The 72089-nt window shown below is 39.5% G+C and overlaps 1 protein-coding gene across 1 annotated transcript; it reads right to left on the bottom strand.

The window, feature by feature from the left end:
• Nucleotides 1-35323: 35323 nt before the first annotated feature.
• Nucleotides 35324-58097, bottom strand: LOC139733371 (sulfhydryl oxidase 1-like). The gene is made up of 11 exons (XM_071644207.1): nt 57851-58097; nt 49959-50059; nt 49403-49454; nt 45406-45517; nt 43986-44079; nt 42742-42887; nt 41179-41769; nt 40411-40540; nt 39042-39161; nt 37411-37549; nt 35324-36000 (listed from the first exon to the last, which is right to left on the bottom strand). The coding sequence occupies exons 1-11, from the start codon at nt 58095-58097 to the stop codon at nt 35327-35329; spliced, it is 2406 nt and encodes an 801-aa protein (XP_071500308.1). The 3' UTR covers nt 35324-35326.
• Between the last annotated feature and the right edge of the window lie 13992 nt (nt 58098-72089).

Genomic DNA, 72089 nt, shown 5'->3' with positions numbered 1-72089 from the left:
GGCTGCTGGTTCCCCCACACGCACTCCGTGGGACAAGAAAACAAAAGGACGAACTTTTCGGCAAAGGAACTCGGTGAGATCGACTGAATAAACATCAACATTAGTTCTGCGATGGTTTATGTTGGCTTTCGCCCCCAGTCATACCAGGCGAGAGGTAGACAGGGCGAAAAACGGGAGCACAGCCCCTCTCTGGATGACAGTGCCCGGATGATGTTGCTATGGAAACGCAAGGAGGCCGGCCTCTTAAAGGCACTAGATACGGGGCGAGATACACGAAAATTTCTATACCTGATGTAGAAACTGGAACTTTGCTTATATATGCATTATGAACAATCTATAGAACATTGTATACCTTACCACTGAAACATAACGCCTGTCCTCTGCTGATATGCCATATTGTTGCTACACTTGAAAAAAAGTACTAATATTATATTTGGGTAAATTTGAACAGATCAGCTCCACAGTAAAAAGTATGTTCAGACTGCATGCACGGAAATTATAGCTCCGTTTCCATTACTTGCACTTTCTTTTAAAAAAAAAGAGAGATAGGAAAATTTATATGTTTCCTGTAAATATTGAGAAAGAGCGAGAGGGGAGAGGGGGTATGTTAAAACTGTCAGTCTATCCAATCCAGTATTACTTTCCACTGCCGCGATTGAATCTTTGCTCACTATTAATACAAGGGTATGGTACCATACAACAAACTACTGGTCAAAGTATTTACCACTAGCCATCAGATTCATAATCTTATATGTCGCCATGGTTACCGTCCCCTGACTACGAGTGTCACTGGATTGAACCTAAAGAATCAAATAAGATTCGAATCGACAACGCGGATTCACAATGAATGGAATCAATCGCGACTCTTCCACTCACAAAAGGAGGGGTTGTTTAAACACGTGCTTTCATTGCTGTTGTCGTAATAGTGGTAGTGAATTTAGTGGACATAAGGTGTCTTTAAGAGCAGGTTACTAAATAGAGAAAATCAAGACTTACAGAATGTTAGCATCTTTATCAAAATCAGATATGAAATAATGTTTAATCTTGAATATGCATATTGTTTTACCAAATATAATAATATTGTTCTCGAGGAGAGGAAGATGTCAGTATTTAAACACTATTGAAATCTTGTTTAATAAATGATTCAGGTGATTTAACCTCTTTTAAATAAAAAGAAATTGTTGATAATTGATAGACCACAATGATTTATTGTAAAGGGTTCTCTTTATATTCCTATTGATTTCATGTCTGGAAAGGAACTCTCTAAAAAAAAATCGAGTGAAAATATTCACTCTTGAAGGAGTGAATACAAAAAAAGAGTGAATTTCGAGTGAAAACGTTCATTTTCACTCATTTTGGAGTGACCTCAGGGATCACTCGAAGATTTTGGAGTGATCCCTGACGTCACTCTAAAACGAGTGAAAATGAACATTTCACTCGAAATTCACTCCAATTTCACTCTAAATTCACTCTTTTTTGTATTCACTCCTTCAAGAGTGAAAATTTTCACTTGATTTTTTTTAGAGAGAACTTGAGTGAAGATATGTGTACAAATGGGAGGCTTGTGAAGTGATTCCTTTCCATTTCATTCCATTCCATTCCATTTCATTCTATTCAATTTTCATTTCTTTTTCCATTTCCAACAAAAAATAAGCACAGCATGATTGTCTGAATGCAAAGTATTTCATATCATTTATTTCACTTCACTTCATTTCATTTCATTCCATTCAATTTTATTCCATTTCATTTCTTTTCTTTTTCCATTTCCAACAAAAACTATGCACAACATAATTGTCTGAGTACAAAGTATTTCATATATTTATTTACATCTGCACGTGAATTGTTGTATGCACACACCAACACATAACAAAGAGAGATGAGAGAGAGAAAGGAGTATACAAAGAGATGTGTTTACCAGGATGACTTTGTGCCTATGCGAGGACCTACTCACACATGTAGGTTACAGCTGGCGCAATGTGGTTATCTTCGTGGCTAGATACAGAAGAGTTCGAAGAGTTTTATCAGTAAAGTTTTCTCATGCAAGAAGAGAATAAAATACCACTGAATTCATTTCGGTAAAATAGTTGTCTGAAAAAAAGTTCAGCTTATTATATTTTTGTTTTTAATCGTCATGCAATCATACAATCAGTTCAATTCTGGACTTTAACACCATAGCTTATAACATATTTTCAAGAGTTTGATAACATAAGGAGCAGATGGGCGTATGTTTTGTTGGTTGCCTGAAGTGAATTAAAACTTCCGAGAGGGGAGGCGATGAATCGATGAAACGGAAACCGTTGGATGCATTTCATGAATAGAGGCGAGGTGGAAAGATCTCGAATATTTCGAGTGTAACACTGGTTAAAGCGTTCCCGGAGCTGGGTTACTGGCTTTTATTGTGCGCGGCGTATAAATCTAGGGTTACGCATCACCCCACATTCTGTTCCACTCAATAAAAATGAACCGTCCTCGATTTTCTCCTCATTTCAAGGTCATTTAGTCTTCTCGGGGTTTCTCTCTCTTTCTTTCTTTCTCTCTCCTCTCTCTATTTTCTCGTCTTTCTTTCCTCACACCATCTATGAAGCACATTCGGAAATATTGTCTCACACACGTGCACCTCTATTCCTCACAGCGCGTCGTTTATCAATCGCCCGCGCGCAGGGCTTTTCCCGCTGTCTAACGCTGTGGAGCCTCTCTCGCCGCGTGCACTAGGCGGCGGATGGGCAAAGTTCGTTGGGCGAGCCGGAATCGGGTGTTGAAAGAGGCGGGAGCGTAGGGGGAGCGACACGTTGAGGAGCTCGCTAACTTGCGCTATCGTCCTGGCCTTACGAGATCTGTCGTTGTGCCACCCGCACGCTAAATCCCCGGATGAGAATGTGTTGACACCGTGGACTTATGTCTCAATCACTCTGCACTTGTGTTATCACACTTGTTTAAATGTCAAACTCACGTGCGTGCTGCATTCGAGCCCGTCTATACCACGCGAGAATAAGAATTTCATCGAGTGCCCTCTTGGCAAGGTATAAAGGGAATGATCCTTGATCACTTCCTATTTCTATTTTCAGGCCGCATTGTTGTTTTGGCAAGCTTCGGCCAAGTGATGGCGCTGTGGCAAACTAGCACAAGATGATTATTCTCCAAGATACTGTAAAACGAGAAATGTTCGCGTGCATTTTAATTTCGCGAATTTCGCGAGCGTGAAGATTCGCGAAATTAAAATGCACGCGAAAGTTCTTTTGTACACTATATGCACTGAATGCCAGTGGCAGTTCGCGAAAATTTCATGCCGCAAAAAAGGCCGTCGGCTCCAATTCGCGAAAAATTCATGCCGCGAATATATCATGTTTTACAGTATGCGCAAGACACAATAACCAAGAAACCTGCAACGGCTTGTCATCAGGAAAAAAAAAATAGTATTCAGTGCGTGAAAATACTTTCTATGAGTTAACTTTAACAAATTCTAAAACTTTTTGAACTTTACAAAAAGAGACGTGTGAAGATACGCTCAACACACACATACACACACATGCGCACACAAGTATATACACAATATTATGCGTTTTAATGAGCATAAATTTGTTAACACTGCTACAGTCGTTATCAAAGTATTTGAAACTGTTATTTTAACAATATTGCGGGGAGGGGGGAGGTGTTTGATAACTCCGGTCACACACAAATTTTGAACTTTTTCGGAGCATTTAGCGATCATTTTCTACCGCAAATTTTCATGGCCTCATTATCTCACAGTATCGAATTTACCTGAAGCATGTATGCCGGCCAACGACCATAGAAGTCACGTTTGTCTGGTTTTCTCTTTTTTTTTTAAACTGGATGGAAACGGATTTATAAAATGTCTTTGTGAGCCTACGGGAAAATATGGATAAATCACCCGAAACAACTGTTCTTCCTTAGTCACCCCCATCCCTTCCGATTTCTGACAGCAAATCGTCTTTTCTGACAAACGATGAAACATTCATTTTCTCTTTTTTTTTCAAGACGCCTGGCTCTCGAGCATTTTGGCAGTAAGGCAAAGAAGGATGTCGAGCAGATCTTACGAAAAGTTCACTGACATCATAAAAGCGACACTCTCATTCCAATGAGCTATCGCCTTTCTTGCTGAAGGTGTTAAGACTTTATGGATAATGTTAATCGAGCCCCCTACTCATTTGTGTTACATCTCACCGCTCGGCGCTACGTCCGAAACCAGACAACGGACGCTCGTAATCACGGCATCGACGACACGCAACGCGCGCGGCGCCGTCCGAACCACCATCAACCTCCCAATAGCTTGTAATAGTCACGTCCTGGCGGTAGAGTTGGCGGACGAAAGCGCTGTACGAATTACTATAACTGGCCGCCGTAATCACCCCGCTGGGGCTCATAGCAATTCTTCGCTACCCCCGCCATCGGTTGAGCCTCCTTTTTCTCCCTTTCTCCCGAGTCTTGCAATGTCCTGCAACACTGCCCTCCCACGATCGTGTCAATAAACACATCAAACCTAGTGGAAGTTGACTTTATTGGTGCAATGGCCGCTAACAGGGACAAGCAAATTTAAAGTTTTATAGATCTGGTAATTGCTCAGCCACTTTCATCTTTTTCCGTTATTCTCCGTCAGGCCAAAATTGAAGATTCTGATCCTATTAACTCTCCCCTAGCCAATGCGTTTACAATGTTAGACGACCTTTGTTCGACAGGTTGAATGAAAGAAAGAGGGACATTTGGTTTCGGTTCTTGTTATTTCTTCCATTTGTCTGTATCTTTATAAACAACACCACAGTAAGATAAAGTCGTAACAACAGTGCGGCATGATATTACAGGACGAACATTGCATCGTCAAGAAGGCCTGAAACTGTTGTTCTTGAAATGCAATCATAGTCAGCATCAAAAGCCACCTTCATTCTATGCCATTCATCTCTTCACTTCTGTTCTTCTTTCCAGTTACACGACACCGTATTTTTGTTCGCTCGTTCGTTAGTTTGTTTGTTTGTTTGTTTGTTGTTTGGTTTTGGATGCAAATAGAGGAAATGCAGTGATTTTAAAATCTAAATGTGAACAGTCATTAACCGGAAGTATGCCAACACGTGTGAGATCAAATACTGTAGGCCTACATACATTTGATGATGTAAAATGATATAAACATATATCATTATTTGAGTATTCTCATTAAAAGAAACAAAACAGATTATACAAGGGACAAGGTTTGACAACAACAAACCCATAAAACAGACGCATTTATCTTTGTTGTGTGCATCTTTTCATAGCAGAGGTTTTCAACTCCTTATTTTCTTAAGTTTTAGTCTTCTGCACCAGTCTCATTACTGATTTGTGCTTATACTTGACATCTCGAATTTATCAGCAATCACACGATATTAAAGTTGCGACCTTGTGCTACGTCATCTGTCCGTTTTCAAAATCGGTATACGGAGTTTATTTTATTCGGTTCATTTTGGTCTTTTGTACTCAAGCGGCTTCGTATAATACAAATCTATAATTATGCCCAACCACATCCAGTCCACGAAGGGATGATTTTTCCGCATATGTCTTTTATGACGCGTTCGCCAGACGGTCAGAGGAAACAACCATAAATCTAATCCACGCCTTTTCTTTTGGTGCGTCAATAAATAAAGACGGATTCTAATTTCGCCCTAATCATTTTGGTGTGTGCTATTGTCATGGAGCGTTTGACCGAAGCTGGAGGTAATCTGTTTCGGAGTGATATATGAATGTCGACAGTTGCCGGTAGCGTTTATCGTTCGGCAGTCTAATAAGAAAGTTTTGGTGACCAATAGCAGTATCGCAATAAATATTCATTAAGCTTTCTAACCAGTATTCCATATCTTTTACCTATCTACCCATCTATCTGTGTACCTACCTACCATCCTATGTATCTTTCTTTCTAACTTTTCTATCTCTCTATATTTCTTATCTATCTATACATATGGACCTTATTTTCTGTTACCGAAGAAAGTAAAGATATACGTTTGTCTACCCATCTATACTTGTGTATCTATATGCCTATCCATCCATCCATCCATCCATCCGTCTATCTATGTATCTTTTTATATCTATGATCTATCTGACTCTAAATCTTTATATGAAATTAGATTGTCATTATCCTTTTCTCTATCCCCCTATCTAAATATTCCTAGATTATCCCCCCCCCCAAAAAAAAATTAGCTAATTGCCGAAATTCTTTTCTTTTTTATTTTTCTATTCATATGTAGGCATAATACTATGATTTAAAAGAAATTGCTCCTTGTTTTTGATCTATTTTTTTTTTTCAGATCTAGCACGGCGAAAAGGAAACTATACTGTAGATAAATAGTTTTAAAACACATAAACAGTGTTTACAACACAAGCTCACTTGTCTCAACATGCTATTATCGTAATATTGTTATAATTATCATTACTAGTATTGTTGCTATTATTTATACTTTTCTCATTATCTGTATTATCATTATTTCTTCCTGTTTATAAATGAATTTCTTCTTCGATAATAATTATGCTCATGTCTTTTTTCCTCAAAGAAGATACCATGAAAGTGAGATCCCATCAAAGACTTCCACAAGGTTTCACCTCGCCCCATGCTCCTACTCTTGTCATTGTAAGTTCTTATTGGCAACCTGTCTATTCCAATTACCGAGGCTCGTGCGCGGCCTTTTCGTGATTCATTGCCAGATAATTGAAGTCTCCCTGCGCGTACTCACAGCGGCACACGCGCGCACGCGAGTCAAGTGCGACTATCAATAGTCTCAGAAGGTAAACCTTTGCGTTAAAGTCTGCGTCAGTCTAAGTTTTCAAAAATATATTTACGATTCCTCGAACCTCATCTAACTTGAAACATATCTAGCAGTATTTTGATGGAATCATATTTGTAAAACTCTCGGACGATTTTTGATAAATAATGTCTAAATTGTAACTGTGAATGACAGCTGGTATGACAATAAGGTCTTTGTTTGCAGACTAAACCAGCTTCTGCCGAAGCGGCCCAAATTAAGTTTAAACTCTTCGTTATACATCAAGTGGATTGCCATGATTTAAGACTATCAAAGTCTGAACTGACGTGAGTACCACTTGAGCTCTATCAAATATCGATTGGTTAACCATCTTTGGGCAAAGGATGCGGAATGGGCGGTTGAAGAGGTGGAGAAGTAGGAAAGGAAACAAGATAATGATGATGGAGCAAAAGAAGAGCAGATTCGAGAGAGAGGGGGGAGGAAGAAGGAATGAAGAAGAGAAAGAAGAGATAAAAACAAAGGGAGAGGTGGAGAAGGATGGATAGAAATAAAAGGAAGGTAGAAAAAATGAGGGAAAATGAATGCAAAGACGAGAAGAGAAGAAGTAAAAAAAGGAGAGAAGAATTTCGTGGTAGAAAAAGAAGAAGGAGTAAAAGAATAAGAAAGGGAGGAAGAAGACGAAAATCACGAGAAATAGAAACAGAATGATATACCCGAACAAAATTGTTAATCATCTGTATACTTACGTGGCAGACTCGTTTATATTTTCCGATATGATTTTTATTTCATTAACTGGTGTAGTATTTCCATCAAAATATTCTTCATTTTGTTTTGTTTTGTGTTTTGTCATGCATTTTAGATTTTTATCATAATTTCTAGTGATTTGTAAGAGCTTACAATGTCATTATTTGAGCCCAGGACAAATAACCAGTATGACCATAGACTGCGTACACACTGGCCATAATGGAAGACACACACACACGCAAACACACACACACACACACACACACACACACACACACACACACACACATACAAGTAATACCTGTGTATAAAGTATCAAAGGGAGAAATAAAAAGAGAAAAAAGAAAGAGACAGACATGCCAGAGAAATATTAGATTAATCCATATTCTGATATGAATAATGACCAAGTGTTTGTAAAAACCATAATTAAATGATAATAATATTACATTGTATCACTGCATGGGTTAAACGTCTTCCAAAATTTAATGAGAATTTGTCCTGTGAAGACCCTACTTTGCCTCAGACATATCAGAATAGTGCGATCCGGTGCATAAGTGAAGCCTAAAATCTAAAGTCATTCCTGGATTTTCTGTTTTATTTCCTGTAAAAAACAGATTAAATCTTTTAGAAACTTCCATCATAAGAGTTTCCTGAAAACTGCCATTCAAAATTTACTCGCTTTTTCGTATGCATCCAAACGAGTGATTGCTTATTCATTTTTTAAATAGAATCAATATATGAGTATTTTACATGCATGAACGAATCGAAAGACAAACAGAAAATCTGTCAAACCTATCTGTGTATAAACCCCAAACTATACACTGCAAAAAGTCCGGTGTTAAATATGAAACACCGAGCTGGTGTTAAATTTCCGGTGCTCATTCATCGTGTTAGATTAACACCTCCGGGTGTCATTTCAAAATTTAAAATTGTTTTTTGAATTGTTTCTTAGTTACTGCACTTCTTGTTAATCTTGAACTTCAAAAAGACGATAAAGAATTTTCCGATAAAGTACTTGATTTTTGAGAAAATGTGTAAACACATTTACACCACAGTAACACAAGTTGATGTGGTCCCCTATTGAAGCTGGACGGGTGTTATACCATTGAAATTAACACCACCAATATCAAATCAACACCATGCGGTGTCATTATTGAATTAACTCATTATAGCGCAGTGTCAAAAATATCACCAGCCACAGTGTCAAATTAACACCACTAAGTGCCAGGCGAACACTTTTTAACACCGTCACAATACATTTTCAACACCTGTGGGTGTGGTCCTCTATTGAAGTTTGATCGGTGTTAGATTTAACACCCACGGTGTTAAATCTAACACCGATGTTTTTACAGTGTACTACCATCTTCATACAAGGAGCCATCATTCTCTACATAGTCTTAGTCAGTTCTGTATCCTCGTGTAAAGATAACGATTGTACTGAATTTTCCTTCTTGACTTCTCTTGACTTGACTCATATGGAGAAAACATTTTCCATTTGATCAAGAGTTCGTTGTAAAGGAAAATAATTTGATCTAACCCTCAAAATCCATCCGTTCTTAGTCTATAAGACATTGACCTGAGAAGAATTTCACTTCCAAGAAGTCACATACTTCCATTTTTATCTTGGAAATTAATAATCATCCTCTTACGCATCTATTGTAAATATACTCACAAATTGTCCTTTCGTGATTGAGCGTTTTCAAAGAGTGAACATTCGATTGAAGTTCCCAACCTGCTCAATCACACAGCTTCCAAAGTATCGCCCTCAACGAGAAAACGCAAGAGTAAAGATTGAGATCATATCTCCCTATTATACTACTCACAGTATTTTCCCGATGGCCATTTAAGGGAGTGTCTTGGGGAAGGGTGCCTGAGGTCACTTGGGGTTAGCAAAAGTGAGGATGCATTTGATGCAGGAGACAGAATGTTTGGTGACGAGTCGAGGAGATTTTTCGGTGGACAGTCCCTGGTGTACCGCAGATGCCCAAGCTTAGGTAGAAAACATAAAGAGGGAGCGCGTGGCGGGAAGGAGAACGACAGAAGTCACATTCCTTTCTTCAAAAGAACCACAGCCATTAGACATAAGAAACATTCAACGAATTGATTGCTAATCCCTCGCTTTTTCTTTCTCCTTTTCTGACCTACGGACTCTCCCATTTCACTCTAATTTGGCACTGTTCTCGTGCTCTTACTAATCCGCGCAACTCGAACTAATGCACGAAAAGGTCTCGTTGCCCACTTGCCCACTCGTCTTTTTTTGTAGGGGTGGAGGCTTCCTTTGTTGTTGTTGTTTTGTCTCATGGTGGCGCGAGAGGTTTAGAGCCAAAAAGTTACTCCGTCACTGGTCTGATGTTACGCCTGGATGCACGGCTTGACTGGTGGCACGTTCCCGTACCAGTATCCTGGAGGAGCTCAATCGAGAAAGAATTCTGAAAGACCGACTGAGGTTAGAGGGTGCTACGACCATGTCGCCCCCGGGGCCTCACCCCAAGAGTGGACGGCGTATCATAGCCCAGGGTACCGCCCTTTGTATGGTATCCAGATTCTATCGCTTTCAACTCACTCGGTATAAAAAATAGGATAATAATGAGTGGGAACGAATCTGTCAATATGTCTCTCTTCTTTGACGATTTTCCCGCCAATGCGTCGTCTGCATTGAGTGTGATGCCTCACCAGATCGGGATTCTGATAACATCCAATTTTGGGATGCTAAGTCTTCGAATCTATGGCGAGCGCAATCTGGAGGATTTTCAAAAGTTCGAAGCGATTAAAGAGTGAGTGCACAAGTTTGAAACATAAGGCTGTAAAGAGGACCAGTTGGCGATTAAGGGTCAAGCACCTTTTTTTCTGACTCAAGAGGTAAACATTTTGCAAGATAATTGCGCAGGCACCACGCAGTACAAACTGTGTGTAATTCTGAAGCATGGTATCTCTTGAAGCGTGCAGAGAAATGCCAGTGAATGGGCGTGTGATGGGTCAGTGAGAAATACATTGCATGTCCTTGTCCTTGTGCTTTAAAGCGATTCGAACATCGAAGTGAAAAGGTGCTGAATGAAAAACGACAATTAATAATTAAATCTCGATGAGAAATATAATCTAGCAACACAAAGAGACAGTAAACACAATACGCACATTTCAATCTAAATATCGAAGAGAAATATATAATCTAGCAATACAAAGAGAGACTAAACACAATGCGCATATTTTTCTTCCCGCCCTAAGACGACCAAAGCATTTCATGTTCTTATCGGAGATGCCCAGGGATATGGGCTTACTTTGAAATCAGGCATCACATTATGGACCCAAACATCGGCTTGTGAAAACCCTAAATCTCGAGAGCTCACCATCTCGCCCAATAAAGGCTCATTCCCCGCCAATTTCGCCTTGATTAACGCCGAATTAAGCGACCTGCTTGGGAGTATTGGTAACAAGGAAAACACCGTCGCGCGCCACCCCTCGCTGCTAAGTGCTGAGAGGAATTTAACAAGCTCCACTCTGTTGGAAGGGGGGAGGGGAGGAGAGTGAAAATGGAGTGAAAAGGGGAGAGAAGCGCAGCGCAAGAAGTGTTATCGTTTTCTCCTCCCATATGTCCATCTGAGGAATAGAAGGTACAACATTTCCCATCTCCTCCTTAAAGGGGATGGCTAGTAACTGATCAGTGGGAATCAGTGGGAATACTGGGGGATGATTGTTCCAATCCTTGTGGGATTCATTTAAGAGTACATTATATATATTGTTGTGTGAAAATTATTTGCTTCAGAACGGTCTCATATTCAAGTAATGTGCAGTTTTATGGTTCCAGGCTAGCATGCCTGTACAGTGACGGGGCATCCCCTTTAATGTCACTTAACTACTTACATATTTATAAAGTGAGAACTAATGACAGACGAACTTTTTAATTGGAAGACGACATTTCCGGAATGATTCTTGTTTTCTCTATGGTGATAGTCTTTCTGTTGATAGCATGGACCTTTTTTAAGTATACATTTTTCAATTTTGACTGTGTAATCTACTGCATAAACACCATGGAACGGTTCCCTATATTTTCCGCACCTAATCTACCCCCTCCTTATTTTCTCTCAGATTATGAGTAGCCTGCGACTGTGAATTTTAAATGGATTTTACATAAAGTTCAGATATGCAGACTCGCGATATATCGCAGAATGATGAGACATTGGTTGCCATTATTTCTCCCTTACCGTCATCATACCCTCTCTCTCCCTCTCTCTCCGATCAGCGCGCTTCTCCCGCGCCACAAGTTCTATGCGCCCTGCCCTGCGTGTGCCTGAAACAATCGAGATACAAGGAGCTGCGTTGACGTTGAAATACGAGACACCGAACGCGCACACCATTTGGCGCGCACGTCCGACCGACGGCCAAGACTGACGACCAATTTACTTCTGATTAATTCAAGCTCAGCCGTCGATTGGACTCCATTTCTTTTTTCCTCTCCTCTTTTTTTTTCCAATCGCGAAGGGAGATGGAGAAATGTCGAAGAATAAAATGATTATGCGTATTATGTAGTTCGCTGGTGAATCGCAATATGGAGCGAGAACGGATGAGTTAAACCACGTGCCTCTCTTTTTTCCCCCTCTGTCTATTTTTTTCTTCTTCTTTAACAAGCTCTTTCGGCGGTTCACGTCTCATGTTTATTTAGTATTCATAACCCTGTTTCGCAGCGCACCTCCGCTGTATTCAAAATGAATGACCTTTACACACAAGTACCAGTGGTGCGCACGCCAACCTCGCGCGCCTACAACATGTCGATGGGTTAAACGGAGCCGGGGAAAGAAGCACGCCCAAAGCCCGCTACCAGCACGGCGCTGACTTAAAACACGCACAGCAAGGGGAGAGAGAGTGGGCGAGCAGAGCGCGTAACAGATTGCGCTGTCGATGCGAACAGAAGTTTGTGGGTTTTAAGGCCAGCTCGCCTTTGGGGGATTGTTTTCGCCCCTCTTTTTTTCTTTTCCTTTTTTTTTTCTTCTTCATTTCCTTCACTCGCTTTAAGAGCAACTCAGTTTGAATTAATGATAATGATAATAAAAAATGGCGCTTCACCGCTCTGCTTTTGAGTAGACTGACAGCTTTTTGAGCGTCGCTACTTTCTGGTCGATGAGCTGAGTTTTAACACCGTTGATGAACAAGACACACGCGCTATATTGTTTTGGTATGACAAGTTATCCGCCGCCGCAATCTAATCTATTAAGCGAGATGGAGAGTCGAAGGCGAATTAAACCCAGTGCTCCGCTGGTCCCGGCCCACCCTGCGGCTACAGCTCCGGCTTTAGACGATTGGTCAGAGACTAGAAATCGTGGAGGAAAAAGTTTTCAAAATATTTTGCTCTTTGAAGATGAGAGTAATGATGAGAAGAGGTGCCTCTTTTTTTTCCGGCGATGGTGGTGGTTGTGGTGGTGGTCGCTAGGTGATGCCCGCCACTCAGAGGACGAGCCCATGGCATCGATCGAACCGTTCGGTAACGGTTAAACGGCGGAGCGATGACATATGTCCTTGCTGTGTCTCATCCTACCACACGCTCCGCACGCTTCCTACATCAAGCCGCTGACGCAATATTGACGAAGCTGTCCTCTAGGGTGCTTTTAGCTGGGCCACTTGAGTCTCGGTTCCTCCCCTCCAACAAAAGCCAAAGTCGCTGCAAATCCCTCTATTAGCGCTAAATTGGTATTCGATGGGCCGAGGAGGGTGCGGAGGCTCAAGTCAGGCGGGGGGATGCGGCGTGAAATCGCTGAAGTTGCTGACGGAAGGGTATGAGCAGGGCACGGGTGGTCAGAAATAGCTGTAAACTCAACTCTTAGCTCTAGGCTTTTCCGCTTTTTCATGCCAAACTTGGGCTCTGCCAAACACACTCATAATGCGAGTGTAAACAAGGATACATTAAGATCCTATACCCCCGTAGCGCAATTATAATTGTTGTTAGAGTAACAGACGTGAAGTGACAACTTGGCCGGTGAATATAGTTTGTCCAGCATTCCCTGAAGCCCTTAAAAACAAAGAAACAATGAAATAAACCGTCACGAAATAACAGAAGCAAAAACCACTATCCCCTTTTTTCCTCCCTTACTTGAAAAGTAACAAATGTACGGTTCGCAAGCTAGAACAAGTGCCAATGAATAATTAATATTAGATTTTGTTCATATAGGGGGCGGTGGACAGTCAGAGCAGATGGGGTGTATTTGTTCCGATTTGGCCCGTCTCGCTTCCTTACGCCCAAGCCCTTCTACGTCAATAATGAATAAATCATTGTCATCAGACCTTATCCATCCCCTCAAAGAAGAAAAAAAATGACAGTCTGCTCACACAACCTGTGGATCCCGAATGACTTTTATTATACTAATGGATTAAACCAATAAAATCATTGATTGCCGTATGAAACAGAGAGTAACAGAAAAAGGGGGAATGGAGGGGGGAGGGGGCGGGGAAGAGAGGGGCGAGAGGGAGAAAATTAGACACCAGGACACGGATAGGGTTAACGTTAACTGTTTCTGCTCTTAATGGTGGTTAGATTTTGGTCATATTCAAGGAGATGGCGGTAATTTTAGTGTCAGCAATCTATGGCCTTCTGTGTAGGGAGAGGATTAGACATAGTAGTAGGGAAATGTGAAGTGACTGTCCCGATGTATGAGGCGTAAGTGTTGTAATCGGTGGTTGCGATGGCAATGGTGGTGGTTCAATCAAATGTAGGCCTAATGATGCGTGTTGGTATTGTGATACTAGCTGGGTAAGAGGTATAATAGTGTTAGACTTGGCGGTGTAGTGATGTTGCTGGTGGTTATTGTCTTTTTGTGGTGAAGTGATGACGGCTACGATAATTATGGTGGTGACAATGAATGTGATGATGATGGTGATGGCAATGGTGATGGTGATGTTGTTAGTGATGGTGATGGTGATGGTGATGGTGATGGTGATGGTGATGGTGATGGTGATGGTGATGGTGATGGTGATGGTGATGGTGATGGTGATGGTGATGATGGTGGTGATGGTGATGGTGATGGTGATGGTGATGGTGATGGTGATGGTGATGGTGACGATGATGGTGACGGTGATGGTGATTGTGATGGTGATGGTGACGGTGATGGTGGCGGTGATGGTGATGGTGATGGTGATGATGGTGGTGATGGTGATGGTGGTGGTGATGATGATGGTGACGATGATGGTGACGGTGATGGTGACGGTGATGGTGATGGTGATGGTGATGGTGACGGTGATGGTGATGGTGATGGTGATGGTGATGGTGATGGTGATGGTGATGGTGATGGTGATGGTGATGGTGATGGTGATGGTGATGGTGGTGGTGATGGTGATTGTGATGGTGATGGTGGTGGTGATGGTGATGGTGATGGTGATTGTGATGGTGATGGTGATAGTGATGGTGATTGTGATTGTGATGGTGATGGTTGTTGTGATGATGGTGATGGTGATGATGGTGATGATGATGGTGGTAGTGATGGTGATGGTGATGGTGATGGTGATGGTGATGATGGTGGTGATTGTGAAGATGATGGTAATGGTGATGATGGTGGTGATGGTGATGGTGATGGTGATGGTGATGGTGATGGTGGTGGTGATGGTGATGGTGATGGTGATGGTGATGGTGATGGTGATGGTGATGGTGATGGTGATGGTGATGGTGATGGTGACGGTGATGGTGACGGTGATGGTGACGGTGATGGTGATGTGATGGTGATGGTAGTGGTGATGTTGATGGTGATGGTGATGGTGACGGTGATGGTGATGGTGATGGTGATAGTGATGGTGATGGTGATGGTGATGGAGATGGTGATGGTGATGGAGATGGTGATGGTGATGGTGATGGTGATGGTGATGGTGATGGTGATGGTGATGGTGATGGTGATGATGATGATGGTGATGGTGGTAATGGTGTTTGTGATGATGATGTTGTGGATGGCGGTGCTTGTAGTGATGACTTTGGTGGTGATGATGCTGTTCACGATGATGCGTTGATGATTGCGATGGTGATGACGATCATGTTGGTGGCAATGATAGTATTGATGAATGATTGTGGGGATGATAATGATGATGATGGTGATGGTAATGAAGATAATAAAAGTATTGATGATCATGACGGTGTTAATATTGATGGTGTTTGTGATGGTGGTGATGATGGCGATGTTGAAAGATGATGGTGTTGATAATAATCATATTGGAGATAATGGGAATAATGACTGGTTGTGAAGAAAATATATACAACTTTTTTCAGTAATAGGAAAAGTCGTCGGGAGTATGGTGGTTGCATTTGACATTCCTTCTGCTCTGTCTTTATACACTATTCATCCACGTAATACATATTACAAGGATCGCCACTTGCACCCCAGTGCATTCTAAACCTTTCGCCGTGCATGGTTAAAAAAAAAGAAAAGAAAAACGTTTTGGCAATAAGATCACTTTAGTATACATGGTATGGTTATATGATTATGGTGTGATAATACACAACCGAAAAAAGAAGAGAAAAATGAGTGGCAACGCACGTTCACACATCAAGGTAAAATACAACTGAACTCCAATCAATAGTTCATCATCCCTTTTGAAAATAGGGCGCGCGCGTCTGATGATCAAACAATAGCTACGATACATCACGTGATTATATGATTCTCTTCTGTAATATTGAGCTCAGCATGAGGAGGTCGCTTAATATAATATGTGATTCAGTTAGAGGACCACACTTAATTCAACAATGACACCGAATGGTGTTGATTTTATATTGCTGGTGTTAATGTCAATGGTATTTATATAACACCCATCCAGCTGCAATAGGAGACCACACCAACTGGTGTCACTGTGGTGTAAATGTGTTCACACCCTTTTTTTCAAAAATCAAGTACTGTTTCGAAAAATTCTTTGTCATCTTGTTGAAGTTCTAAATCAACATGAAGAACAATAACTAAGAAACTATTCAAAAATCAATTTTATATTTTGAAATGACACTCAGAGGTGTTAATCTAACACCATAAATGAGCACCGGAAATTTAAAACCAGCTCGGTGTTTTATATTCAACACCGGACTTTTTGCAGTGTATATTTTAAAGGGCAAATCAGTCTCCCGTATAAAATCAATATCAGGCAACCAATAAAATCAATATCAGGCAACCAATATTACGTTCATCTTTGTGCCTATTCACAACTTCATTATTTTTCTTTCTGTAACGTCCACTGAGCGCCCCTAAAAGACTTATGTTCATGGCTAATTGTGACTATGCTATAATAGGATAGAAAGATTCTGGTCCAACGAAACCCTGCCCTGAAAACAGATAAACCAGTACAAATTTATCAATTCACAGACAGCATATTGTTTAAAGGAGACGTCTTTACACTCTTTATAGAAGGCAGTGATGGTCTGATTGTTCCGTCTACGAATATCTCAGTAAAAGTACCTTTATTCACTTTGTATTTCATTTCGATGAAAAAAAACCCACAATGAATGACTAAAGATATCCCCATCAACATTCATCAATTTCATCTGTAGAAGGAAAGAGAGGGAAAACTCAACGATAACACTGAAGGTTAAATTGTCGTGGAGTACCTCATTGATGCAAATAAAGGGCTTTTTACACTTGTAAATTTTTGCTTAGCCCCGGACCAACGGTGGGGCTAAGGGGGGGGGGGGGGGGGGGGGGGGGCCTTAGCCCCACCGTTGGTACGGGACTATCCTTAGCCCACTTTCTGTTTACACTCGTTTTTGCCAAAGTGGGCTAGCCCCACCGATAGTACGGTACTATCTGGCCCTGCAAAATAGCAGGGGTTAGCACCGCAATTGCGGTGCCAAGCAAGTGAGTGTAAACAGAACGAAAAAATAATCCTGGGCTAAGCGACGGAGACGAAGTCCGACCCTCACTGACCAATCAGAAACGAGGTAATCAAGTGCTGCCGGTGCGTGCGTGTACGTGTACAGTACACAGCGTAATTATGAATATTCATGTGGTTTGGAAAGTCCGGGGGCTAAGAAATACGAGTGTAAAAAGGTCAGTTTTCTCCTTAGCCCCGGACAAGAGATAGTACGGGACTAATTGGCGAGTGTAAAAAGCTGAAAAAATTGGTACGGGACCAACGATAGTCCTGGGTCAGAGAAAGTCCGGGGTTAAGAAACACAAGTGTAAAAAGCCCTCAACACGAGAGGCTATTGATAGGCTTGCTTTCTTATTAACAGGTTGCTCCACTATAGACGCCGACGACGCGTCGGCGAGGCGAACCCTGGATGTGCGATTGCGTCCAATTACCGCGAGGTTTAAACCCTAATAGCTTCGGCTCAAGATTGATGGGTGCGCCTGTACACCAGGCGTTACCACATTAACTGAAATATGTATCCCCCTCCATCTCCGCCTCACGCTTGAACTAATAATGCGTCTCTTTACATACGCACATGACTACCACAGTGCACGAAACCGCTAGATTGGGGCCCCCAGATGTACATAGTTTCATAATGTAGCTTGCGGTAAATTCCCATCTGTAATGAATGAGGAATACTTATTATCTCTTGATATAAGTAGCGATTAACATTCAAACCATTGTAATGCAGATCGTCTAAGAGATGTAATAGGAAGAGCGTGGCGCCAAGGTAGAAGCTTTGTTTTGCGATCCACCAAAAACTCCTCCACAGCTATTTGAAGATGATGATAGTTGGTCGATCAATGACGTCAGATACTGACTCTATCTTGTGGTAATTTCGTCTTATGGCTTCAAAGAAGACAGTGGGCTGCTAGGTCTTGAAATTCCTGCAGTTCTTTACTGCCTCGAAAGAAACCTATTACATGGTCATACATGTTATATGAAGTGAATGAGACGTATAGAAAGTAGGTACTCATCCGGGTAAAATTGAGGCTGATGAAAATAAAATAAAAAGAGGTGGTCCAGGGGCCCGTCTTTCTACTCCAAGTGAGAGAAAGGACCAGGGACATCCCCCCTCCCCCGCCCTCTGGAGAGGAATGTTGGGAAAAACCGTCGCAAATCCTGATTTTTTTAATGGAATCGTAAGATAGCCTCCTGTCTTTTTTTTATCGTTATAGGGCAAAATGGGGGTTTCCGTTGTTTTTAATTAGCCACGAGTATAATCATGTGTGTGTGTGGGGGGGGGGGGTCTTTGTGTGTGTGTGTGTGTGTGTGTGTGTGTGTGTGTGTGTGTGTGTGTGTGTGTGTGTGTGTGTGTGTGTGTAAAGTCCTTAGCTCTCTGTCTCCACTTCCTATGTGTTAGATTTTTTTTTTCAAAAAAGACAAACTTTGATAAACTGAGAGAAACTGTAAACTGTACCCAAAATAAGAATGAATAAGACAAACTCCTTGCTCTTTAAAACATTTGAACATCGACAGTATAGGAGGGGCACAAAAAATAAAGTGTGCAATAAAGCAGCATTTATGAAAAAAAAAGAAAGTTTCCTTTCTGAAGAATTTCAAAACCTTAATATTTACATTTTCCATAATTTCATCAAGTATGCATTCTAAAGTGTTCCTCAACTTTGACAAGAAAACGTCACTTCGTCTGAATGATACAGAGGTTTGTGATCGACGGAAAAAACAACAACCAAAAGCAGACGTACGGTCAACGACAACGAAAAATAGCACAAATCATGGGTTTCTTTTTCCATATACTTAAAGACAAGCAAAACGTTTTCCTCGTGTTTTAGAGCATATTTGAGCAGTAAAAGAGAACCAGTCTGAAAGGAATTGATAAAACAGGCAGAAGGGTGATGGCGACTCGCTGAAAACCTGACCGACGTTCGCTCTGCGTGAGATCTGGTATTAAAGAATGGCGGAAACCAACCAGGCATTGTCCAATCCATCGCTCGCTTATTTGCGGTACACTTCCGACGTTAAAAGCGCCTCGAAAAGTGGAGGGGAGGGTGGAAGGTACACCTACATTTACCAAGTCAATTCACAAACGAGTAAATAAAGAGGTAGCGATTCCGCCATTTCCCCCTATAGAATTGGGAGTGTTGATAGCGCGCGGGACCCCCAACAGCGGGGCGTTGCTGAGACGGGCCCACTCGCGTGCTCGCTGCTAGTACCTCGGCTGGTAGATCTACAGCGTACCACTCCCGCGACCATTACTTGATGCGACGCCGTATAGCATTCTTTTATACAGCGTCACTATTCGAACGTACCACATGTCACATTTCTTCCCCTGTTCACATGCTTGGCTTCCTGTATTTGCTCAAGAAATATCCAACTCTTATACATCCTTTAGACGGAATAGCTGGATAATTGAAACCCACCCGTGCTTCAGCGGGTTTGACGGCTTGACCGCTCCCGCGCTGATAGAATATTGATATGAAGTTGAAGACTGTAAACTATGGGTCCCATGCACGGACAATTAAAGCAATCCAATATCACATATGTTACCGGCTAGCCCGGAGACTGAATAGTCCGTAATGACAAATGAAATACACTTTAATGTAGATGAAGTGTAAATGAAATCTTCGCAGATCTCTCTTTATTTAGAACGGAAGCACTTTTTTTTTCTTTTATTCAATTCACGTCGACTGTAGAAAATAGTCGCATTGTGCACAACAATCACGAGTTACAACACTAAACTGTTCACATTGCATTGTATATTGTATCACTGTTACGTATGTATTTCTTCACGGTTTAAATCATTGAATGGGCAGACTAGCGGCACATGAGATATGACTCGATGACTTACTTCTTTTTATGCATTGCGTTACTTTACTGACAAATATAAGTACTAATAGCATTCAATGCCATTGAACTGAACAGAGTTTGGATGTTCTAGTTTTGTCAATATTTGCTGGTCTCTAAAATTATGCTTCATCAATTCAGTTCAATTCAATTCGATTCTATTCAATTCAAACCATTTCAATCACATATGATTTCAGTTAAGCTCCATTGGCGATGACACATGAGTACTTGTAAAAATGAATAATTGAAATAATGACTGCATTCATGACAAACGATTCAAACATGCTACGAAATCAATTAATAAGAATTACATTTTCTTGTTCGTTATCAAAACTGCGCGTCAACGTCCAATTTCCCGTAGTGTCGGACTCCTGGGCCTTATTTGCCTAGTGTCGAGATCGGGGGCTGCATGACTGGTGAGCTGTATATGACTTGTGGGTGTCGGACTCGTGACGTGCTTTTATTCCAACATAGACAATTAGCCTATTATTTCTCCAGCATCACTGAGCAAATCTCTTGTGTTGTTCATATGCGTTCATTTTGTATTCTACAGCCATTGAAGGAAGCCTTACATTATTTTCCTTTAGATATGTAATCATCTTTGGTGATGGTGTAACAGTCATGGTATTGTATTACTATTTCTTGCTGATGTGGAGTGCGTGTGATTATTTTGTTACTGTGACAGCGGTACCCGCTTATGATATTGCACTTGTATAATATGAATGATAATGAATAAAGACCATTGAAAAAAGTGTGTGTTTGTGTGTATGTGTGTGTGTGTGTGTGTGTGTGTATGTGTGTCTTCTTTACTCTTTTCAACAAAAAGGTGAGAGGAATACATTTTGAAGTGGCAAATATTGTCCTCATTCATTATTATTATTTTTTTTTAGGGGGAGGGGGTGGGGTTGCTTATAAGAGGTAGTGGAAGAGACGTACAGGCAAACGTTATCAGATCATGAAATGTGAAATTCTGTTAGTACACAAAGACGTCTGTTACATTGCCTGGCCACGCCTTGACCAAACTTGTATCTCCGGCTCGCTGTTCAGAGCTACACGTGCGTGTATTGGACGCACCGTGCGCTGACGTGTGCAGCACACTCGACGCCTACCACCTACGGAACATCCACCGGACCGAAACCATGGCAACCTGCTGGCCATTATGTCCTCACTCCACACATCTCTTACCAAATGTTGCTTTTTGGAGGGCGCATGCATACACCTCTACATTGTTTATTGGGTCCTTGTCATGCTACTAAAACAAGCAATACATGCGATACTGTCCTTGCAGTATGATCAGTCATTTCCCTCTATGATTGTCGCAAAAACCATTTGGAATCTGAAGTCAAATTCAATAAAAAGTCAATGGAGAGATTTGTTGAAGGTGACATTGAAGAAATTAAAGCAATAGATCGGCGATAGTTTCTCCGAAGTTGGTTCATCGAGTATGAAGAAAGTTACGACAGTTTTGAATACAGCAGATGTTGATTTTGATAGATAGAGTGAAATAATACAAACAGAATTGTAGAAATTCCACGAAAATATTTGACATGAATTAAAAGACATAGGATTAAAAAGAAATTAGATAAAGATAAAATAACGGAACATATTTAGATTAATTTGGGATATATTAAGTTATTTGTATATTGTTAGGGGTTGAGTGATCTACATTTAACAATCTTTGCTTCTTTGATAGTTGATAAATATTTTTCATCGCTTTATTCATTCTTGGTTTTTATTGCCAAGTGGGCATTTTTCCCATATTATAATTATCCGTGTATATATTTCGTAGGCTATTATATATTTCTTTTTTTTATTGATCAAAACCATAATTTGTGACATGCATATTTGCATTATCTATTTTTTTTTTTTGATTGAAATAAACTGAATTGAACTGGAAAAAAAAATGACATTGTAAAACATATGTTTATCGTGTATATGAAAGGTCCGGTGTGTCGCATCTTTTCGAAAGAAACCAGCAGCACTGAACTTTTGCACAGGTTGAGCGATAAAGGATGTTAGTATTTTATATGGTGAGATTTGTACTAAGGAGGGAGACTTATGACGTCATGACATAACTTGTAAGGAAGCGCGTGAAACTTTAAAGTCTAACAACCGTTTTGTCTCATATTTTGATGAAGCAACTTTCCTTGTTAGCCTGAATTTACTCTCTTCATTACAAGGTCCTTTTAGGAATTGGACACATCGGTATCAGTCACGCGAGAGTGACGTCATGTGTTCAGAAGTCCTCATTTTATTTTTGTTGTCGCAGAGGGACGAATAAGAATCAAGTTCTCTTTATAAGGGATGTTTTTTCTTTTCTTTTTGTGCATACAAAATATACATTTTTTTTAAACAACTTCATATTCGTTAGACAAATACTGTATATTTGTTGGTCAGTTTGTCTTTATTTATTTACGGAGGCGAGAAATTGTTCAAACTATTTCAATCCTTTTTCAATTTCATTGAAATTTTGTTGATGTCCGTCTCACTGCTTTTGAAATCTCTCAATGACTCCGTCGTGTTGCTTCTTTTTAGATATGAACTATCCCATGTGTATGACGATCAAGCAGGGATAGTGTTCGTCGCCAGTTGAGAGCTCATATGGTTCAACTTTTGCAGGTTTTTCAAATCCTTGTTGATATCTCATGAAGACAGCAAACAATGTACCAAGATACATGATTTTCGAAGAGAATGAAAACTTCTTAATGTGGCAGACACGGAAGGATGCAAACAAACAGGATATGCAAAGTCTACTCTTTCATTCGATGTTCTCGGAATATACAAGCAATCGAATAACAGGTACAAATTAAATGATGACAAATATGACGGGAGGTAGGTTCGCTTTGATGGGATAATCATTATGGTTGAGTATAGTGGTGGTGGTGGTGATAATGATGATGACGGTAAGAATAGTGATGGTGATGGCGATGGTGATGGTGATGATGATGGTGATGATGTTGGTGATGAAGATGAGTGTGATGATGTTGGTGATGGTGATGGTGATGGTGATGATGTAGGTGATGAAGATGATGGTGATGATGTTGGTGATGGTGATGGTGATGGTGATGGTGATGGTGATGGTGATGGTGATGGTGATGGTGACGATGATAATGGTGATAATTAGGATGATTATGGTGATGGTGATGGTGATGGTAATGGTGTTGGTGATGGTGTTGGTGATGGTGTTGGTGATGGTGATGGTGATGGTGATGGTGATGGTGATGGTGATGGTGATGGTGATGGTGATGGTGATAGTGATGGTGATGGTGATGGTGATGGTGGTGGTGATGGCGATGGTGATGGTGATGGTGATAGTGATGGTGATGGCGATGGTGTTGGTGATGATGATGGTGATGATGTTGGTGATGAAGATGAGTGTGATGATGTTGGTGATGGTGATGGTGATGGTGATGATGTAGGTGATGAAGATGATGGTGATGATGTTGGTGATGGTGATGGTGATGGTGATGGTGATGGTGATGGTGATGGTGATGGTGATGGTGACGATGATAATGGTGATAATTAGGATGATTATGGTGATGGTGATGGTGATGGTAATGGTGTTGGTGATGGTGTTGGTGATGGTGTTGGTGATGGTGATGGTGATGGTGATGGTGATGGTGATGGTGATGGTGATGGTGATGGTGATGGTGATGGTGATGGTGATGGTGATGGTGATGGTGATGGTGATGGTGACGATGATAATGGTGATAATTAGGATGATTATGGTGATGGTGATGGTGATGGTAATGGTGTTGGTGATGGTGTTGGTGATGGTGTTGGTGATGGTGATGGTGATGGTGATGGTGATGGTGATGATGATAGTGATGGTGATGGCGATGGTGATGGTGATGATGATGGTGATGATGTTGGTGATGGTGATGGTAATGGTGATGGTGATGGTGATGGTGATGGTGATGGTGATGGTGATGGTGATGGTGATAGTGATAGTGATGGTGATGGTGACGGTGATGGAGATGGTGGTGATGATGGTGATGGTGATGGTGATGGTGATGGTGACGGTGACGGTGACGGTGACGGTGACGGTGACGGTGACGGTGACGGTGATGGTGATGGTGATGATGTTGGTGATGAAGATGATGGTGATGATGTTGGTGATGGCGATGGTGATGGTGATGATGATAGTGATGGTGATGGCGATGGTGTTGGTGATGATGATGGTGATGATGTTGGTGATGAAGATGATTGTGATGATGTTGGTGATGGTGATGGTGATGGTGATGGTGATGGTGATGGTGACGATGATAGTGGTGATAATTAGGATGATTATGGTGATGGTGATGGTGATGGTAATGGTGTTGGTGATGGTGTTGGTGATGGTGTTGGTGATGGTGATGGTGATGGTGATGGTGATGGTGATGGTGATGGTGATGGTGATGGTGATGGTGATGGTGATGGTGATGGTGATGGTGATGGTGATGGTGATGGTGATGGTGATGGTGATGGTGGTGGTGATGGTGGTGGTGATGGTGATGGTGATGGTGATGGTGGTGGTGATGGTGATAGTGATAGTGATGGTGATGGTGACGGTGATGGAGATGGTGGTGATGATGGTGATGGTGATGGTGATGGTGATGGTGACGGTGACGGTGACGGTGACGGTGACGGTGACGGTGATGGTGATGGTGATGGTGATGGTGATGGTGATGGTGATGGCGATGGTGATGGTGATGGTGATGGTGATGGTGATGGTGTTGGCGATGGCAGTGGTGATCGTGATGGTGATGGTGATGGTGTTGGTGTTGGTGATGGTGATGGTGATGATGATGGCAATGGTGATGGTGGTGATGGTAATGGTGATGGTGATGGTGATGGTGATGGTGATGGTGATGGTGATGGTGATGGTGATGGTGATGGTGATGGTGATGATTGTGATGCTGATGGTTGTGATGGTGGTTGTGATGGTGGTAGTGATGGTGGTTGAGGTATGATATTGCTGGTCATAGGCTGGTATTACAATGATTGGTGGGGAGAGGGGGCAGGGATGCTCATGGTGGCTGTGACTAGGGGTAGAATCGGATGAACTATAATAGGTGTAAAGAAGGCATGGTATAGTGACAGCACCACTGTACGGATCTTTGCTAGATAAACTGGTAGTGACAGAGTGAAGATAATGATATTGGTGGCAGTGATGATATGTTGGCGATCAGTGTCAAGTGACGGCGGTATCACTGGTGTAGTATTAGCAATGGAGATGGGAACAATGATCGGATAATATAACGGCGTCTTCAAAAACAATCACAACAAAAGAACTGACATGGACACACAGTGGACGCTGACTTAATTTCCTCCAACAGCCCAGTCTTGGAATCTAACAACATTAAAAAGGAGAAACTGGAGTTTTTTACTTCTTTTTGTATAAACTACATAATTATGGCGCAGAGCACACATATCATGAATCGCGTTTTTGTATATATTGTTATGAATTAAGATTACAATTGTAAATAGATGTGACAGAGCCGTATAACTTTGCAAAGTATGTTTTAAATTTTATTTTCCAGGGAGCGGACAGACGCTGTATGAGTACGGGACAAGCAATCGAAGCATCACCATGGGGTGTGCATAAATACCGCGCCGGGCAACTGTCTGTCGTGTCTCAGCGGTACGCCGATCAATCACGCGGGCCAGTTGCGGTGAGGGAGGAGTTCAAGATCATCAGCGAGAGTTTAACATCGTTTAACACGGAACATGAACGGCGCTCCAACACTTGCTCATGTGATCATCCACGGCATGATTTTGCAACAATATCCACTGCATGACAATGGCGACATGTAAACCTTCGAGGGAAATAAGTTTCGTTAACCCGACAGAAGGTCTTTTCTTGATGTGAAGGGAGGGGGAAGACAGGAACAGAAGACAGAGAGAGAGACTCGGAAGAAGAGTTGAGAGCAGTAATAGGAGAGGAGGTAAAATCTCCCGTAGTTGATGATGAGATAACGACATAATAAAGTCTTACACCTATATACCCCTCCTGCCCTGGACGGGTCCCTTTCCGCATTGTACGCTCGTATCTCAAGGGGGTCCAATTGACACTATACAGTATGTCTAAAAAAAATGCAATCGGATTTCCGCGTTGATAACCTTCAATATGATTAAATTGTCTGAATGTTATTTCAAGGTCTGAAAATATAACATCTTACCTATATTTTACAGAAAACCCCATTCAATTTGGTTAGGTGGTCACAGAGAAATGTGGATTTCTTCTAAATTTAACACTTAGATGCTCTTGGATACAATGGACAGAACTTGGAGGGAAGGGATTCCTGACATGGTCTACAAAGATCCTCATTGCTCTTTGACCACCAAAGCAAATCGGATGGGGTTTCTGTAAGATGTGGGTAATAAGTTATAGTTTCATATCCTAAAATTGTATTTGGATCGATTCACCATTTTTGAAGATATCGTTGAGGAGAGTCCCGTTGGTTTTTTTTTTTTTTTTTTTTGGGGGGGGGGGTTATTTGGGTTTTTTTTTTGGGGGGGGAGGGGGGCGGGCATACGGTATCGGACGGTACTACATATGTACTAAGCGTAAAATTCGGTGGTGGCGCTTGCACCCTAAAACCAATGCCGTGGGCGCTTAATGGCTACCTGTTCAACCATTGTGAAATTGTTTTTAAATACAGCTAGCTTACAAAGCACAACATCATGCACGTTCAATCAGACGTAACATTTTTTTTTTTAATTCTATATTTTTTGGCAGCATTTTCCCTTGACGAGACTTTGCTGGAAAGATCTGTAGATTCTGACAAAGCGGCATATGTCACTGTCTCTCTCGCAAGGCTGGTGGTGCGTGTGCGTACGCGCTCGTGGAAACTCGAGCAAAAAGTACCGTCGCACTATTGGTACGGAGATATTTCTCCTTTAATTTTGTTGTTGGTTGTCACATACACACACACACACACACACACACACACACACACATACACACACACACACACACACACACTCACACACACACACACACACACACACACACACACAAACAAACACACACACACATAATGATACATATGTCTGTTGTATACTATGTATGTGTATTATATATGTATATTTTATATTATATGCATGTGTGTGTTTGTAGATAGATAGACAGACAAACAAACAAATAGATGGACGTGTTGAATGATTGCTTGATATATAGAAGGAACAGAAGAGAGAGAGAGAGAGAGAGAGAGAGATGGAGGAAGAGTTTTATAAAACAGTACACATAATGTAGATGGGATTTTAAATTGAACCATATTTTAGGGAAATAACGGATCTCATTATATGCGGAACCTTGCTTTCTTCTACATGATAGGTCCTCAAAATTTGAGATGTGGAATGATCCTTTTTTTCCGATATTTGATGACAACCTGTTAAATCTGCGCAAATGAAGCGAATTCCAAAAAGATAAAAAGGGATGGAGCAGAAAGAGAGAGACGGAAAGAAGGGAGAGAGAGAGAGAGAGAGAGAGAGATAGTGTTGAGGGAAAGAGGGGGAGATGCCAGGGTGGATGGGGACGTACGTGGCGCGGTGTGCGTAAATGGAGTGTATCGGGCCAGAGCCGCCCCCTTCTCACCACCGATCGGCCTCAAGAATTGAGCTGCGGGCTGCAAGACCAACGACATGAATGACCATAGTGACAAAAAACGTGGATTTTGCCGGAAACCCGCCTGTTTGCGGTTTCATGCACGATTACGAGAACAACTTCACAGCTTGTTGAAGGTTCCGTGACAAAGATAAATGAATTGTTTTGAAACGGCAGCCCGTCTGTTGGGACATAAAATCAAGATGTGCATTTTGGGGAGTTTATGTTTTATTTAGTTTTCCCCCTGTTTTTTTGTCCAGTGTAGGGTTGAGAATGTATTTGCAATATTATAAGGAGACAGTGTCAATAGCTGAGGTTGGATTTCTAGACAGATGGTGTGTCCTTGGCAATGAATTCGTTATTTTCACTGATTTTATGACTAATGGGGATGATGGATGGGCGAGGACCCATGATTTTGACAAACATTCACCAAGTATTACTCATTGTCAGGGACGTTCGACCTACGCAGTGATTTATGTCGCTGAAAATGTTGACCGCACAATTAACAAATGAGCATTCTCCTTGTAACAAGTTTAAAGGGGCATATTCCAGACAATTCATGATTTCACATCACTAGTACATAAATCGATTTAGCCATGTACAGATTTGTGGAATTCATCTTGGTCCTTGAGCAGAAAATTTAAACCAACCCTCTGAAAAACCTTAAACATAGTACGTACATTGAACAAGGATGATGTCATATAGAGGCTCACATATTCCAGTGATGTTGCAGCGTAATTAATTACAATACCGCTTGCTTCAACAAGCTCACCTAGACTTTATGCATGCTTTCTGATTTTGTTCTGCTTCCTTGAACACACAATCATGCATTTTTATGCGAAGCTGCTATGTCTTCATCGTAATTTTCTTCGTGATTTGTTATGAATTTTGAAAACACTATTATCCCTCATTCCAATTACTACAGATTCTGAAACTCTGTACCCAGCATAAAAAATTTATCGAGATTCAGAGGTCTCCTTTAATAGCAAAGACACTTTCTATCACGGATTCCTATATAACAACCACCGTGTAATGACCAGAAAGGTGTAAATTTGCACCTCCAAAGGTACTCACTGGTCTGAAAGGTGCAAAGTTGCACTCGTAAAGGTGCTCCCGGTGTGACACTGGTAATGGTGCAAAGTTGAACCTGTTTTTCTAGGAATGTATTCTATAGATAGGACTAGTCTGCAGAGCTGAGATCAAACCATAAAACAGAATGACGCGATTTTCAAGCAAATTCAGACAACGTAACATTTTTCCCGGAAACAGTCACAACCACTTATGCAAATCAAATAAGGACCAGGTTGTGACGTCAGGACCTCTCAAGTCTCCCATCAACCTGCACTCACATCTTTACTAGGTTTTCCTTCATAAAAACGATATTTCATAGACATATTTTGCATCAAACCATTGTTGTGTTGATTACAAATTGGCAGTAATGACATGAGGACGGGATGCGCTTATAGTTGCTTCGTTAGCAAGTAACACAAAGCGGTGTGTACGAGTGAGTCAACAGTTGTTCTGTTAATGTCGCATCTCCGTCGCAATCATTGTAAATGATCCCAAATTGTCCTCTGTCACAATACATGTATGTTTATTGAGAATCCACCTACGAATTTCTGGATTGATCGTAAAGACGAGGATTGCTGCGCGTCTTTTCACATAGCTACGAGTGTAATCAAATTCTATGGTTGAAGTGAGGTTGCAAGGCCTAAGGGCGAATGACGTTGAAAGAGCGATTCAATTTGTTAGGTTGACGTTCTGTCGCCATCCTTATAGTCATGGTCATTGCCTGCTCGCTATAAGGAAGCCATCTGTGTCGACACGGTCTGTGGCGAGTATAGGAAGAAAACACCGAGTACTATTTTTGAGGCGTTTTCATCCAGTGGCCCAGAATGTGCGAGCCATCACCCTAACAATTCCGACCATACAAGATACGGCTTCGCCGACTGAGGGCGGAATCCCGCATTCGCGCAGCCTTCTAGAAGGTTTTCGAACATAAAATGGAGTTCAGATTGACGACTTCATGACAACCCCATGAGTAAAAACGCTATGAAATATCAACTACATGTAATGCGTTTTGCCGTTTTCTTGTAAAGTGGTGACGAGGTTTGGTTTCAAGTTGTACATCTATAGAGAGAGGGCGCTATTCACAAATTCTGACCAGAGCCTTTCACTTTGATTCTGACAATCTGATGCTGTATAGGCACAGCATATCGTACTTCCTTTGGTTTTGGACTCGTGTACTGTAGTACAGTGCTGAAGGTTTGTTTTGGTTGAATTAATCCGACACTAATGAACATAAACCCCATAATAGTGTTCACATCATTCAAATCCCCTTGCAATTCATTTGACCAAGTATTTTCTTTTTTGTTTTTCTTTTTTCAAAAATCATTGCAAATGATCATGAAGAATTTTACTTCAAAGAGTGGTGTAATGTGTTTTTATTTAGTGTGTACACTGTATCTTTCACACATGAGATTATGTGTTATTTTTATGCTACATTTGGAGAAGTTCAGGTATGGGAATGAACATGCTTTTTTGACACTGTTATATTCTGTTCATCTATTTCTTTTCTCATGACAATGGAATCTCTTGACAAAGAAACTTCTCTTCATCCTATTATCAAAGCCACTTATCCTCTCTCTCCAGCCCCTTCCAATCCCCATTCACCCCAATTCCCCTTCTCCCTTCCCCTCCCCTTCCAAATACAATATACATTGCTTCCCCATCATTACCACCAACCCTCATTCCTCCCCATTCACATTCTCCCCCCCCCCTCCCTTTCGTTCCCTTAGCTCTCCCCACCCTTCATCTTTTTCCTCCTCCTCTAATCCCCTCTCCCCTGGCCACCCCTATGCCCCTCCCATTCCCTCCCTTCCCCCTTTTCCTCCACTCCCCTCCCCATCCACTAACCCATTTACACCTAGTCACATGCCCCACATCTTTAGTACTGATCTGACTTGATATCAGAACCAGGCAGTAATTATTGCAGAATGTTGAAAAAAATGAATCATTCTCTCAAAGTACAGGTATTCTATATGAGGTGAGAATATCATACAAATGAGCATATACAATTCCACTTTCAAAACTCAACATCCACAAACAGAAAACAAAATCCAGTTGGAGGCATTTTCAACATGTTTTATGGATTTACTGTACTTATTTTTCTCAGCAGTCACAAAATGTGATATAAATTAAAATTTTTGACATAAACATTGCACTCATAGATATCACTTTTTACATCTGATGACATTAGAACAGTATTCATGACCCTGGACTAGTGTACACGCGAAGAAAAAAAAAATAGTACACGGAAAACATGTACGAAAATATCTGCATTAATCAAAAGCATCAAGTGTTTGCATGAGAAATGATACTAAACAGCATCACAGCACCTTATGGATTACAGCTATGATAAAACAATCTAGGCTTTTTATCACCATATGCATCTATGTAAATGATTAAGTGTGGTGACCCTGGAATACAAAATTACACTCTTGATCAGCATACATGTATGTGACCGCCTACAACAAACGGATCAGAAAGGCGAGGGAAGTCAATTTTCTCAAATTGACATGACATTATTCCCTTACTCTTCCACTTTAATTTCATATATGACATGATTCATAGAAGTACTGGGTTGCTGAGATATTGATGATTTTTAAGACCATGTCTAGTGGTCTATGAAATCAGCATTTTGAGTAAACTGCCTTCGAAGTTTTCTTTCTGACGCAATCGTGATTAAAGGGAGGTAAGACAGCTTTGACATCTTGACAATAGAACTGAAGGTCCGCTCATAGCAAACTCTGTGATATTCATTCAAGCTTAGCACCAGCGATCTCCGCATAACCAATCAGTAAAAAGGATGCCACGCACTGACCAATAAGATCACCCCCTCGTTGCTAGGGGCTGAGTCTATCTGCGGCGCTTAATCCAAATCTTCAGACACGTTCAGACATGTTGAGAGTCGGAAAATCATGGCCCAGAAAAATGCTACTTTCTTGAATTTCCTTCGATCATTTAGTTTGAAAATTTGTCAGATGATAGACAAAACATTAGACTACAACATTATGTCAAAAACAGAAATTTGACTGTGTTGACTGATTTTGATGATCTGACTTCTAACTTGATTTTCTCGGCTCACACGTCAGCGACTTTAGGATCCTTTTGTTGTGGCGGGTAACATATACATGTACTTATAGTCCAAGCAGAGATTTGATAATAAAGACAAACTTAACAACAATCTGTCTTTGATCTTGTCTTCCTCTTAGGAAGTAAAATCACACTTGCAAAAGGTCATGAGCTGCAAAAGCTAGTAACACAGAATTACATACATGGGGCAATGTGTTATGACTGAAATCATTACAATTCTTTTGTAAACACGTATGTGAACATTGACATCAATATAGAGACAGTCAGACCCATAGTGAAACTTCATCATGCATTCTTCTATGATTCCTTGTTGGCGTAAAAGTGATGGTTTCAACAATATGTTCATGCCAATTTTCAGATTCTAACAATCAAATCAAATTTACGAATGCTTTTCTTTTCATTGGAAGTAAATAGGCAGGGGAAGGTAGGTGTTCTTGAAGTAATTTTAGTATGGTGTCTCCTGAAGACAGTGCTGGAATGAAGGTAGCAGCAGCTTAATGCAACTGACTATGGTAGCCTCAAATCTCAAAGACTGCTTGGAGCTAAACACTGCAAACTGAGACCATGGTGTGATAAGCTGACCTAGGTTTGATTACATTGAGAAATATTCTGCTCTACCAATATCATGATGCATGTCTTCAAATGGAGCTTGCACAGTACCTCAGTATATCCTGGTATTTCAGTCCTAATCACAGACACATTCATGACATTTTTTTTTAGTATGTTTGCATGACTGTAGGAATACCTTTGCTATCACATAGCACCATACAACATTGACAAAAATATTCAAGAAAAAAACAAAAATATTTCTTATAACAAAGCTAAGAGCTTGTTCACAGAAAACTTGTTGAACCCTGCTTTCTGCTTGATTTAGCTCAAACTAATACTTTCCTAAACCTTAATGGGACACCTTGCAAAAAAAGAAAAGAAAAAGAGACACTTATCTTTAGACCAAATTTCATAAAAGGTAGTCTGAAGCCCTCCCCCCTCCCCCTTCTTAATCCCATCCTCCTCGTACTGGGAGAGAAGCTTTGACAGTTATAACGACACAACGGGCTTACAGGATGAATGGTTGTCCCTCTTATCATATTTCAGCATTTCAGCAGAGAACATAGGAGAAAAGCTTGAAAGCTTGATGACCATCTGCAATATCTGCAGGAATTCAAAACTTGTTCAGTCCTTGAGAGCGTTCAGAGAGTTGTACAATGAGTACAAAGGTGACAATTCATTAGTGACAGATCTCTATTTTGAAAAAGAAAAAAGAAAAAAAGGAAGAAATATGTGCATGACTGTGTAATCAACAGAAGGATTGCTATTCCAGGGTCTTGCCTGTCTATACTGTTTAATGTATGTAATGTAGTACATGGAGTGCCAATTTGTGAATCAAATGTGATACAGTACAGCACAACAGGCAATTATTAAGTTGTATAGTGACTCTATGTTCTACACTTATTTGGCACAAAATAACCTCGTCTTTTCATCATCATGACACATTTTAGTTAAACAATCCAAACAGTGCATCAGTTGCAGAGTTGTGAAATTGAGTTCAAGTTTTTACCCATCCAACTTTGGATTTGAGCTGTTTGTATTCATAATTCAATTTAATGACAGCCAAAGTGCTGTATGTCACAGTCTTGAATCGCTTGTTCTCTTCTTCTAATTACAGCACAGAAACCAATCAGTGTAGTACTTAATTACATTTTACAGAACAGTTGAGAATATTCTGCTATCTCATTGGTTGAGAGCAGGATGTCACTTTTTACCAGTACAGTACTCTCTGCGTAATTCGGTATCGCTTAAACGGGTACTCCGTTTAATTGGGTAGTAATGTCAATATCACTTCCAATGCACATTATAAGTACCTTATAATCAGGTTGCCTCTCCGCATAAATGGGTAAACAATTTTCTTCTAATCTAATTTCTACCCACATTTTATCGCAGATATATCACTTTCAGAAATCATGAATGTCAAATTTTCCACGGCAAATTGCATTCTCTGCTTAATTTGCAAAGAAGACTGATCATTTGGGGAGTGATTAAACATGAAAACACTTGTAGCTGGCACACACAATTGCAGACAGACAGGAGTTGAACACACTTGCACTCCTCCCTTGCTCCGCAACAACATTCACCACACCAGAAATTTGCAGCGAAAATCAGGCCATGCTCCAGCTCCATAATTTTGCTTTTCCCCAGTCACTTCTCGAAAAGCAACCCGACGTTCTATGTGACTAGTGCACACAAAGAGACGTGTTCATTTCGGAAAAGGCCTGCGTGTTAGCGAGAAGTCTATAGTCAAACGACAAAGTTTTCTGAAGACATATTTGTCCATAAAGAGAGTGTAAATTATTGCTCGTGACTGAGCAAGTGTAAAGTATATATAATGTGCCGTGCAAGCACGAGTGTTAAGCATACAGTGTAGGTATTTGGCACAGCGTACAATGCATGTATATACACATTGTGTGTGTCAATTGTGAATGAGACATGTTCTTCTGTTAATCGCGTACTCCGTGTAAGAAACACTCTGCCCGAGCCCACCCAATTATGCGGAGAGTACTGTAACATATTTGATTTCAAATGATCGTTTATGGTTACTGATTTTAGCCACCATAAAGATGCTATCATACACTTGTAGAGAGTTTGCATGCTTAGTAAACATTCTCACACTGAACAAGAGATGACTGGCCCTGCATCCAGTAAATTTGCCATGCGTTGGTAATTACTGGATGCACGATTGAAAGAACTGTATTCTTCTTGGCAAAAATTTGTCCACCGTTCTTTAAAACAGATGATTTATATGTACCGTAAATGTTTTTAGAGCATCGTTTGAAATAGCGTGCATGCAGTAACTATGGAAACTAGTCTAAACAATTCGATAGTACAACCTTATGGTCACAATTTCTACCAACACACTCAGATCTGTGTATCATTTGCATACTGGTATTTAAGTCTTTAAGTGCTGTCTCCACATTAACACCATTAATAGTGCTATATACCTCCTCTTGTGCTGGCAATATGTTGATGCTGCACAATACACAGTCAGTCATTCATGAAACTATAATCTTCTATCTTTGATATGTCACTATGATATCCGTTACTCATATAATACTGGCAAGTTTTTCATGATCCACCAATGAAAACCTTCCTGGACCATGCATTCTGAAAATTTACACCCTAACATCAGTAACGGATACCGGTCTTTGAAGCGAGCAACGACAGATGGCACCAGTGAAGATGATGTTCTTGTCAATCTTCCAACAGAAACAGTCATCAATCAGGCAGACAATGATGAGACGCCCTGTTACTATGGCAACAGTTTGATGCAGTTCTTAGAATTCAGAAGATATTCTCAAAATCTGAGACGACCTACAGAGTTGATTGTTCTTGTTGTTCGTAAAAAGACACAAAATGAGAATGAAACAGTTTTGGGAGTCTGTACTCAGGGTAAAAGCCTGACCTTTCGAGTTCTTCTCCTTCTCCAAGCGAGTACAAAATAGATACAAACAATCAGCATGATGCAGCTAATGTTCAGCATCATGCACAGACTCAGATCAATACTGTTGATCCCGAGACCAAAGTACCCCGCCCGCTTTGTCTCCACGGCGAGCCGGATGTCCATCTCACGCTGTCGCAGCCGGAAGAGGACCTCTTGCCTCACTTCATCGGGATTCAGCGTCACTCGAGTCCTTGCACTTAGTAAAGCATTTTCCACATCACCCATATCCTCAATCTCTTTCTTCTCCTTCTCCTCCATTAAATAGAGCCTGGAGAAATCAAAATTCCTCATGCTGTAGAACTCCTTGAGGAATCCCAGCACCCGGCTCTCCTCCCAAATCTCCACGTTGGTACTGGCGTAACACAAGGCACACATCTCCCGCGGTGGGAACGAAACCTTGGGATGCTCGGGGTCCTCGGAGGGGTCGCCACGGAGACGCTTGTTGACGCGGTTGTGAGTGCGCCACAGCCAGAGGATGGCGTCGTCCAGGGAGGTGACTGCGGAGTCAAGGTCGGCGACTTCCTTGCGAAAGTTCTCCCGGCAGTTCTGGCAGCTGAAGAAGGAGAGGATGTAGCCCCGCATTGCGTGGAGGACTTCCATGTAGCTCACATTGTCATCTTCAACAGGAGAAAAGTATATTCATTGATTGGCACATTGATTCATTGTCTCCTTTACAACACAAGGTTCAGTGTATAAAGAGGGTTAAATAATTTCTAGACAGATCTCCGAATCATCAACGCTAAAATATCTGAGATGGTTAATTTCATCTCTATGTATCTTGCCCTCCTCTCACAAAACAAACCAGGTGGCATATTCTAAGAATCTAAGTTATAAAAAGATTTTAGTTAGGACTTACAATATTCGATCTGAGGCTAGATTCTGAGCAGAAACACTTGTTACACAAAAAGATATCAACGATATGTCCAGATGACATGATATTGCCTTGATATCAGTGTATGTGCTAAAAATATGTCTTAGGGTTATATACATTCACAGAAATAGAAGGACTTCACCTTTTATACTGTGCTTTGTAAGTGGACTATAAACATGCATGCTGGAGTGCTGTTTGCCAATTAGCAGAGACATCTGGAAACTAAGTGTCACTGAACAGAGATTAACTAATCCCCATAATCTTTACTGTCTCTCCATGGCCTTCCTAACTTTAAGACGAGGTCATGTTTGGATGGATTACTAAATGCTGATGAAAAAAGCTTGGCACATTAAGCCAAGTGCCTGAGCACATAAAGGGTTTAACCCTATTTTAACTGGGCTATTTGGGTCAATTTGACCCCCCCCCCCCCCTTCAGATCTCGGCCGCCGATTGCGCGATCGCCGCAAAATTTTGCCTGAAGATAGAGCTGGATGTCAACTACAAGATTACATGGTCATACAATAGAAAAATATTGGCTTTCCAATTTTAGTAAATTAATTATCCAAATTTACGCATGAAATCCTATTTTCACTTATAACTCCACTAAAATGACTGAAGGATCCCTAAATTTTTGTGTCAGAGTTCCTCAAGACACATCAAACAATTTTCTTGTAAAAAAATAGCGAAATCAAAATCAATTTTTTTAATTGTTATTGTTTTGTTAATTTCTTATGTATTTTATTGTTTTTTTGATCTTTTGTTTTCTATTGGGTTTTTTTTTGCCAAAATTTGTTGCAGGCACTTTTCAAGCGTATCTACATTAGAATTTATTAATTTCAATGGTTAAAAGTTGAAATAATCTAATCTATATCAATTTAACAAAACAAAAAAACAATTTGCTTTGGATTTGCACACATTATCATGAATTTGAGCCGTTTTGGGGTTGACATGCATATGCAAAACATCATGTAACTCAAAATATGCGGGAGAGTCTTCAATGAAAAAAATCATGAAACGACGCGGCAAAATCTTTGCGCGTGACAGAATCGTGGCGCGAAATGTCGAGGGGGGTCAATTTGACCCCCCCCCCCAGTTGGAATAGGGTTAAGAGAAGACTATCATTATCAGCACCATGTAAGAGAAAGGTTAGACTTACATCTCCTGATGAGCGATGCCTGTGAGACAGTGAGAGTGTGAAATAGTGTCCAGAGACCACAGGGGTAACCACCGAAGTGTGGCTCGCTTCCACGGCAACCAATAAATTCCATCCGATTGGCTAGTCCACTACCAGGTTTCTGTAGATCACACATAAAAGCCATTAGCAAACACAGTCCCATTCACAGAAACAAACTTCGGATATACACTGTGAGAGTATACACAAGGTTCAGAATGCAATCTTACTGTTGTCATAAGGGTAGAACAATTTGGTTATATTTGTAATGTACATGACTTCACAATGAGTTACTGTAAAACCAGAAACATTCGTTGCATGAAACTTTCACGAATTGGAGCCGACATCCATTTTCGTGGCATGAAACTTTCACAAATTGCTGATCATGAAAAATTTACGAATATAGTACTGTATAAGCTGTTTAATTTTCGTGAATTTTGCATATCATTGTTGGTCTGTGAATTTAACAACACACGAAAATGTCGCCATGCGCTAGGGTAATAGTGCACTTGAATATCCTCAGTGTCAATTCGCAAAAACAACATCTCGAGAAAATGTCCATGACTTCCTCACTCGCAAAAATATTTGTATGCAAAAAAAACCAGCTTATACAGTACATGTACTAGCATTCAATGCATTCTGAAGACAAAAACTTAACTTTCAGATGAATTTTACTTTTGCGAATCTTGGCTTCTCGCCAAATTCACAAAAGTTTCAGGAATAGAAAAATTTCTGGATTTACAGAAGTCATCTAACTCACAACACTGTAAAGCTGCAAAGTTGAGTCCATGCAATGTAATCTTATGTCACGCTTTGACTTTCTATCAACACATTCTACATTATCTCTGCTTACAGAAATGCTTGTATTTCAAACACTACAAGGCTCTAGAACATGGCCAAATTGTAATGTTTGTTAACTCTTTATGTGCCATGATGGAAATCCCCTGTGTGCCACATTATTCTGAGACACCAACATAGTCATGCTTTGCAAAAACATTCTGTTTTTCCAATCTATAGTAACTTCTATAGATTTCTGTTAAACTGGACATGTAGTGAACAAAGTTGTAGAGAAAATGCCAATTAGGCTTTGCTTTGATGAAACTGTTCGATAAATTGATGATTGTTTTTCTTTGAAATGACCACGAGCTACATTACTGTAAAGGCATGACTTTTGCATACAAAACAGTGACAGAAACTTAGAATTTACACACAAATCTAAATAGGGAACACCGCTTGATAGCCAATCACCACATAAAACGCAAGCTATATGTGAGACGAACGAAAGCGCGAGAAAAGCTTTCATTGTACTATGACATTTGGCGATTTATTGATCTGTTTGGGCAGGTTTGTGGGTTTGAGCAGAATATGTGAAGTTGGCACGCCGTCGACTGAGTCGGAGGTGTGAACGTGGCACATAAAGAGTTAACCCTTTGAGGACGGGCTGATTTCGTTACAACACGCATTTCCCACAAACAACTACCCGAGTATACTCAGGACTAGGCTTCAACAGGTTAAGACAGGGATCATACAGTGTGTTACAATGCTTGTTGCTGAGCATCACATATTGCAAACTGCCTGAAAGATGACAAAGTAAGAGCTGAAGGCGAGACGTGTACCTTGGTAGGATCAACCAGAGCCAGCCAGTCTTCGATGGGGATGTTTGAGTGTTGTCTGTCAACCAGCCACTTGTGGGTGGTCTCCAAGAATGAGGATACCTTCTTTCTAAGGGGCAGGTACTGTGGAGTCACAGACAGTGAAATAATGGATGAAATCATGAATGCAAGAAACATCTTTGTTAGTTTGTGTCTTTTTTTTGGGGGGGGGGATGAGAACTGACTGATAAATTTCTGCCCCCTGCAAGAGGTTCTGTTTTTCCCAGCATTCGTTTTTTGCTTGTAATATTACTTGAAATGTTATGAATGAATTTCCGTGAAATTTTCACGATCAATATGTTGTGGTTAAAGGAATAATTACGTGATTAGTTTTTGGTGTTGCCTTGAGTCACGATGTGAATCAAGGGTGTTTTGTTTTGCTTTTGCTTTTTGAAAAGGATGCATGCAAAGTTCATAGACAGAGCTGGTTGACCCTCAGGTCTTAGAAGAGGTTTGCACTCTCAGAGTGCTTCTACTTTAATAATCACCATATGACAGTCCCCATTCAAGGTAGGAAAACAGAATGGGGATGTAAAAAGAGAAAAACTAAGGGACTGTACAGTACTGGTTGAGGCAGGGATTCATGTTTTGAACATTCCTAAGTCAGATAATGAAAAGCCTCTTATGAAATATGAAAGAGCATGTAATTTTAAGAAGGATTCAACATTTGATGAAAATTGGTTTTCAAATGGCTGAGATATCCCAAAAAGTGCTAATAATAAAAGGTGACATGCCACAACTTTATTAGGATCTCTTTGTTTCACCTTGTTTTTGGATATCCCAGCCATTTCAAAACCGATTTTCATCGAATAAACTTTTGATACCCCTTAGAACTGCATGCTCTTTGACATCTCATAGAGTGGTTTGTGAATATCTTGCAAAATGTTAAAAGCTAAATCTACACCTCGACCAGATCTGTACACACCCTTTAATTGCTTTTTGTTTTTTTCAGATCTTCAGCGCATTGGTCTTAGGAACACAAAATGGTTTTTCTCATGATTTGTGTTATGAAACATCTCACAATTACCAATTATTTTTCCTTCATCGGGACCATTACTTGTTGTCAGCATCTTGATGTGTGGTAATAAGAGCATTCTTTCATTAATCCCTGAAGTAATACTATAATCAATTGTTTCCTACACATAGAAGACATGCAAGATCTTCTTCCCTTCTGCACAGTGATTTCTGGAATCTCATCTGCCAATTTGGCCACTGTCCAAATGTTTACTTCATTCTTGAAAAACTCTGAAATTGTTACATTAAAATTGAACTGTTTAAATAGTGGCAAAGCAGACATTGACACACACTGACAAAAGTCAGATCTCCTCTGTACCTTCTTGAGAACTGCTACATAGTCGATGAGTGCCTGGAGAGCAGTGCCCTCTATCATGCTGCGGAGGGAAACTTCCTGTCGCAGGGAATACTGGATGACAGACTCCAGGTCTAGCATATAAACCTTTGGCCTAAATAGTCAAGTTACACAGAAATAAAATGACAAGTGATAAAAAAAAGTTACAAATATGAATACACTCTGCACATAAAGCAAGACTGGTAGTTTTTCCATTTGCATGACATTATGCAGATTTTTTTTCTTTTTTTTTTTTTAAGAGGAAAGTCATGGTTACTGCAAGTAATATCAGGCTGCCATTGTGTAAAAGCTTCTTAAGACAGGGTGGATAAATAGGCCAGTTTTAGCTTTACGATATATCACATTGACATAATTCCAGGGAGGTTCTAAAGGAATATTTATGATATTGTAAGCACTCTTGAAATCTAATATCAAGCTGAAGATGACAGGAGCTGTCTGTGGAATGACAAGAATACAAAAAGACAATTCTCTGTTTTCTGGGTCAAAGTAGGACACACTTTGTTCTACATTTTACCACAAGCCATTATGCAATTTCATAATGTCATCTGACCTCGTGATGATTTCAGAGCCAGCTTCAACTTCTACATTCAAAGAGTTCTGTCTACAGCGAGAGGAAGAATTGTAAGCTCTGTTTTCTTCTTCACATGATGACATTTTGGTTTTGCTTCTTTGTTTGTATTTGAAGTATTAAAGTGATGAAGTGGAAACAGAGTGAAGAGAATGTTTCATTACCATTCGCTGGGTCTCTGGTCAGAGAGTCTCACATTGGTCTTTTTCTGCATGGCTTTCTCCCGGTTCTTGGCCTGCATCCTTTCCCACATCACCTTCTCATCATTGGTATCTCCCTCTCCATCCATCTCTCCTCCAACTCCTCCTCCCGCTCCTCCGGCATCGCCTTTGGCTTCGTGCCTGGCCGCTTCGTAAACTTCACCCGCATCACCACCGTTCGTGTCTCCTCCAGCGGCACCACCGGTATCCGCACCAAACTCCGCCCCTTTCCCGTCTCCATCTTCTCCTGGTTTCAGCAGCAGGTGGAGTCCATCCTCCTTCTTTTGGGCCCCGCCTTCTTTCACTTGCAGATTTCCCTCGTCATCGACGTCCCTCCCATCAAAGTCGCTCTCCACCTCGTCCCCCTCGCTCCTTCTCGCCCCTTCCTTAGCACCCTGCACGCCTCCCAGAGGCAGCAGGAAGCGGTCCTGGTCAGTCTCCTCGTTGGCATGGTTACCAGTGTCTACCTCTTTAGGAGGCTCATTGGCATCTTGCTTCATTCGGTTTGCCTTGATGAACTTGAAGATGTTGTCTGTGTAAGATTTTCTGTCTGGCCTTTAACAAAAAACAAGCAAACAGACAACCCAAAATACAAGTAATTCCAGCTTTGATTCAGACTACGAGTAACATAAAATGTCATAATGACATGAAATATGTGATGAACGTATGTGCATCCCCCTCAATCAATCACCTTTTCCCCATCCTAAATGTATTTCTTCCCACTAGGAGTGTGAACTTAAACAAGAAATCTTGATGACCCAGCAGAAATGGGATGGTTCAAAGTTAATTCTGCTCCAAGTTGATGGGATGGGATATGATAATTAATGTATTACAGAGAAATGCTAGTGATAAAAAAAAGAGGATTATGTATACAAAGCACAAAGTGAAGCTCAAAAAAAAAAAATTCACTTGATATGTCGTCTGCTTATTTTGGCCACACTCTTTGTGATATTAGGTATCTCTAACACACAACTGACTAAATGATACAGTGAATACTCAGATATGCACATGTGGGACTACATTGCAAGCAATTTCACTGTACAGCATTCTACATCTGACCCCCTTCCTAACACACAAGATGAAACTCCGTCACCTTCCCAAAATATCATCCCATTTCAAGGTCAAATATGAATGACATCTCATTACACCCCGATATCACCATTCACATCGCAAACTGCCGATGCCAGAGACTCCAACCCCAAGCACCTTCTGATCTGGAGATGTTCCCGCCTGAAACCCCTAGCAAATGGGAGACTCCAATTTGATGTGCCCGCAGGGCCCATGAGCTGAAACGTGAAGTCCCTTACAGCCGAGGTCCGAAGCTCTATGGTTCTAGATGCTCTCTTGTGCTATCTAAGGCTTATTTTTCAACATACGATGGCAATATTAAAGTAAGAAATCATTTCAAGCAGGAGACACAGAGCCAGGGCGGGAGAACTGGAGATTTTGCAAAAATGGGCTTTCAGGGGGAGATCTCCTGTCGAAAGCGGGAGAGTTGGAGTCTCTGCGATGCGATTCAATACTTACCCCTGGATCACGACACGAAAACCAGTCCGGTCCATAACGTAGACGGAAGGAAAGGACACGACTCCCCATTTGGACACCAGCGGGTTGTCTGCTTTCCTCATCCAACAGGCATCCACACCGGGTGTGGACATCACGTCCAGTATGATCTGGATGATAATGTAAATCCCATGAGTTTAGAAAAATGAGGTCAATGGTATGCATCGACAGTACCTCTCCCTCAATGGTTTCACGTATTTATCATTAGGTGGTTTCACAGATACAGGTGAGGCATGCAAAGGAAATACATACATATATTTTAAATATTATTGTATTACTCTCTTTTGGTTCCTCCCACGGTTTTCTACATTGTAAAGTGCATGGTGAAAAGGAATCAGCATAAAATATCAACTCCTGATTGTCAAATGATCATTTTCAGCTTTCTTTAATCGTATTGAGCATTAATTTTCCAGCCATTCAATAATAAAGTATGTATAGAGAGGTGCCCGCACCTTGCCAGGGGCCCAAATACAGCCATCCTGCTTAAAATTGTTATAAGTGCACTGAACAAAAATTTATGCCCGGGACTGTGTTCAGTATCCTTAAAAAACTTGAAACTTGGCAAGGTTACCACATACAAGCAAACCGAAAATTTGAAATGTTTATTGGGAATACGTGTTAAATTAAAGTATCATCACGGTCACCCGCACACATCTTTTACGCGCTTGTCTATGTGAGCTTCACGGTCACCCGCACACGTCTTTTACGTGCTTTGCCTATGGGAGCGCAGGTGGCGAGTTGCGGGCCCCTTCCTTAGCACGCAACTTTTTCGCATTGTTCGCGTTTGAGGATGATAGCTGCAAATTTCTGGTATCGAACAGTGAATTTGTGGTTCCATTGGATCTTCAGCATTTTTCCAGTATGTAAATGGGATTTCATAGAATTTCAGTGACGAAATGTGATTCAAATATGCATAAACATTAACTATGGCGAAGTGCGGGTCACCCAAGTACACAATTGGTGACAGTATTTCTGTTATCATGATTTCTCCAAAACACCAACAAGTAAAATGATTATATTACTTCTTATCATGCTGTCAATATCATCATCTTGTAGTTGTGATGATGATGATAACGGCGACAAGAATAACTAGAAACGTCGTCATGGCGACTGGTATGCCTCATCATCCCACACTGGAAAGTTAGTTACACAATTAAACACACACACCACACACATTTCACTCCTAAGCAAAGAAATATATGCTTCACCTCTTTCCCCATGAAGTTGTCCTGGCCTTGAAATATGACAACCAAGAAACCAATGTCTGAATGGTAGGTAAAGAAATCCGCTACCCATGGTGCACTGCCAGAAAATGAACCAAAGGTCAAATATGACTTTGGGGTTATCAAGAGTTCTAGGAATATCAATGAATGTGATCTACCTCCATAGGTTTAAACCGTTGACAAATGTACATGTGATTAAAGGCTCTTTGACTATTGGTACATCACTGGGCATATCCTTCAACAACATTCCAATATCCAAAGGTGATAATATTTGTACATTACATTTGATGTCACTAAATGTGATACAGGAAAATGGATGGCCTAAAATGGATATCTTCGGGATTTCAATGCAATGAGATCATCGAGTGAAATCATCATCATCTCAAGATTCAATTTAATTTGATTTTAATAGTCAGTACTTAATTATCTTTCACTGACTGAAATTTAGCCAATTGATTGAAAGGAAAATGTAATGTACTGTATACGCATGGGCTGGCAATGCCAAAGTCATAGATCACATCTTGTGTTATCGCATCGTTTCAATGATACAGAAAAATGATCATGTTGGCAAGTCAATTACTATAGCTGGTTTGCACTAGACACAATGAAAAACATGCTCTAATATTGAACACTTTTGTACAGCAGTCTACCGTGTTATTAAAAAAAAGCATTGTTATTACACATATTTGATACTGTGCAATATGGAGAGGATATTGAGTAGCAGAGGACACAGCACAGTGAGTTTCCATTGTGTACAGCTAAGATGACATACAAATGTGTGATATAAATAGTAATCTCTGTTATTAGGTCTCAACAAAGCAAACATTCGATACACTGTATTAGTATGATCTGCACATCTCATACAATTGGCATCAAATGTAGGTTTCATACTGTTTAATCATATGGCAAGGATTCATGTTGCCTTTTCATAAAACAAATACCACACACAAAACATTCTCTCTTTTTTTTGCACTGAGTGTCCTTCAAACACATTCAGCTTAACCTTCTTTGTTTAAACTGTTCCCCAACTACCTACAAGCAATAATTTTTCCTACAATGCTCACTGAGGTGCCTTATGTTTATAGATATGTGTATTATCAGAATGTTGCAAACTCAAATCATATTAAAAGAATAGCATTTATGTTTGGTTTCTGGATCTGACTGCTACATTGTACAAGAGGTCAAAACTTCTTAACGAAAAAAAAGTATCTAAATGGATCACATACATACGTAAGCACCATTCTGAATGATCAATAAACCAAGTACATTACAAACTCATTTATGCATACAAGAAATAGCAATCTTTGAAACTGGCCAGGCATGGATACATTGTAGACCGTGTATATAATCATGTGCAATGTATTTCTATATACTGTGATATGCATCAAAGGTGAAGGCCGCTTACTCAACAGGATTGAGGTCTGGCCAATGAACGGACCGCTGAAGATGATGATGAGGAATTTGTTTCTCTACCTGGGCCGCTATCGCTTCTCTCATCACCCTCACATCTCGTGCTCCTGTGTAGAAAGCATCCATGAAGGCAATGCAATGTGTGAGATGGTTATCAATGCTTGCAATTTCAAATGATTAGAGCACAATCCAGTGGATTGCAAAAAAAAAAGAAAAAAAAAGAGGTTGGGCACACAGAGAAATAATAATAATAAAAAAAAAGAGGGCAATGGTGTACATACGAAGAGATAGATATTTCATATTTTACATCTAACACCATTTTTTCCCTACCATCTCATATTTATGGCCTCCATCATATCATGATACCAACCAAATATTATTTCCCACTTCTCATACCTGAGATACAGCATGTACATGTATAACTTCATATAACTTCATATTAAAACTCATATTCTGCAGTATTTTACACACTGAAAGTCTTTAATACTGCACTTTGTCATATTAAAAGCAAATCAAACACAAGAGACCAAACTTGATGTACATGCGAAATGTTAATGAGTATTAAATCACACAGTCTGGAATTAAGATTTAAAGATTAAAGGCTTGGCAATGAAATGTGCTCTTCCACTGCTGAAATCCTCTCCATATGTTGGATTTTTAATCACACGTCAACCTTGGGTGGGTCTGAGAAAGCTGTGAGCTCAGTTTACCCTAAGCTCATGGCTATTTGCTCAAGTCAGTATGAGCACTAGTTAATATCTGACTCACGTCCACAGGAAGGCCGTAGATGAATGTCAATATGTGACCGGCGACAACGGTTTCAGGCAAAAGTCGGGCATTTTGAAAATTCATTTTTTCACTGAATCACATTGCCCATTTCCTAAGCTTTGCATTGATATAAAACACTTGTATTCTTTGGCACCATAAGTGGGCATGGAAAGCGAAATAAAATGCACTTTTTTAAGTTGTTAGCCTGACAAAATTGCGAGAAAACGGGCTTTGAAGATTCACCTCTTTCTCAAAGACAATGTCCGAGCGGCGATGCGAGGTGAGAATCACCCATCCGTACGATGGTGCCAATCGATGTTAAGCTCCGCCTCTAGCAACCACATCGCCTTCTGATTGGCTCACTGAGAGAGTCAAATTTCCCGGGCACCCTTCCTAGGAGCTCAGCGTATGGAGCCGAAAAACAATGTGGTTCGCTCGGGTTTGTTTTACCATTACGTCTTTCAAGATGGCGGATAAGATAATTGCACGTATGGTGTACATGTGTATGGGCGCACGCATTACGCAATGGCATATACACGCCATGACCATGTGCATGTAACAGGAGCGGGTGGCGAATCCACACATTTACAAATCACGTTTTAATTGTTGGTGATTTGACTTTATCATTGGCGACCATTTTGTTGGCAGAAAAATGCCAGTGCTGGCAAAGGTCACGCTTCCTGTTTGTTTTGCTTTTACAAGCCGCGCATATGTTGCCTTATTCGATAGTGTTGATTATAATTATTAAAACAAACAAACAAACACAACTCGTTAGTTTCGTGCGATCTTGATGTGTAGTATTTGAATATAACTGGTTTCATGTGACCTCTCCTTTAGTCTCATCTACCTTCCCTAGAGTCAGTCTGCTGTCATAATTTCTACTACATGTACAAGTAGACTATTGCTTTTTTTTCCACACGATTATGTCGTGCTAAATGATATTTGTTTTACTTCCGTTGTCGAACATTGCGGTAGAATACTGTAGTTTGGATAGAAAGCAAAACGAAGAGCACGCACTACAGCGTATATACCACTATAGCAAGAACAATGGAGCATGTAATCATGCATGCGTGGACAAAGCATTCCCCAAACGCTGCAACTGGTGTCTCCGAAAGCCGAATTATGTAAATGTGTGCGACGCACCAGCCAATCGCATGCGAGACCTTGCGCCGTAGCAACGCTGAGGATATTGGCGTGGCGTTCGAAAGAAGCTCGAAACTGACGAGTGCGATCCAACATAAGGTGCGTAAAATTCCATTTTCGATAGGAAAAACGTAATCTTATGCTATGAAATTTAGTGTAGATGTAGAAAACATATCAAAGATTCGATTTCTGCAAAAAACCCAAATCGACAAAAAATAATGGTAAAGATCTTTGTACCCCGCCCAGGAGGAAATTTGCTCTTGCGACTTTTGCCTGAAACCGTTGTCGCGGGTCACATATTTGTTGTGTTCGCATTTTATCATCATTAACTATTTGAGGCATTCTCTAAATGCAGTATGACATGCATGTTCATATCATATCAATGTTTTTCTTTTTAATTTCTGTCCAAATTTACAATATAACTACAAGTGTTATCTTGGCATTATATATGCAATAAACATGTATCATTTCAAATTAAAATCTGATTTGTTCTAATCTAACTGATAACAGCTTTCAGTCCTTCCATGTTCATATGTTGATAAATGGGCTGTAAAAAATATGAAATTGTTATTTCATCATTATTCATAAATAGTCCAAACACGCTCTTTTACTACATTCTGGGCTTTATTATACTTTACTGAGACCACAGAGAATGCAATGTGAGAAAGGTACCATATTTTACTTGAAAATATCTTTAATTCTATGCATTGCTTTTGATGATAGAAGTTTGAATACACTGTACAAACTACATCTAGTATAAAATGAATAGAATAGAAAGCAAAAATGAAATTCTAGTTTTATAGAATATGAAAATTTGTGAGATCGGTACACTAGAACACCATTGCAGCTACATTGTACCTGTGAGACATTAGTCACGTTCAGACAGTGATCCTTAACCTCGAGGATAGCTAACCTCAAGGAAAAGTTCTATGGGGCACCAAGTGTCGTATGGTCAATTTTGTAAGCGGTCAATTTTGTTGCGAAATCAGTCATTTCGTTGATGAAATGGTCATTTTGTCACAAAATCAGTCATTTCATCAATGAAATGACTGATTTTGTAACAAAATGGACCATGCAACACGTGGCATCCCATACAACTTATCCTCGATGCTCGCTATCCTCGAGGTTAAGGATCACCATCTGCTTGTAACTAATGACTGAACAAATTCCTGGCTACAAGCCACTCCTCGCATGAAGAAAATGTTAATGGGGGGGGGGGGGATCCTGCACCTAATTTCAGACTGACCATGGAAAGAAATACAGGATATACTCGATGTCTTCAGAAATCTCGACCAGTATGGCGAGCAAATGACCCATATCCAAGGAGGTGACATTTTTCAATCATTCATAAGATCTCCATTCAATTCTTTATGAAGCATCCAAATCATAATGTACACAGTACTCAGATAACAATCACACAAACTTTCCAAGGCAGACTCAAATCCTTCATGCTGACAAGAATTGTATTGGAATATCGGGTATTCCTAATTTCTCAATTGAAAAGAATAAAACCTTTCGAATGACAATATTCCTAACACTCTTTGTACAAAAGTTAATACTCAAATTACATTTAATCACCTATAATAACTACAACTGTACATAATGACAGCATTAGGGTAACAATTATGGTATTATGTGGATGATGAAAATTATGATGATAACAATGACGACGACAACAACAACAATGATACTACTACTACTACTACTACTACTAATAATAATAATAATTATTATTATTATTATCATCATTATTATTATTCCTATTATCATTATTATTATTACCATTATTATTATTATCATTATTATTATTATTATTATTATTATTATCATTATCATTATTATTATTATTATTATTATTATTACCATTATTATTATTATCATTATTATTATTACCATTATTATTATTATCATTATTATTATTATTATTATTATTATTACTATTATTATTATTATTATTATTATTATTATTATCACATTAATCTATATCACTATTATTCCTAACACTACTATTACTACTACTATCATCATGTTGTATCATCATCATCAGTATAACAATAGGCTTAGGTTTACACATACTATACCTTTATAAGTTGAAGCTGTTGCATTTTCTGGTTTGGTAAAGAGGTCAAAAAACTGTTGAAAGATCAGACAGAGAAATACAATATAAAATATGATCATGAATAGTATTTTCATGCAATAAAAATTGGTGGTAATAATTACTTTTTTACTAACATATAGGACTAGTAGGCCCTGAGGATTGCCAGAAAAGAAGACAGTAATTATTGCCTTCACTGATCGCAACACAAAAATCCCTTCAAATTCCTCTGTTCACCTGCTTTTTATGAACTACATGTAATATAAAACAATTTAGGAATATGATATTGGAAAACATCAATATAGGAACATGCACATTATTCTTCATTCCAGAATTGAAATAAATCCATGTATTATAGTGTACAGTGAATTTATTTTGGGTGGAAAATCTGTGGACATAGAAGTGTTCAAAATAAATTATTCTTGTATCTCATGTGCCATGTGTCATTTTGTGCATGATTTCAGCTCCAGTATTTTGTTCAAATGAATGTAAATTTGCGCTTGAAGGCAATCAATTAATGTCCAACACGTGTTGATTCTTACCTTGATGGAGGGATAGGCATGCACACTGTTACTCCGGCACACCTCATTGTTTTTTTGCTCTGCGCAATCTATGGCAGCGATCAGGACCGCATGTTTCCAATCTGTCACAATGGAGAGTGGTATCAAGGAGAGAATTAGATGCATTAGCAAAAGGAGTGAAGGTTGGGTGGGCAGCTAACAGCATGCTATAATAGAAAGGGCAGTGTTCTAGCTCAGGAACACCAGAGAGTTTTTTATACCTCTGACGCCATTAAGCTAAAAGCCCTTAGTATATTTTCAGCATTCTTTTTTCAGGCTGATTAAATTATTGTTTGTCTCATCAATTACACAAATTACTACACAGTCAAGCTCACTCACACAAGCATATTAACAGTAGGCTTTGAAACTCAGCTGACTATGTAGAAATATTAACTTCAGGTCAGTTTCCCTTTGGTTACGTTTATTTCTTTTTATCATATCAAAATGTATGATGTCTGATTTGTCTGATTATGAAATGAAATGAAGATGATCACTTACCAAAGACCTTCAAAGGGTTTTTAAAGACTATCAAATGAAAATGAACAAGAAATGTCGCTATGGTGACTGGTATGTCTCCGCCATAATGCATGATTCTCCTAATAAGTAGGTCTATAGGACTGTACTATACATGTCTTGACAATGTGTGATGACAGTTTCACATAATTAGCAAAACATTAAAATGACATGTTTGTCACAAAAGTGCTGAATGTTCACTTTCCTTGAACTAGGTTTATTTGGATGAATGGCTATATTTTCTAAAAGAGCATATTTTGAGATTTGAGGATTTTTACTTGACTTTGCCTCTTTTGTAAGTTTATGCATAGAGTAATTTTTCAAGGTATGGAGAAAAAGTGTAATTTCAGTATTAAATAGTAAACTGTTAGCGTATTAACCTGGCCTTTGACCCTAGACCTCTGACCCTATGACCCTAAAATTCCCATGAGAATTACTGTCAGGCAAAACATGCATAATAAATGTACTAAGTTTTATGATGATACCTCGAGCCACTTCAGAGATATGGAGGGAAGAAGTGAAATTTAGCACTTTCACTTGACCTTTGACCTTTTAGGCAAAAAAAAAAGAAAAAAAAGACTTCCCAGAGAATCTCTTTTGGGTAATGTAGTATACACTAAGTTACAAGAAAAATCCTGAAGGCATTGCATAAATATGAGGGGAAAAGTGAAATTTTGAGGAGTTGACCTTGACCTTTGACCCCCTGAACTTTGACCCCCATGATCCTAAATTCCCGAGATAATCACTGCCAGTCAGTACTTTGTACATGCATATTATGTACTACAATTTGTAAGTTCCATGAAGATACCATTTCCGAGATATGGAGAATAAAGTTAAATCAATTTTAAGATTTCACTTGACCTTTGACCTCATGACCCACAACTCTCTCTCGAGAATCTTTATTGGGTAGTACATGTAATACACTATGGCTGCGTTTATCATCTTTCCCCTGTTTGAAACGGCTTTCAAAAGCCGTTTCCAAAGCCCTTTAGAAACGGCTTCCAAAATAGTTGCGTTTATCAACTCATCGCGAACACGAAAACTGGCCTTGTCACTGCCCAGCTGCATTGCGTATTTTGACCCGCATGGTTCGTAACCGCAGTACAAAGCCGTTTCAAAACAGCTTTGCATTTATCTCGCTTCAAAGGGCTTCTAGAAACAGGTTTCTGGAAACCTGTTTTGGAAAGCACAAAATTGCGGTTTTCAAAAAGGCTTTCCGAACCCCATAATCAAAATAGCTAAAGTTGCGTTTATCATCTCGTAAAAATTCCCTGAAAGCCATTTGGAAAACCTGTTTCTGCCCAGAAAAAGAGTTGATAAACACACCCTGAGTTTCAAGAAAATATTGTTTCAAAGGCATTGCAGAGATACGGGGAAATGGTGAAATTTTGAGCATTGACCTTGACCTTGAGCATCCACTCATACATACTGTAAAACATGATATTTTAGCGCCATGAAATTTTCGCAAATTGGAGCCGACAGCCTTTTTCATGGCATGAAATTTTAGCGAAGTTCCTCTGGCATTCAATGCATAGTGCTGACAAGAGCCTTCACTACATTTTACTTTTGCAAATCTTAGCTCTCGTGAAATTTGCGAAATTAAAATGCACACGAACATTCCTCGCATTACAGCATACAATTCGAACTTGCCAAGTTTCATTAGGATACTTCAAACGGTTTCTTTAGTTATGCTGTCCACAAAATTGATTATGGACGGATGGACTGAAGGACGGACAGACGGATGGATGAACGGACAGACGGAAGGACGGACGGATGGACGAACAGACGGATGGAAGGATGGACAACCCGAAAAGAGAATGCCTCTGGCAACACTTCGTGGCACAGGCATAAGATATTGTAGCTCCTTACATTTCCACTACTAAGTGATCAAAGTGTCAGACTCTAAATTGAAAAAAAAAAAATATTGAGTAAATGCACAAAAATTACCGGTAATATCAAGCACCATCTTACTCATACCTAATTTCAAATAGTGATCTTTATCTAAGTTTTCAATTTTATTCAGATTGAAGTTGATTAGAATTGAATGTCCAATATTTAGTGATTGCCATACATGTAGATGATGTAAACCTCTGAAAAAAAAACCTACCATATTTATAGTTTGTAATTGTGATTACATAACAAAAACACCATCAAAAAGAAAATGTGTGTATTCCTCTGTGAAAGCCAGTCCACTTGTACCTGAACACTTCGTTTCTAAAAGAGAACAACTTCTAAACTGTCCCTGTCCTTGAAGATATATTTCTAGGTCCCTAATTTTTTTTTCTTAATATCAGCTCAACTTTCACGTTAACACATACTGTACAAGCACATTAAAGGGTGTGTACAGTTCTGGTTGAGGTAAGGATTTAGCTTTTAACATTTTGCGAGATATTCAGAAACCACTCTATGGCTGCGTTTATCAACTTTCCACAGTTTAAATGACTTTCGAAAGCCCTTTGGATAGCCCTTTCGAAAGCCCTTTCCATAGCCCTTTCGAAAGCCCTGTCCACTCCCTGTACTATTAATGTGCCGCTTGTTTTCGTCGGCTGCGTTTATCAACTTTTGATAGCCCTTTCCATAGCCCTTTCGAGAGCCCTTTCCAAAGCCCTGACTGCCTGTACTATTAATGTGCCGCTTGTTTTCAAAGAAGGGACGGCGTAAAGCAATTACCATCATAAAGACATAATCGTCCTTTGAGAGTGACGAGTCATGATACAATGCCACATGAATCAATTGAGTATATGAATATAAGAACGACCCAAGTCCATGGAAGATCATTTCGAGTAAACTAAAAAAAACTTCATATCTTTTTTATTTGTCCAATAATATTTTATTTAAATGTGATGCGAAGGCAACATTCAAATTAGAACATATATTATTATGACAATTAACATTTACATTAATTGTGGAGAGGCCATTTTGTGTGGTGGACTTGGGTCGTTCTTTGATTCATATGGACTTGGGTCGTTCTTTGATTCATATACATGATATTCTGCTATAGAGATGGGAGAAGGATGAGAGAGGGCGCCATTATATGAATGTAAGAATGACCCAAGTCCTTCATTCTTACATTAATATAAGATTTAACTCATTCATTTCAGGCACTTCCGGGGGTAATTAGGATTTATCATTTACTCTCAAGATGAGTCCATGCATAAGCTACAATTTCCCATGTCAAACTAAATTTGGCCAAAAATTGGACTTGGGTCGTTCTTATATTCATATACTCAATTGTCTTCCTATCTGTGAGGCAGCTCCAGTTTAGCACATACTTCAAATATTTCTGAGTGGCGGCATGAGACATGGGATCAAAGGGAATGAGACTGTTGTTACTTTATTTCTCAAACCTTGTTGACGAGAGAAACACCTCCTTGTTCCAAGCATATGCGTGAATTACACACAGCTGTATGTATACAACTGTGAACATGTACTCGTGCGCACTTTACGTGGCGCGCGTCTTTTCAGAAACTGGAAACGCATGGTTGCGTAACCGCAGTAGGGCGACCTAAACGGCTTTTAAAACAGTTTTGCATTTATCAACTTCGAAAGGCTTTTAGAAACAGGTTTCTGATAACCTGTTTAGGAAAGCTGTTTGGATCGTCACAAATTTCGGGCTTTCGAAAAGGCTTTCCTAAAGGGCTTTCAAAACAGCTTTGCGTTTATCAACTTGTGAAAATTCCTTGAAAGCTGTTTGGATAACCTGTTTCTGCCGAGAAAGGAGAGTTGATAAACGCACCCTTTCGTAAAAGGCTTTCCTAAAGGGCTTCCAAAACAGCTTTGTATTTATCAACTCGTAAAAATTCCTTAAAAGCTGTTTGGATAACCTGTTTCTGCCGAGAAAAGGAGTTGATAAACACAGCCTATGAGATGTCAAAGAGCATGCAATTCTAAGGGTTATCAAAAGTTTATTTGATGAAATTCGGTTCTGAAATGGTCGAGATATCCAAAAACAAGGTGAAACAAAGAGATCCTAATAAAAGGCGAGGCTTGTCGCCTTTTATTATCATCACTTTTTTGGATATCTCAGCCATTTGAAAACCAATTTTCATCTAATAAATGTTCTAAATCCTTAAAATTACATGCTCTTTCATATATCATACTAGGTTTCTCATTATCTCACTTAGGAGTGTTCAAAACATGAATCCCCACCTCAACCAGTACTGTACAGTACAGCTACATGTAAAAATGAAAAATAGACCATTTGAGGAGAAGCCATGTACACGTATGACACTGACAATGCTAGAATGTGGCTCTGCCAATGATTTCATTATTGACTAAATGATATTGATGATAAAGCCTTTACACCTCAGTGATTACAAAATATCACAGAGGCTGTGAATATTCTTTTTGAAATGACTACCAGTATTCCATTACTGTGGGTACATAGATGCTTGTATGAGATACTGTATAGGCCTAATATGGTCTTGACTGAGTTAAGAGAACAAAACACGTATGCTTGATAGAACATGTCCCAGTCACAGCCACCAAGCATGCATGTGTGATAAGGAAGCTATCTAATAATAATACAATACATTTGTACATTTATTAGGTGCTTCATACAGAATCGTGATGTTTCTAAATATGCATCTCCTGTACGGGCATGCATGCAGCTGTGCATTTTAGCAGGGAGAACAACTCCCTGCTATTAGTGATACAGAAGACCCATTAATTTAGAAGCATTGTAACATTAAAATGCACAAACAAAACAGTCATGGCCAGAACTGAATATATGTACAGTGTACTTGATAAATCCATATAGATCCATTACCTTGATTATTACCTGGTTTTCTCCTCACAGAAATCATTCCCATGCTACAGCCTACAGTATAAGGATTTTATTGGCATAGTGTTTCTCAAACAAAACCATAATCAAAACAAAAGTCTTTTTTTCACCCAGTGGTCCCATTTAAGTTTTTTTTTTTTTTTTCATTTTGCAAACTATTTTCTTTTTCTTTCAATTGAGAGTTAACATGTGTATACTGTAAAATTGTGCTCTCCTTTTGTGTGTGTGTGTGTGGTTGCTGATAAAACAAGCAAGGGGGCTCCCTACCAGCATAATGGCACTTTTACTACATTTGTACTTGTAACTATAGAGGCTTGTGCACTTCTACAAAATTGCATATTTTCTAGGTACAACGTACGTACAGAGTACATACACACCTTTGCCAGGACTTTCCATTGCTGAAATCTTACAATCAACTACAGACTGTAATTAGTTTCAGTAACTTAAGTGACTCTCAAGCATTCCATGATTTTAATCCAAAAATGATAGGGTCCTGTTTTTTGTTTGTTTGTTTGTTTGTTTGTTTGTTTGTTGTCAAGATAATGTTCCACTGACGAGTCTGGCTTTACAAACCTCCTCGTAGTGGAGCTACAAATGTAGGCAGACTTGCTAGCACAGTAGCAGAACATCAATTGCAACAGCTGCCAGTGTACTTCAGTGACAAAGCCAATCTCCGTCCCACAAGTTCATGGCATGATAATCAGTTAACAGAACACCAGCAGAACATCAAAAGAATCATCACTATCATCATCATCATCTTGGTCATCACCATTGCCATAATAATCATCACAGATAAATGCCCACAGAGACAACACAACATTGCTGCAAAAACTGCACCCTCCCTTTTCACGTCTCCCGAGTCATGTAGTAGAAGTGTTCAAAATACAGTGCATGTACATGTAGCTGAGAGAGGATCTCACTGAGGTACACTGTAGTAGTTCAAGGGTTGTGGTTTTTTTATTATCATTATTATAGACACCATAGCTTTGCACAGTAGCTTGGGAGAGTGCCCTAATAACAGTAGTAGGTGTCCAACACATCGCATCGACACTGTACATTGAAATCGACACCCCTATAACTTAAGCATTATGCAAAAAGAACGAACTTTCATGCATGAGACTACGCACAGTGGTTTTGCATTTTTCACTGGGGATTTGATATCAAAATATTACTGAAAAAATGATAATAAACAAGATCAACAGCAAAACAATGATACCGTAGATAAATGGCACTACGAAAAGCATTATGCATTTCACACGTACTGTCAATAGAGGGTAGGGGTCTTGGTTTCAAAATACGGCGCAACTAAGCGCGTCAAAATAACAACCCATGCGTTCGAAGCAGTAACATGTATCTTGGTCCGGGTACCGCAAATCGCATTTTCAATGAGCTCTTGTGAATTCAAAGTATTTTCTCGACATGTGAGTAAAATGTCGGGCGAAATGTGAGATATTTTAAGTTTACATTGTCAGGGCTACCAACCAACCCTTGAGTGAGAGTTTTGAGTGAGACATTGCGAGGGAGACACTGCTGTGCGGCCGTACGTATTTACGTACTACGTACCTGCACAGTACAGTCAGTGTACATGTAAAGCGATGTAAAGCACACGTCATAGCCATACATCACATGTACTGTAATTTGCCATAAGTACAAGCTATGGTAATACGCTCACGTGGTATAGGTAGACTACTAGAAACCAATCGTAATCCAATGGCAATAGCTCGTCTTTGCGCGCGAACCGAAAACGAATTGTTGCCAATATTGGATGAGCTTTACACCCGCGCGGGAAAATCTCAAAATTTTGGGCTTGGGCATATCGATATTCGGAATATCAGAGAATTTAGAGATATATTTATCTTTGTTGTCATGTACATTCCATTTTGGGGGTTTAGCGTGAGATTTCATTTATCAGAGTGAGACAGTCAAAATTGGTTGAATTGCGCGAGTCGTGAGAGTTGGCAGCCCTGCATTGTACGTACTCTAACAAATTGGTTACAAGTTGCCCTCACATCATACTCAGTCAATCCATAATAATTAGCAGCACTCAGCTCCCATGCCTGGATCCCAAATCGACAGATCTACTATTAGAACATAGCCCAATTATATTATAGATAGGATTCTTATGTTAGACACACATGCTATCAATCATGCTAACTCCAGCGATCCAGTTACTTCATTGCTATTATTATATGAATAATAATGCTAATGCTAGCAGTTAGTTGACCATTTCGCACTTCTTAGTTCTTGGTCGCTTTATTATTGGGAAGGCAGTGCAATACATGCAAGTGACAGGGTACACAGCCTCACGTCACACACTCACTCACAGGTCGAGGTCTAGTTACATGTACTAAAGTGTGCAACCAGGAAAACAGATTTTCAGCTGATCTAGCAGTCTAGGGTAGTAGGCATACATAAAGTAGGGAGTGAATGTCATGTTATCACGTCAACCTGCACAGACACCAACAACATAAACATGGTATGGCCATGGTTGCACTGGTTTAACACGTAATCAGCCTTGCACGGTGCAGTGCAGGCAGGTGCGGTGCGGTGCACGGCCCAGACACTACAAAATACTCACGCCGGAGGTCTTCCGCAAGGGACTTCCACGTTGGAGCGAAGTGGACGCAATGTCCACACCAGCTGGAGAAGAACTCAATGATCCAAACTTTATCAGAATTGTACACCGACTGAGCAAAATTAGAGCCGTCTAGTAGAACGACGTGGTCGTTAGGACTATACAAGGCAGCTCGCGTACTTGTCAAAATCGCAAATATTACGATAATGTTTGACGTTCCTAAAACAAGTTGGGGGCTCCGTGGTGCCATTTTGGACAAATCCAGTGCAGAGATATGAGACTGGTCATCGGGTGCGAACATTGCAACTAGCTAGTCTGACCGTACCGACTCGGCTAGTCTGCTGCCTCTAGGTGTCGAGCCTGTGCAAGCGCAGCAGTGTGTGTGCGATGTGTATCACAAGCTGGTTGTGTGGTGTGTGTGTATGTGGGCAGCAGGTGCGTCGTCTGATATGACAAGCCCGATATGACATCGATACACCGTGTCACTTTGTGTCTATGGAACGCTTCATAAACAAATGCTGAAGGCCTCACGCTCCTTTTCCGGGCTCCCATATAAACCTGTGTTAAATGCAGCATATTCCATGAATCATAAAAAATCAATCGAATCATAGAATTTTTTTAAATTGAAGTAGATGAAGGGAAATTTTCTCTGCTTTCAAGCAAACAACATATTTTAGGATGTTGTCCAGCTCTAAAAAAAGTTAAGAGCCTCCATACGAGACTAGTCATCCAGTCACTCTCAAAAATGATAAAAATAGCAGATTACCTCATACATCAATAAAAAATCATTAAAAATACAAAAACCCTGATTCATTCAACTTCTTTATAACCTGCAGAAGCTCCTGTCCTCAAGCAATGTCAAACACTACCAAAAGTGGCAATTTTCCACTTGACTGATTTTTAATGATTTTTTTGGTAAAAAATAACATTACCTCATCTTTGTACTGCCTTCCCGGTAGGCAATGCGCGAGTTGAATTAGGAGCGTGAGGCCTATAGAGCAGTCAAGTGCTTCCAAACACTTTTTGAACGCTTTCATCTTGTAGAGATATTAATTCCGACTACAACGATATAAAACTTTCTACATTTCATGCTTGTTTTCAGCAGAGTGGACCCCATCAAGCTACAATGCACCATGTACTGAAATCCAATCAATGCACCCTTGCTGGCATTATACCTTGGGTTCGGTGAAATTGGATGTAGGGCCCAAATAGACAATAATTCAATGACATTCATTCAGTCCAATTTGTAGGTTTAAATGCTGGATACCCTGAAAACCTCCCAAAATATCAAAATAATTATTCATATTATATCAAGGTAAATATTTAAGTTCAATGAGCAAGAAAGGGAAGTTCAATTTCACTGTTCCATGGAGCATTTGAGCCCACCACCAGGCCATAAATATACTATGATGTACTTTTAAAATATATATCACCGTAAAACTCGATATAAGGTAGGGATTAGAGTTCACAGAGGTTAGAATATGAAGGATAGAATAAGATAGGATTGGAAATGTGTGTGTGGGGGGGGGGGGGTTCCAGGACATGCCTACAGAATGGCCCTACATAAGGGCAACAACAGAGCGCATGAGTACAGGTTTATACATTTCATGTTTTGTGGGGTTAGTTAGATGCTTGACTGCTTTGATCTGGAGTCAGAATGCAAGTGTTCTTTATTCACTGTTCTCCAGTATTATTATTCCAACACATTTACATGGTCACAGCCTTATTGACTCAGCCTGTAAAAAGCCAGCATACCACTGGATCATCACCCGCACTCTTGTCCATCTTAATTTCTAACTGTTTGGAATAATGTTTGCTCCACTCTTCCGCATTCATATCCAAATCTTCTTGCTTGTCGCCATAAAACACCCCCCCCCCCTCAAAAAACAACAACAAAGAAAGAAAGAAAGAAAGAAAGAAAGAAAGAAAGAAAGAAACAAACAAACAAACAAACAAACAAACAAACACTGTTGTATAAAAACGTTCATGAACAAACCTGCTGGCTCCCTCAGATCCAGGACCAGAATATTGTGTATGACAACCTGCAACACAGATATATTATTCATTAAATGTCAGTAAATGACTATGACACTTTGAAAACTGATAGTCCTGCTACATTTTTCTGAGAGAATGATGCTGAGTTCGTTGTTAGAATGAAATGCAATGGAGTGAATGTGTAGACCATGAGTGGTGAATAAATGGCACATGGCTGGTGCGTGAACATGAATTCGTACAGCAAGGAAACTTCCAACACAAAAACCACTGTCTGCATGGGACCAAGCACGTCCATCACAGTTTTTACACACATAGCTCTCCATTTTCACAGTAAAAGTGAAAATGATACAGTTACACTGTCACTGGGTGCTAATTTTGAGGTGTACAAGTAAACTTATTAAGGATATAGGCCCACAGTTAGGACGAGGGGAAGCTAGGCAGGGTGAGGGCTAGGGCGTAAAGTTACTCGGTCTAACTTTAGACTAACGTTAAAGTTCTACACTAGCTTAGACTGGGTTAAATTTGAGCCTTGTTCATATTACTAGGCAGCTAGGGTTAAATTTGGGGTTAGAATCTGATTTGGGGCTGAAATCTTACTTTGGGTTGGCATTTAGGGCTATGGTTTGGATTAGGGTTAGGGTTAGGTTTGGGTTAGGGCTAGTTAGGGCTAGTTAGGGCTAGTTAGGGTTAGTTAGGGTTAGGGTTAGTTAGGGTTAGGGTTAGGTTAGGGTTAGGGTTAGTACAGGGTTAGGGTTAATAGGGTTTTAGGGTTAGGGTTTTAACAGCTAGGGTTAAATTTGGGGTTAGAATCTGATTTGGGGCTGAAATCTAACTTTGGGTCGGCAATGGATTCAACTTTAGGGCTATGGTTAGAGTTGGGTTAGGGTTTGGGTTTGGGTTAGGGTTAGGGTAAGTGTTTTAAAAGCTAATGTTAGGGTTAAATTTGGGGTTAGAATCTGATTTGGGGCTGAAATCTAACTTTGGGTCGGCAATGGATTCAATTTTAGTTCTATGGTAAGAGTTGAGGGCAAGGGCTACCTTAGAAGTAGGACTACACTTGTTTACTAGTGGTCTGACTTACCCCTTAAAGAATATTTCCGAATTTAAGCTAGCAGGTACCATGGCAGTAACCCCGGCAACCTTCCCGTACACTTTGCACGCCGTTTGCTGGCGAGAACATCGCATTCTAGCAGACGACTCTCATGCCCACTGCCTACCAGTCTCACAGTATAGGCCTCACGCTCCTTTTCCGGGCTCCCATATAAACCTGTGTTAAATGCAGCATATTCCATGAATCATAAAAAATCAATCGAATCATAGAATTTTTTTAAATTGAAGTAGATGAAGGGAAATTTTCTCTGCTTTCAAGCAAACAACATATTTTAGGATGTTGTCCAGCTCTAAAAAAAGTTAAGAGCCTCCATACGAGACTAGTCATCCAGTCACTCTCAAAAATGATAAAAATAGCAGATTACCTCATACATCAATAAAAAATCATTAAAAATACAAAAACCCTGATTCATTCAACTTCTTTATAACCTGCAGAAGCTCCTGTCCTCAAGCAATGTCAAACACTACCAAAAGTGGCAATTTTCCACTTGACTGATTTTTAATGATTTTTTTGGTAAAAAATAACATTACCTCATCTTTGTACTGCCTTCCCGGTAGGCAATGCGCGAGTTGAATTAGGAGCGTGAGGCCTGAAACCAATGTACGGAACGCTATCTATGCACTTTCCCCGCCGGCGGGGTCAGTACAATAAAAACAAACGAAATGAAACAAAAGAGATATCATTCAATTGAAGGACGCACAAAATGACTATAAACAAAGAAGATGAAGAAGAAGAAACTGCTCAACTCGTTTTCCTAAGTGTTGCAGTTAACTTGTTTTTGTTTTGTTTTTTTAACAGACTTACAATCCTGATAGAAACAGCAAAAACAAAGAGATACCAGGTACTCAACCCATCATAAAGGCAAAGCAAAATAATCCCTTTCAGGCGAGTCCTTTGTCATGTCATGCAGGGGCAGATCCAGGAATTCTGTAAAGGGGGGGGGGGAGGGGCAAATAATATTTCTGTGCCACTTCCAGGTTTCATTTCATTTTTTTTTCTTTTTATTTCTTGGGTTTTTAATGAAAAATAAAGGGGGGGGGTGCGCCAGTTGCGCCCCCTCTCGATCTGCCACTGTCATGGTTTACTGTAAAAGTGGAAATTTTCGTGCATTGAAATTTTCGCGCATTTCGCCCAACCAGAAAGTACTGCGAATACAACAGCACGCGGATATTTTTGCTTGCCATATGTTCCTGTTTGTGATGTATTGATTCCACAGTATTATAAACACGTGAAACCCTTCTCACCCGGCCAAGCACAAAAAATTAGTCGGGTGAAAATATCCACCTTTACAGTATATGTTTTATAAATAAATACTCAGTATACACATACATACATACACACATACACACAAACACACACAAGCATACACATAGAACATATAAAAATATAAGCACAACAAAATTTTGATGAAATTTGATTTAAAAAAATAAGGAAAATGTGAAATTCATTTTCACTCATTTTTGCAATACTTCTTGAACAGTCAATATGCAAATGACTAGGGTAATGATATCATCAACTCACAACTTGCCATAGTTTGCATACAAAAACTTCAGTTTAAAGGGATGGCTAGTAACCGATCAGTGGGAATCAGTGTGAATGCTGAGGGATGATTGTTCCAATCCTTGTGGGATTCATTTAAGAGTACATCATATATCTACTCTTCTGTTAAAGTTATGTGCTTCAGAACGGTCTCATATTCAAGTAATGTGCAGATTAATGCCCCGTCACTGACCAGGCACGCTAACCTGGAAACATTAAACTGCACATTACTTGAATATGAGACCATTCTGAAGCAAATAATTTTCACACAACAATAGATATATAATGTACTCTTAAATGAATCCCACAAGGATTGGAACAATCATCCCTCAGCATTCCCACTGATTCCCACTGATCAGTTACTAGCCATCCCTTTAAGTTATATTGTTCAAATGCAATTATGTCCCAGTCTCAGATCCTGATATATCAGACTAATCATTATTTTGAAGTTATGCAACCAGAAATAATATGTCTTACGCTTTTACAGCAGCAAGGTTATTTCATCAGTTCTTTGTACATGATCAGAGGAAATTGAGGTGATTAACATTGTCAGCTAACTCATTTGCATATTCATATCAACTGTTCTGGAAATGTTCTGCAAAAGTGAACAAAACTTTAAAATTTCCTATAACCAGCTTCCCTAAATTGTATCACTTTTTTATTCAAATTTTCATGGTTATAAAATTTTACTCTTTCTTATCAGACTGACTTTAACAGGTCAGGAATTCTGTTTTAACACACAACCACATCAGCACATCACAATGTACAGTATACCAATAAACACAATACTGAAGCAATGGATTGCTTTCATACCAAACACAACTTCCATTTTAATCATGTCAAATATTTCATTTAACATCAGTTGGTCCACACAACAGAACATGGGAAGATCTGTCTTCTAGAAAAAAAAAAAAATAATGATAATATTATGATGATAGTAAATACATAAACCTAGGGAAGTACAGGTTTTCTGTTTAATTTAAAACACTCGTAGATTCAGGACCCTTTCACCGCTTTTGCAAATATTTTCCACTTGGGGTAGAGCAAATACAGACAGTGAGTATTCGAGAAGTTCAGAGATTAACACCATTTGCAGAAGTACACAAAAGAATTACAATGATATGAACCCTGAATATGATCTACAGTGTGCAGGAAATCACATGTATCCAAGAAAAGGTGAAAAGTAGAGATACTCTTCATTCATTCTATTGTGTTCAATTGGTTAACCCGTTGAGGATGGTCTGACTTTGCTACAACAAGCATTTCCCATAGGCACTTGCCCGAGTTTACTCGGGACTCGTCCTCAACAGGTTAAGACTGAAGAACAGAGCTAAAATATCTAATATAATGCACAGTGCAATACAGATGGTGAGCAAAGCTAGGAGTTACATGAAGAGCTAAGCCAGGGTTTTTACTCAGAACAGAATTACCATACAATACACTGTGGTCATACCATTCTGAACAAAAATCCAAATTCAAGAGAACTTCGAAAAAAATTCAGATCTTTATACATACTCTTTTACGAGACTATGGAAAGAAGCTCATTGTTTCTTTTTTAAACACTCACTTATGTGCCAAAAAACATAAAGTCCTCACTTAAGTTTTGTCTTCTTCTCAAATATTGTCACTCTAACATGTTTAAATGTTATTATGGTATGTTTTGCAATATGCCAGTTTCTTACACCAGAAAACTGCCCTTTATCTTCATGCAATGGGATGTGCAGTCTTCTAGCAGTTACAGCACACTAGCATAATGTTGATTGATGATATTCACATTACGAAAAAAAAAAAAAAACTCAACTGAAAACCAACTAGTGTCATTCCTTACATAAAATTATTTACCCAGTAAACTTCAAAGACATATGAAGACAAAGATACATGTATGACTGAAAATCTTGAATGAACATTACTCACATCTGCACAAACAAATCCCCCACAACATAAAGTTAAGAAAACATAATCAAACACACATAATCTCCCTTCATGTTATTTCAATCATGCATGCACTATGCCATTGGAGTATTTGACAAAAAATAAAAATATTAAACACATTCTGTACCTACTACTATAAGCGATACAAAAAGCATATTCACATATTGCACAAGATTTCACTTGCAGCTCACTACAGTATACAGAGGCTGACAATATCACCACAGATTCTATAGTTACCCCAAAAGACATTTATATATTTCTATATATATGCCAACAAAACCTGTTATCAAATGTGAAACCCATTATTTTTTATCAAAAAATAGTGAGCTTGCTTTGTTCATTAAACAGGACAATTTCAACTTGGGTTTGACTTTTATGCTTTTATGAACATTCATTTGTTTAAAACAAAAATCTAACAAACCTAATGTCTGTATAAAGTTTGTATCATGGACTGCATGTACAACATAGTACGCGTATGCAAAATACTAAAGCATAATAGAATGAATATGAAACCAACCAGAATACTTCGAAAGAGAAAGTGAAACTTTCCTGCTCCACTTTCTCATTGGTGTCTTTGTCTGATAATTGATCGTTTGAAAAGAAACACTGCTTTTAATCAAGCATAGGAAAGAGTTTTGAAGTTTTGGCCAGATGACAGAGATAACAGCAAGCCATGAAAAAACTTCTAATCTGCATAAAATTATGCACACATTAAATCTTTCCTAATTTGTCAGATAGGAATGGTTGCATATTCATGAAGAGCTGTTCTTAGTGTACTCTACAGCATAATCTCATCCTCAACAGAGAAGAAACTAGAAATGTCGCTATGGCGACTGATGCCTCCGCCATAATGCATGATTCTCCCAATAGGGGTATAGTACAATGTCTTCACAATGTGTAATCCATGACAGTTTCACATAACTGGCAAAAAAATAAAAATATGACAGGTTTGTCAGAAATGACTTGAATGTTCACTTTCCTTGAACTGGGTTTGCTATAATTGTCGAAGAGTGCAGGTACACATATTTGGGGAATTGAATTCTGACAGACCCTTTTATAAGTTTAATGCATTAAGTAATTTCCAAGGTACAAATGTATGAAGAAAGAGTGTAATTAGAGTACAAAATAGATTTTTTTTTTTTTTTTTTGGGGGGGGGCATTGAAACCTGGCCTTTGACCCTTAACCTTTGACCTTTGACATTCTGGCTGGAAATTTCCTGGAGAATCTCCATTAGGTAATGCATGTAGATATTAAGTTAGAAAACTAATAATAAAATGCAAGCATTTCATATACTAGTGTATGAGGGAAATAGTAAAATATTGAAGAGTTGACCTTGACCTTTGACCCTATGACTATTGACCTATGACCCCTAAATTCCCTAGATAATCTCTGCAAGTCAGTACATGCGTATGTACCAAGTTCCATGAAGATACATTGAACCATTTGTGAGAAAAGTGATATTACAACATTTTCACCTAACCTTTGACCTTTTGACCTTTGACCTTATGACATGAAACTCTCTGGAGAATCTTTATGCAGTAGTCCATGTCTACACCAAGTTTCAAGAAAATACCTTAGGGCATTGCATAGATATTGGGGAAATAGCAACATTTTCAGCATTTGACCTTGACCTTTTGACCTTTGACCTCTTGCCAATGTCACTAAAATCTACTCAACTAATTGTCCCATCATACATCATCCTTGGACCAAGTTTGGTGAAAGCTGCTTCATCCAGTTTTGAGTTATCACGTAAACAGATAAATTTCAGGATTTGACCTTGATCTTTGACCTTTGACTTCAGTCCGATTTCACTAAAAAACTAATCAAGTAATTGTCCTATCATACATCATCCTCCGACAAAGTTTGGTGAAATTTGCTCGATCCAGTCTTGAGTTATCGCGTAAACGGATACAATTTCATGATTTGACCTTGACCTTTGACCTTTGACCTTCGGCGGATTTCACCCAAAATCTAATCAACTAATTGCCCCATCATACTTTATACTTGGACCAAGTTTGGTAGAATTCAAGTCAATATTACTCAAGTTATCGCGTAAACGAAAGCGGACGGACGTACGGACGTACGGACGTACAGACGTACATACGGACGTACGGACGGACGGACGGACAACCCGAAAACATAATGCCTCCGGCACCACTTCGTGGCGGAGGCATAAAAAGCTTACACAGTCAAACCTGTCTATAGCGGCCACCCAAGGGAGATGAAAAAGGTGGCCATTATAGAAAGGTTGGCGCTATAGACAGGTTCTTAAACATGCCTTTTCTCTCTGAGGGAATAGTTTTCAGTGGTCGTATACGGCAGGTGGTCACTAAAGACAGGTTTGACTGTATACCTAATCAAATGCTGTGTGGTGTGCATGGACCAGCTTGGCTGGTTCATTCTCATTTCTTTAGGTTCTACCATCCCACATTAGAGGGCAAATCCAGACCAGTTTAAAGTTAGTCTGAAAAGAAAGAGAAAGCTTTTACAAGCACAACAGTCAAAATTTGATCAAAATCGGGTTAAACATAAGGGCCCGAATTCACGAAGGTGGTACAAAGGAAACCATGGTTTAAACCATGGACAAAAACCATGGAGCGCCAAGTGTCGCACGGAATATTTCGTTACGAAATTGGTCATTTCGTCGAAAAAAAAATGACCGTTTTGTTAACAAAATCATCATTTCGTGGACGAAATTTTCATTTAGTAACAAAATGTTGTCATTTCGTTACAAAATAATCATTTCATCGACAAAATGACTTATTTCGTAACGAAATATTCCATGCGACACTTGTGCTCCATGGTTTTTGTCCATGGTTTAAACCATGGTTTCATTTGTACCACCTTCGTGAATTCGGGCCAAGGAAGTTATGAAATATTACGCCTTCGCTAATTTCTGCAAAACAGCTTTCATACAGTTGATATGAATATGAAAATGAGTGATCTGATGTCATCACCTCACAATTTTCCATTGTTACTATAAACAAAAGAAAGATGAAAATTCTTCTGGTTTAAATGTGTTAAACATGTTATTCCTGTATGAATAACATAAAAATAATGATCAATAAGTAAGATCTGAGACTAGGTATACTTACATTTGAAAAAAAAAATATGGAAATTTTGACATTTTGAGTACAAACTACACTTTGAACTGTATATGGCAAGCTGTGAGGCAATGACGTTACCAACCCCTTATTTACATATTCATATTGACTATTAAAAAACTGTTTGTGAAACTCAACAAAACTTCACAATTTCATAACTTTGCTAACTTTCATCTGACTTTTACTCTTTCTTTTCTGACTAACTTTTAATTGGTCTAAAATTCTCCTTCAACCCCTTTGGCTCCAAGACATGCTAATCACCCATATGATGAACACACAGTATACCTGGTTCTCACAGGCAACGGGAATGAGCATCATTTTACCACTGCAGTGAACACACTACCATAGCATAGTTTAGCAGTACTGTAGCAAGGGCATGACATTAAAGGGTGTGTACAGTTCTGGTCGAGGTGGAGATTTAGCTTTTAACGTTTTGCGAGATTTTCAGAAACCACTCTATGGGATGTCAAAGAGCATGCAGTTCTAAGGGGTATCAAAAGTTTATTCGATGAAAATCGGTTTTGAAATGACTGAGATATCCAAAAACAAGGTGAAACAAAGAGATCCTAATAAAGTTGTGGCATGTCTCCTTTTATTATTAGCACTTTTTTGGATATCTCAGCCATTTGAAAACCAATTTTCATCAAATAAACATTGAATATTTCTTGAAATTACATGCTCTTTCATATTTCATAAGAGGCTTTTCATCATCTCACTTTTAATAGGAATGTTCAAAACATGAATCCCTACCTCAACTAGTACTGTACAGTCCCTTTAACAAATATTTTTGTAGACTTTTGTATTTACACACATGTATAAAATGAAATGCACAAATATACAAATAAAAATCATTTGTTTTTTGACAAGTTAATCTAAACCATACTACATCTAAATGGACGGCTAGCATATACAGTGGCTTGAATAAACAGCTTGTAAGAAAGCGATCCAAATTGTACATCTGTACGCAGGGAAGAGATATAGCAATATGAACATAAAACTATGAAAAGAAAGAATACTCAATCACTTGATTTAAGCACTCCATGCTCAGCAAAATTCATTCACTGCTTGCACATATTCTTGCAAAATCTTAAATAAATCTCTAGAATTGCATGCAAAAAAAAAAATCAACACACAGACAGCACGAACATTCAATAAAACATATCAGTGTTTGCAACAGCACATGCTGTAAATAATTTTTTTTTTTTTCAGTACAACGAAAATGGTAGAGAAAAAAAAAAAAAGGATAAGTGCATTATCATCAAACTTGTGTTGCTTTCAAAATCCTTCTGTGATCTCAACTGCCTGAAATAAATGCCATTTGAATCAAGCGTTACTTCAACTAAACACACTGTATCAACCCATCATAGTTGTGGTAAAGAGCATTTTACTTGTATGCTATCGTTCAATTTGGGGCTAATGAGAGAAATGTTAATCTTTACATTGCTGGAGAGGATTAATCTTGAGCAGATGTCGAATAATCTGGCCCTCCAAACCTTTGCTCACTGACAGGTGATTTCATCTCATTTATTGAGTACAATTATCATAACCATAATAAAATGTGATTAATTTCCCAAAAGAGACTATCTTTATTACAGTTATCATTATCATAGTTGATTTTCATTATAAAACTATACACTTGTTTATTCTGAACTGAGATAATATGTATATTTTATATCATCATTATCATTATTTCCATCATCAATGCAATTATGATTTTACTTATTATTCCTCTCACTGAAAACAATGTTTCCCGATGTGTGTAGGATCTACATGTACAATTGTATGAACGTGGCTAGGGAACATTTGCTGCCAATAGATTCTCATTGACTGGTTCAATGAAAAGTAACACGAGACTATAACCCGTTGAGGACAGACTCACTTTGCTATAACATGCATTTATCATAGACACCTGCCCGAGTACACCCAGGACTCGTCCTCAACGGGTTAACACTGGTCAGTTGCTAAACTTCTACGATTTACACTCAGGGAACTTGGGTACACTTGAACAGCTTCCATTAGACAGGAATGTAAATCAGGTGGAGTTTTGTTTTGGTTTTTTTTTTCACATTTCAACTGGAATCAGCAGCATTGTTGAAAGAGGCTGTTTACTCTATACATACAATCTGCCCATATCTCTTTACCACTCTGCACTATTACAAGCCATCAATCATTAATGTGTGTATATCATTTCAGAAAAAGGCTCTTTTAGCACACACTTCTGACGCAGACATGAAATACATTGCAATGTGATTAACCCTTTGTATGCTTTTGAATACTGATTGACACAGGAAACCCCATAGCATTGAACACACAGTCCATAGTCCCTGACACAGAAAGGGTTAAATAACAGATACTGCCTAATATGACATAGAAATGTACAGAGCTACATAGAGCTGTTTTGGTAATGGAAATTCATTCCAAGTAGTAGAACTACATGTACATGTAGCTTGATTTTGGCCAAAAACATAAAGCATTAAAACATCCATATCTCCTTTATTGTGCTGACTGCCATTACTACAGAGAAATAGTATGTTCAAAACCTTACACAGTAAAATGTACCAACATGCACATGAAAGTGTTTTGAAAGCATCATCACTTAATAATAGAGGATAGAGAGGAGTTTATTTATCAGGCTATACATACTTGTTTCATCCTCCACCCCATCTACTACAAAAAGTTGCAAAGAATATTTGAGTGCTGAATTAGATTTCTTGATATGTGCTCATATATTAAATAGTGGGTAATAGACTTGACAGGCATAAACAATGCATAAACTAGCTAATACTGACTTTACATTTTTTTATTTAGAATCTGAATACTGACTTGTAGTACATAAACAAGGCTCCAAATTGTAATTTGACCAACTCATGCTAATACAGACATCAGGAAGCGACACATGCAGGCTTTGCGAGTATATAATAAGCATGCAGCGCTCTGGAATGTTGACACAACTGGTACACAGATGTCAATATTTACGAACATTGCCCTCTACAGTTCATATTTAAAGGGACTGGTGAGGAGTATTGGAACCCAAAATGCAAAAGTACTATTTCATGAAGTGAAACAGGCAAAAACAAGGACCAATGCCTAAGAAAGGACCAAGCAATGAAAAAGAATCGATGAAAAATACAGCATTATGAAGATATCTATGATTTTGTTGAAGAGCGTTACATGTAACGCTTGTCAAAATCACAGGGGGTCGGCTTAATGGCTCTCCGTTCAAGTGTTGTTTTTGCCTCCCTCTTTTGTCCGATTTTGGCAGTGTCGATGTACTGCCTTCTCCTCGGTGAAAAGCAAGCCCAACATTCCGCAATCGCGAGACGAAATACTAGTAGGGTACCAAAATACCATGTGAATGCCACGCGGGTGCCTGTTCACTGGCTACTGTACTGTATTATAGCGCGATGGGTCCGCCGCTCGATCGTCTGCGCTACCGCGCTGCGCTAGTACTGTAGAGTAGATATCGACATGACGTACCACCTCATACAATCCATGCCACGCACAACACAGCAATGGAGCCGCGGGATCAGGAAAAGAAGAGGCGAATCGGGAGAGAAAGAGTTTGGAGATGGAGATCGAGAAATAGAATGAGAACTATCGAAATTCCCCTCAAGACCCTCCAGGGATTGAGAAGAGTTGGGCAGAAGGAGGGGCTCAATGACAGAGATGTCATTTCGCTCCTGTTGGAACGGTAACTATAATGTTAATCTACTCTAGACTCTCTCTAACGTGTAGCCCCAGAGACCGCGCCGCTATGCAGCGGGCAACGCTGCACGTTGGGGCTGGTCGCAGTTATCTAACGACGTGTAACGTGTAGATCTATAATTATATCTAACAGTTATACCAACATATGTATAAACACTCGACCAGAAAATGACTACATCTACACAGCCCAGTTGCTTGCTTCGCACGGCGTCTGGTCAGGCAAACAGTTACAATCAAAAAGGCCGGATATCATCACTTATCCATTATTTAAATTTGCGATGAACTCAGAAAATTTCATTCAGTTATATAGACTCTAACTAGTTAGGCCATAATTGGTAGTGTTTAATACATTACTAATTAATACTGTAATACTAGACTCTAGATTAGTACTAGTAGATCTAATCTAAGGTAATGTTAGATCTTCTTACGTTAAGCAGTTAAATTTAGTGTAACAGTTAGCTAGAGTCTACGTTACATAACGTTAGACTTTATTAACCTGTGTTAGGTACCGGTACGGCTGTAACTGAGTGTTAAATAGGGCTAAATCGCAATATCCCAAACCGTTACCTTCTAACAATCACATCTATGGAATCTAAGGTCTTGTTCTGCATGTGCGTCTAACGTTAATAAAACGATAACAGTAATAGTCAGTAACGCTATAACTTTATAGAACTACTACTAGTAACGTTAGGCCTTGACCGAAAGATCGGTCTGTATCTGTCCGTCGGGGAATGTTCCGCGGAGACTACATCTGGCTTCACGGAGGACAGCGTCAATGGCAAAATATAAAAAGAGTCCTCCAGACGGATCTTTCTGTCTACGTTAGGCCTAGACTTCTAACTGTTAACGTTAGAA

The sequence above is a fragment of the Diadema antillarum genome, unplaced genomic scaffold (genome assembly GCF_040938485.1).
Source record: "Diadema antillarum isolate AM-2024a unplaced genomic scaffold, OU_Dant_1.0 seq00000472_RagTag, whole genome shotgun sequence".
NCBI classification, from domain to species: Eukaryota; Metazoa; Echinodermata; class Echinoidea; order Diadematoida; family Diadematidae; genus Diadema; species Diadema antillarum.
This window is presented reverse-complemented; position numbering and strand designations above follow the sequence as displayed.

Bases quoted from the DNA above. Each gene is read 5' to 3' on its own strand.
- LOC139733371 (XM_071644207.1), bottom strand. From the start codon at position 58,097: ATGGCACCACGGAGCCCCCAACTTGTTTTAGGAACGTCAAACATTATC. The intron at 50,060-57,850 runs GTGAGTATTTTG...CCATTGTGACAG, and splicing joins CCTTGCGGAAGACCTCCGGC to ATTGGAAACATGCGGTCCTG. The intron at 40,541-41,178 runs GTAATGAAACAT...TTGACTATTTAG, and splicing joins GACCAGAGACCCAGCGAATG to GCCAAAGGTTTATATGCTAG.